This window comes from Amblyomma maculatum, chromosome 5 (assembly GCF_055883805.1).
Source record: "Amblyomma maculatum isolate TAMU_Amacu chromosome 5, ASM5588380v1, whole genome shotgun sequence".
Lineage (NCBI taxonomy): Eukaryota > Metazoa > Arthropoda > Arachnida > Ixodida > Ixodidae > Amblyomma > Amblyomma maculatum.
In genome coordinates, this window is record NC_139348.1 from 34,824,925 (window position 1) to 34,897,013 (window position 72,089).

A 72,089-nucleotide genomic window follows, 5' to 3' on the forward strand; every position below is an offset into this window, starting at 1 on the left:
AAATATCGCTTGTGACTCTGTATGCGATCAAACTGTCCTCTTCACGCCAGCACATGCATTTCGACGCCGAAAGTTGCTTCCGTTGCCCTATGCTGTACTATCTATATCCGCTGGCTCCTCTGCGCTTTGGGTCTCTATTCCGTTTAACCACCCCACTGCTTTGCGTCACGGGGAATGTTTCGGTAGCCTACAACCCATCGCATCTCTTCTCTGTGAAGAGAGTGACGACGCACCGCGCCTCGCCACGACTGCGCTCAGCCCTCCACTTTCAGCATCCGCTTTTTCTTCTATAGACCTGTTCCACCCCTCCATCGACGCCCATCTTCATACGCCTCAGCGAATCTTCATACGCTTTGCCCTACGTCAACAGTTCAGCTCCTCCTTCGACACCCACCAAAATTCTCTGGGCCAAACTTCAACTGTCACTCATTGATTGACACCGGAGCCCACACACTACTGCGACAGCGGCCCTACCGTGTGTCTGCAACTCAGTGGCAGGTTATTGAAGAGCAAGTAGATGAGATGTTCCAGAACTATGTCATTCAGCTCTCAGAAAGCTTTGCCTGTTGTGATCTTTAAAAAGAATAGCTCTATCCGCTTCAGTGTTGATTACTTCCGACTTATTATTGTAGCGTGTGCAACAGCAGCTGCTAGGCGGCTGCTCATCGAGAGTCTCGTGCACGGACTCGAAGAAGTGCCCCGTGGCGTTCGAGAAGCAGCTGAAGTTAGCTGCCGTCTCTCGGTGCTCCGACCCTGCTCTTCTGCGCCTGCTAGCTCAACCCCTCATTAAAACCCAACCTTCTGGTTACGGGCCTAAACGGCTACGTGACATTGGTGGAGGTGAGGCCTTGAACTACATGTCTCGGGCCTCTCGCAGCCGCTCATCGAGTCCCAACCGGCTTCCGCTCGTATCTACACCCGTTCATCGCAGCAGCCGTCGCCTCCGGGGTCTGGCGCCGGAATTCGCTCCTCTACCTGAACCGACGCCAGCTGACCAGCAGTTAGAGACTTCTACAATGGCCCAGGCAAGTCAGCATCAGTTGCTGCTTCAGCAGCCTCGTATGCCCCCCAGTTTCCATGGCGGCACTGGGGAAGATGTCGACGACTGGATCGACCAGTTCGAGCGAGTGGCGCAATTTAATCAGTGGAACCCGGCTCAGAAGCTGCGCAATGTGTATTTCGCGCTTGAAGACTGTGCTAAAACGTGGTATGAGAATAGGAAGGCCAGTCTTCAAAACTGGGATTCCTTTCGCCAGCAGCTGCGGGAAACCTTTGCCAACCACGACCGCCATGATCGCGCACGCCGCCTCCTGGAAGCTCGTGTGCAACTACCTAACGAAAGTGTGGCCATGTTCGCCGAGGACGTGACGCGTCTTTGCCGACGGGCTAATCCCGACATGACGGAATCAGCGAAGTTGCGCCACCTGATGCAGGGCGTAAAAGAACCCCTCTTCGCTGGTCTGGTTCGGAGTCCACCTCAAACCGTCGCGGACTTCATCAATGAAGCTACCCTCATTGAGCGAGCCCTGCAGCAAAGATACCGGCGCACGGAGTCTGCCTGTGGTCAGCCCTTCAGCAGTGTGGCCACATTGAACAGGTCCACTGACGATCACTGTCTTCGTGAGCTGATCCGCGAGGTAGTTCGCGAGGAGCTCCTCAAATTCAATCTTGGATTGCCTAACCCGACTGCCGTGGCTGTCACCGAAGCCGTGCGGGAAGAAATACGTCAGACATTGTCACCGCCTGAGTCACCGTCGGAGCCACGTTCTATGAACTACGCAGCGGCTCCTGCGCAACAGCTTCGTTTCGAAGCACAGCCGCCGCCCACTTTGCAGCCATCGTTCTACCAACCGTCCTACCAGCCGCCATCCCAGCAGAGCCTCGTCATGCAGCCGTCTGCTCCTCAGCCACTGTTCTACCAGCCGCCATCCCAGCAGAGCCCCGTCATTCAGCAACCGGTTCCGAAGGCAGACGTCTGGCGCACTCCTCGCCAACGGCCGCTGTGCTACCACTGCGGAGAACCCGGCCACTTGTACCGTCGTTGTCCATACCGGGAACTCGGTATTCGGGGTTTTGCTCGTGATTCGCCGCGTCTCCGGGTCGGCGAACGCCCTCCAGAAATCGAAGAATATCTGGCAACCCGTGCAACCTCTTCGAGCGACAGTACGCAGTCTTCTCCCGTGCGCTACTCGTCACCCGGCCGCCGTGAGTTTAATCATGTGCCGAGGCGCCAGTCGCCAAGCCCACACCGGGGAAACTGAAGGCGGCGACCTCAGGGAGGCAGGCTGCTGACGAACGGAATCGATGTCCCGAAGACCCTCCCGTGACGACTCAGCCCAAGGCTGTGACTACGATGCCTCCGCCGCCCCATGAACCCGAAACTCCCAGTCAACCTCAAGCCGATCACGTTGTTAGCGCCGACCTTTCCGTTCTCGTCGATGGACACCCAGTAACCGCTTTGGTAGATACCGGAGCAGACTTTTCAATAATAAGCAAGAATTTCGCAGATCGGCTCTCCAAGGTTAAAACTGAATGGCTGGGGCCGCAAATTCGTACTGCTGGCGGTCACCTTATGACGCCGATCGGACGATGCACTGCCCGAGTAACCATCGCCGATTCAGCCTTTGTAGCCGTTTTTGTTATCATGCCGCACTGCTGCAAGGACCTCATACTCGGCATGGACTTTTTACGTGAGCAAGGGGCAATTATTAATATTCCTCGCCGTACTGTCACGTTTTCGACGCCTGCAACGACGGCCGCTGACTACGAACGACGCCATGCACCTTTACGCATCGTTGACGCGGATGTATCTATGCCGCCACGTTCATCTGCTCTCGTCACAGTCTGGTGCGACGACCAGTCATGTGCTGTCGGTGTTGCCGAACCGAACACAGAGCTTCTGTTACATCATGGAGTCTGTGTTGCACGCGGTATAGTTCATCTGACTAATGGTCTAGCTCACGTGCTGATTACGAACTTCGGGAACGAAAGGAAACGCATCGCTAAAGGCACCATGGTAGCCTACTTTGAAGGTGTCGCAGAAGCAGCCCACGACTGCTTTGTTCTTGAGACCAACACGTCTGCCAGCCAAACGCCCAACTTCGACCCTGATGTGAATCCCGCTCTATCACCGGCAGAGAAGGACAGACTCGTCGGGCTACTCTTTCAGTTTCAAGACTGCTTCTCATCCGCCTCCGCAGTTAAACAGACGCCCTTGACCAAGCACCGCATAATAACCGACGGCCGCACCCGACCAGTCCGACAGAACCCTTACCGAGTGTCACCGCGGGAACGCGAAGTCATTGCTCAACAGGTAGACGAGATGTTAAATGACGGTGTCATACAACCATCGAGGAGTCCCTGGACTTCGCCTGTTGTCCTCGTTAAGAAGAAAGACGGAAGTTTAAGGTTCTGTGTGGACTACCGTAAGCTCAATCAAGTCACAAAAAAAGACATCAACCCGCTGCCACGCATTGATGACTCATTAGACCGGTTGCGCCACGCGCGCTACTTTTCATCGCTTGATCTTAAGAGCGGTTATTGGCAGATCGAAGTCGATGAACGTGATCGCGAGAAGACAGCGTTTGTCACGCCCGACGGACTTTATGAATTCAAAGTCCTACCTTTCAGATTGTGCTCTGCTCCAGCGACATTCCAGCGAATGATGGACGCAGTTCTATCTGGTCTTAAATGGCAGATGTGTCTAGTCTACCTGGACGACGTTGTTGTGTTTTCACTAACGTTCGAGGAACACCTCCAATGTCTCTCCGCTGTGCTACGGGCTATCAGATCTGCCGGCCTCACGTTAAAACCACAAAAGTGTCACTTTGGCTATGAAGAGCTCCTGTTCTTGGGCCACGTCGTCAGCCATCGAGGAGTTCGTCCCGATCCCGCTAAAACAACAGCCGTCACCAAATTCTCTACTCCATGTAACAAGAAGACAGTTCGCCGTTTCTTGGGCCTCTGCGCCTATTACCGCAGGTTTATTGAAAACTTTTCGCGCATTGCCGCTCCGTTGACACGTCTCACCCGGGATGATGTCACCTTCACCTGGACGGACGAAGAGCAAAATGCATTCGACGAGTTACGGCACCGCTTGCAGACAACACCTGTGCTTGCGCATGTCGATGCGAATGCCGAGACTCTGGTCCACACAGATGCCAGCAACGTGGGTCCAGGCGCTGTACTCGTCCAGTGGCAAGACGGTGCCGAGCGAGTTATCGCATACGCCAGCCGGACTTTGTCCCGTGCCGAATCGAACTATTCCATCACCGAAAAAGAATGTCTGGCTGTTGTATGGGCGGTGATGAAATTTCGACCCTATCTTTATGGCCGGCACTTTCGAGTTGTGAGTGACCATCACTCTTTGTGCTGGTTAACGAACTTGCGAGACCCCTCCGGACGCCTTGCACGATGGAGTTTACGGCTACAGGAGTTCGACATGGCCATCGTGTATAAGTCTGGACGTCAGCACAACGACGCCGACTGCTTGTCCCGTTCACCTGTCGAGGCTGCGCGGGAAGACGAAGAACCAGGCTTCCCCCTTATCGCAGCCGTCGACGCGCTCACTGTTTCGCAGCAGCAACGTGATGACCCGGCTCTCGCACCACTTATCAATTTTCTGGAAGCGCGCTCTACAGAAGTTCTCCGTCTCTTCGCCAGAACGCATTCACCGTTTTGCATGCGAAACAATGTTTTATACAAGATCAACTTCGCTCCGACGGGAAGAGATTACCTCCTCGTCGTACCAGAGTCTCTTTGCAAGGAAATCTTACAGGCATGTCATGACGAGCCCACCGCGGGTCACCTGGGGTATGCTCGAACTCTGGTCCGAATTAAAAAGGGTTGTTACTGGCCAAACCTTGCGGCCGCAGTACGACATTACGTAAGGACATGCCATGAATGCCAGCGACGGAAAACACCGCCTGTGAAACCGGCCGGTTTACTGCATCCTGTTCAAGTGCCAAGATACCCATTCGAACAAGTTGGCATGGATCTGTTGGGTCCTTTTCCAGTTTCTGATTCGGGCAACAGGTAGATTATTGTCGCTACAAATTACCTCACGCGTTACGCTGAAACGAAGGCTCTCCAGCGCGGTACAGCAATCGAGGCAGCGAAATTTTTCATCGAACGCATCGTCCTGAGGCACGGCGCCCCGACAGTTATAATAACGGACCGAGGCACTGCTTTCACTGCCAAGCTACTGGAATCTGTCATGCAACTAAGCGGCACTACCCATCGCAGGTCAACCGCCTACCATCCACAAACTAATGGCTTAACAGAACGTCTGAACAAAACTCTCGCTGACATGATGTCCATGTACGTGGATGTTGAACATCGGTCGTGGGATAACGTCCTGCCGTACGTCACGTTTGCGTACAACACGGCGCAGCAGGAAACAACGCAAATGACGCCGTTCTCCTTATTGTATGGCCGCGAAGTTTCGACAATGCTCGAAGCCATGTTGCCCCACGATGGCCGTGATCTCGAAGTTGGCGCCGAGGAGTTCACTCAACGCGCAAAAGAAGCGCGACAGCTGGCGAGGGCACGCATCCGGAACCAGCAAGGTCGAGACGCCCAGCGTTACGATCGCCGCCACCGTATAATGACTTTCGAACCGGGCGATAGAGTGTGGCTTTGGACTCCGATTCGACGTCGGGGACTATCCGAAAAACTTATGAAGCAGTACTTTGGCCCATACAAAGTGCTCCGTCAGCTGAGCGACGTCACGTACGAAGTTCTTCCGGACGGCTTTTCTTCTACTCGTCGCCAGCAGAAATCCGAGGTTGTCCATGTCGTGCGCATGAAGCCGTTCTTTTCGCGAGGAAATTAGCGCACCGCCTGCCGCATGTTTCTTGCTTTATTTTTTTTATTTCTGCTTTCGAATTCATCAAGTTGACATTTATTTTTTTTTTAGAGAGGGGAGTAATGTAGCGTGTGCAACAGCAGCCGCTAGGCGGCTGCTCATCGAGAGTCTCGTGCACGGACTCGAAGAAGTGCCCCGTGGCGTTCGAGAAGAAGCTGAAGTTAGCTGCCGTCTCTCGGTGCTTCGACCCTGCTCTTCTGCGCCTGCTAGCTCAACCCCTCATTAAAACCCAACCTTCTGGTTACGGGCCTAAACGGCTACGTGACAACATGAGTGCGAAGAAAGACGTTTATTCTTTTCCACGTATCGACGACTCACTGGACTATTTGTAAGAGGCTGAGTTTTTCTCCTCCAGATTTACGTACCGGATATGGCAGGTCCCGATTGAAACGGACGACTGCTCTAAAAACGCCTTTGTTACTTCCGACGGCCTGTACGAATTAACTGGTTTGCCTTTAGGCCTTTGCAACTCTCCTGCAACATTTGAGAGAATGATGTGCCCAATTTTGCATGGACAGAAATGGAAGACCTGCCTCTGCTATCTCGACGACATCATCGTCTTTTCTCTTGACTTCGATACTCATCCCTACCGCATGAAGCACGTCTTGACGTGGCCTATCTGATGCTGGCTTGCAGCTCAATATAAAATATGTTTTGCTTCTCTTATCAATATCCTCTCCAATCTACTGGGTGCGCTTTGCCGCCCAGCATCACACTTCGCCATTTGCAACAATCTCCTTTATCCCTGCAACTACAGCGCCAATGGCCGCATATGATTGCTAGTGATTCACCGCCCCCTACGCTCGCAAGTCTGTGACTACGTCCACGCTGAACCACAATGTGGCCATGTGGGAATGTTGAAGACGTACCAATGGCTACGCTTATGATACTACTGGAGGGGCATGCACAACCTCGTCCTTTAATACGCTCGCTCATGCCTCGCCTGTCAACATTGCAAGACCACTCCTCATCGTTCTGATGGCGAGTTGCAGCCGTTACCTTGCCCAACACGCCCTTTTGATCGCGTCGCCATTGATTTATCCAGACTGCTCCCCGCACATTGCCGCTGGAAACCTATGGGCAATCGTCGCGGCTGACCACCTGACGAAGTATGCAGAAATCGCTGCCCTTCCATCTGCCATACGTCGCCTCATACATGTTGAAGCGATTCGTCCTTCGCCACAACGCGCCTCGTGAACTACTCAGGGACAGAGGACGCATTTTTTATCTGACGTTGTTAACACTTTACTCAGCAAGTGTCACATAATTATTCGAACCTTCATCGCATATCATCATCATCATCATCATCATCAGCCTGACTATACCCATTGCAGGGCGAAGGCCTTTCCCATTATCCTCCAATTAACCCAGTCCTGTGCGAGCTGCTTCCACTAGAGCCCTGCGAGCTTCTTAACCTTATCCGCCCACGGAATTTTCTCCCGCCGCCTGCTACGCTTTCCTTCCCTTGGAATCCAGTTTGTTACCCTATAAGCGACCATCGGTTACCCTCTCTTCGCACTACATGCCCTGCCCAGGTCCATTTCTTCTTTTTAATTTCCAGTAGAATGTCATTACCTCGAGTTATTTCTTTGACCCACTCTGCACGCTTCCTGTCTCTCAACGTTACACCTACCATTTTTCGTTCCATAGCCCTCTGCGTCGTCCTCAACGTAAGTAGAACCCTTTTTGGTAGTCTCCACGTTTCAGCCCCATAGGTGAGTACAGGTTAAGTGTAACTGTACTTTCCTCTTGAGCGATGCCGGTAAGCTGTTAGTCATAATCTGCGAGTGCTTGCCAAATGCGTTCCATCCCAGGCTTATTCTCATTGTTATTTCCCTTTCATGGCGCGGATCTGCAGACTAACGGGCTCACCGAACGCTTTAACCCTACTCTTGGCGACATGGTTTTAAGTACGTCTCCTCCTACCACTCTGATCGGGATCTCCTTCTTCCGTATGTGACTTACACGTAAAATACTGCAACACTGTCAACTATCGGTTTCTCTCCGTTCTGTCTTCTTTGCGGACGTCACCTTTCGGCTCCATTAGGTACCATTCTTCCGTACCAACCAGACGCATCTGAGTATATTCTTGCTTCTGAAGCTGCCCGACATGCAGAAGAGTGTCACCAAATTGCCCGGTCTCTCACGACTGAAATGCAGTCCGACTATAAATCCCGCCACGACAATCATCATAAGACGCCTCAATTCTCTCCTGGCAGTTTTGTGTGGCTCTGTATTCCATCAGGTACTCCCGGACTATCATCGAAATTTATTTCCAAGTATCACAGCCCCTATTGTGCGCTTGAGCGCATCTCTCCGGTCAGCTATACTGAGGAACCCTTGACGCCCTCAACTGAGCGTCGCCGACGCGGTCGCAAGATTGTCCCCGTCCAGCGCATTAAGCCATACTACGACCCTGCCATCTCCGTAAGCCGCCAGGATGGCTCCTCTTCTCCCCGGTGGCTCTTGTAAAAATGAAGATGTAGTTGCAAAGATTGAAATGTTTCTGCCCACTCTCTTCAGTGGTATCGCTATAGGTGTGTGCACTTGACCTGCCGGTACGCTGACAGTTCCTGGCGTGTTTTTCGAGTCCCAGCAGCAGTACCTGTAATAAACCCCATAATACATTATGATGAAGTTTTTATGCCTATGAAATATGTTACATTGAAAATCCCATCCGCGTGAAATAAAGTTAGTAAAGCTCTTCCCCTCAAGTAATAACTGTGCAAGTCACTGCAAAATTTTAGTAATAATATTAGGTCTACTCTTGCAGTGTATAATAAAATTTGTTGGTAATCCGCCTAGTAAAGAGCAGAGACATTAGTCTGCCATCCAAAATCAGTATAACTCGTGCTATGGTCTTTCCAGTTGTGATGTATGGATGCGAGAGTTTGACTGTGAAAAAGGCTGACCGCCGAAGAATTGACGCGTTTGAATTGTGGTGCTGGCGAAGACTCTTGAGAGTTCCTTGGACTGCCAGCAGATCAAATCAGTCGATATTGTCGACCATAAACCCTGACTGCTCATTGGAGGGTCAAATTCTAAAGTTAAAGCTCAGCTACTTTGGTCATCTGATGAGAAGAGAGGAGTCGCTGGAGAAAGATTTGACGTTGGGAAAGGTTGAGGGTCGCCGGAGAAGGGATAGGCAGCGAACACGATGATTAGATGGCACCCTCGAGGCAATGCAGATGAAGTTATGTGATGTTAGGAAGATAGTGAGAGACCGGAAAGCGTGGCGTGACATGGTCCATAGAGTCACGAAGAGTCGGACACGACTGAACGACTGAACTGAACTGAATCCTCGAAAGATAAGTTAACCGAATCACTGTTTCCTGCTTGCTGTATGCCTTGTTTTTTTGTCAGCTAATGTTGCGAAATGCTTCGTCTTAGTACTAGAAATAAAAGAACTGAATACTATCTCGTCGGAATCAATAGTACGCTGAAAGGCATTATTATCTTGACAATAAACAAGCTGTAGGAATATTCGTTGTTTAGCGTGAAGAGTTAGTGGGAACAAGTCTGTAGTGCTGCTCACAATACTTGGAGTTGTTTACTTCCGTTGCGTCATATTGTATTGCCTCTACAGCATGTTTAAGGAAAACGAAGTCGTAATGTGCAGAGTTTATTGATTCTGCAAGGTCAAATCGTCTGCTCTTTAGAACTATACGCGGTTGCTTACGATGCTTACGGCTATACCAATGACATGCAGGTACAAAATGAGACCCATGAGCATCAGAGATGTCTTAAGTGCTGCAATATTAGGTTCACAAAAAAGTTGTGCCACCTGAAAGGTTTAGTTCTGTATACTCGAAAAAAATCAGGAGCAACTTTTGTCGAAAGACAGCATTATACCAATCAGTTCTTTGTATGCTGCTTCATGATGGATAACCAAACGCTTATAGACGAAGCCCCTTTGGAATTAATTTGAGCACAATCTTTTCACATACAATCCACTACTGAAGGAGTTCCGATGCTCGGAATACATAGAATTGTGTACAGTTCCCGAGAGTGTTTCGTACTAAAGCAGCCAACCGGTGAGTGAACCACTGTTATGGCGACTAATAAGAGCGGTTAGATTTATTGCGTGCTTGTGTACATAATGCTCATTTTCTTTACGTTTAGCACAGACATGAATTGAATAATTGGACCGGATAAGCCTTAGGTTCAACTTGAAGGACGTCGTCTTTTTGTGGGTCCAGTAGCAATTGACTCTGTGAGGAACCCTGTGGGGAACGCGCGGAAGAACCGCCATGGCCGGCAGGAGCCGTGGAGGAACAGGCGACATTACACCGCCGGTTAGCCGGCAGCTCGAAGCTGCGGGTGTTCCGTCCCTTTCTTCTCCGCGCTGCTCTCGCTCGTAAGATATTTGAGAGGTCCTGCGAGCTGCCTAGAGCGAGGGTACCACAGACTCACACCAAATGCCGAAGGTACACTATCCCCCCATTTCCATTCTTTCGCGCTCTCCGTTCGCTTGAAATATGAGTCAGCTTTGAACCTGCGTTCTGCGCAGACCTGAGCTTTTCTGGCTCGAACCAGCCCCTGGCGCGCTCCAAACCAGTGACTAGGGCGCATCAAGTAGCTATGCCCGATCACGAACAGCAGACCACGCCGAGCTCGCATTCTGTCATGGCCGCTGACCGGAGGCTTCCGAATTTCGGGCTGAAGAATTCGCGAGTGTGTTTTAGCGAAGTCGAGGCTCGCTTTTTGCTTCAGCGCATCACGTCGCGGTTTACAAAATATCTGCGCGTGGTCACTGCATTGCTTCCTGACATAGCCGACATCATAAACGACATACTTTTGCCTGCCCCGGCTGAAAGCCCTTACAACAAGCCCATGAGCACGATTCTGTAGTGCGTTGAGATTTCTGAGCAGGCATGCCTCCAGCAATTTCTTTGTACCTAAGAACTTGCCGATCAACGTGTACGTGCCCAGCTGCTCCGCTGCACGCGTCAACTCCTGGGCGACAAGGCTCCACAGAGCAACCAGCTTCCCATTCTTCGCGAGGTGTTCCTGCAGCGACTACCACAGGCCATGCGAATGATACTTGCTGGCTCCGACAACATCACTCTGTCGGCTCACCCAAATGGCTGACCGCATCGCGTACTGTAGTTCCTCAGCAGCAGTAGCTAGCACCTCAACCCAAGTTTCCTAGCAAACAAACTGAATGATGTCCTTGCCACCGCCTTCAACAGCGCTCAACACTGCTCCAGACGTAACTTTCCTTCATTACGTGAGATATTGCGGTCCCGTAGCCAGCCCCATGAGATTGAACGTCGCCTCTGCTGGTATCACTACCGTTTCGTGGAACGAGCAACCCGCTTCGCTCAACCTTGTTCATGAACGGGAAACTCACCGACCAGTCGCTAAAGGCGGCGTGTGACACCGGTCAGCGGTCCAGCTGCCTTTTCTTCGTGGTAGACCGCATTACAGGCACTCACCGGCTAGCTAACCTCGGATCCGAGCGAAACAGAACCTCCTTTGGAAGACTGAAAATCCCATGCCAGGTATTACACTGTCAACTAAAACTGCTTATTAGAAATTGCATATCGACGTCCTCGAATAGATTACCCGTTGGAATCTTACGCATACATAAAGCAAATTTTCACTATATACTTATATTTTCAAATATTCCCTTTTTCCAAGGGTGATATGAGAATAGGACAATCCAAACACGTGTATTACTGCAGCTCATCTTACCTGCGTTTTGTGCCGTGATTGCAGATGAGCTATGCGCATCGCAATAATAATTGTACTGTCTATTTTTATACTTCCTTTTTTCTGTTATGTTACTTTTACTTACCTGTTCGTGCCTTGATTCCAGTTATGCATTTAATATAGTCGATTATCTCTTTTTTTTGTATTTAGTAGCCTTGGTGACTTGACTGTTAATTAGAAAGGTAATACTGATTCCATCATTGATTCTTGTCATACGCCTTTTGTACTCGCTGTTACCGTCCGTAATTACGTAATCAATTTATGCAACATGCCCGTTTTTCATAGTTGTAAGCGTGTATGTATGCTTGTAACATTGTACCAATAAAACGTTCTGCTGGATGAGTTTGTTCATATTTAAAAAAAATGCTCTTAGCGCGAAACAAGTAGGAAACGGACGAGGACAGAACACAAGACACGAAAGAGCGCTACTCTTTACTGATTTTATTAGCAGAAGAAATACTTTTTATACAGTGATTCCATGTGCGGAAACCTGCGTACAAGACAAGAAAGCGAACATGCACACATGTCCATTAGGCTCCTTCGTCTCCTGTGCAAGAGTCTGCGTTGATCATCAACATCGCCTGGACGACCTGCCGTCAAGACGGCTTGCATACTGCATAAAAAATGGGCTCATTCTTTTGGAGGTGGCTGCCTGGTTCGGGAATGTGCTACCTTCTGTGCGTCACGCGAAGCGCCTGTGCAGAATTCTACGCTCTTGGCTGTGGCGACAAGTAAGACTGCACTACGACTTGCAACGTGTCGCATGCTTCTCCCAACTTCCGCAAAGGATTGCAGAACCGAAGTTTCGTTCGTCCAGGAAGCTTGCTTGCCAGACGACAGAATTCTGATGGCAATGCATTTTGCACCGGCTACCGAGATGTCCTACGAGTCCTGTTGGAAAGGGAGTACTAAAGACCATTGATGGAGCGTACGTCTCTGACGAGGTTAGACAACTCATTGAGAAATGACCAAACTACAGTTTGGAACCAAGAATCAGCGGGCCACAACTTCTCTCGATGAACAGAAGTATGGCATCCAGAGCCGAAAAGGAAGACCAAGAAAGATGCCTTCTCGACGGTGGGGACAGCCTCTCGAGGACTGTTTCAAGGAAATTGATTAGTCGTAAGGATTCAATGAGCTATGTGGTGGACGAATTCAAAACTAATTCCCTACGCCTAATGGAGAGTGATAAGGAAGGAGATTTTGTGGTGCTTTCTTCAGCAAATACAACAAAAAATCCTCCCAAGCCGTCCACAAGAACTTCGTTTGCACGGGACAGAAACCCGCCATGGTAAAGAAAGTTGCCGTTTCCCTGTGTTCAAAGCTTGAACTGAGTAAACTTGGCAAACGTATAGCTGATAGCAGTGAAATCAGCCTGAAAATGTTTTTCACGGTTAAAACCCATAAATTGGAAGTATCTTTCCGCAGTAGTATAAGTGAAGAGCAGCTTACCGGTATCGCTCAAGAGGAAAGTATACAACAGTTGCATCTTGCCTGTACTCACCTATGGGGCTGAAACGTGGAGGCTAACCAAGAGAGTTCTACTTGAGTTGAGGACAACCCAGAGGGCTATGGAACGAAAAATGGTAGGGGTAACATTAAGAAATAGAAAGGGTGCAGAGTGGGTCAGAGAAATAACTCAAGTTACAGACATTCTAGCGGAAATTAAGAAGAAGAAATGGACATGGGCAGGACATTTAGTGCGAAGAGAGGATAACCGATGGTCGCTGAGGTAACAAACTGGATTCCAAGGGAAGGAAAGCGTAGCAGGGGGCGGCAGAAAGTTAGGTGGGCGGATGAGATTAAGAAGTTCGCAGGGGTCAAGTGGATGCAGCTAGCACAGAACCGGGTTAAGTGGAGAAATATGGGAGAGGCCTTCGCCCTGCACTGGGTATAATCAGGCTGATGATGATGATGATGATAACTGAACGAGACACCTGGCAATTATTGCTTAGCAGGTATCTCTTAAAGAACCTGAATACGCTATATGTTAAAGATCCATTTGAAACCAGGAACTCACATGGTGTAATAATTTTTATGGAGAACAATGCAGTTGGCAGCATGTTCTCGATCGATGTAGAACAATTATTCTATTCTATCGGAGACGCCTGCTTCTGGGAAAGAGAGCAATGGTTAGCCTTGACAGCCTAGAAAAGAGCAGAGACATTAGTCTGCCAACCAAGCTCCGTATAACTCGTGCTATGGTCTTTCCAGTTGTGATGTATGGATGCGAGAGTTGGACTGTGAAAAAGGCTGACCGCCGAAGAATTGACGCATTTGAATTGTGGTGCTGGCGAAGACTCTTGAGAGTTCCTTGGATTGCCAGAAGATCAAATCAGTCGATATTATCGACCATAAACAATGACTGCTCATTGGAGGGTCAAATTCTAAAGTTAAAGCTCAGCTACTTTGGTCATCTGATGAGAAGAGAGGAGTCGCTGGAGAAAGATTTGATGTTGGGAAAGGTTGAGGGTCACCGGAGAAGAGGTAGACAGCGAACGCGATGGTTAGATGGCATCCTCGAGGCGCTGCAGAAGAAGTTATGTGATGTTAGGAAGGTAGTGAGAGACCGGAAAGCGTGGCGTGATATGGTCCATAGGGTCACGAAGAGTCGGACACGACTGAACGACAAAAGAAGAAAAGAAAGATCCCCCACCAAGAGCTGTTTACTTCGGTTCTCGAATGTATTGAAGAACATGGTATGGTAGCCTTTCAAAACGCTACTGGCATAACTGTTGAACGTTTTATGTCCCTTCTAGAATTTTATCTGACCGCGACTTTTGTTACATTTGAAAGCAAGTCAATGAGCAAAAGTGGAATCTGTATCGGGTCCTGTGTGGCGCCTGTCTTGTGCGAGATTTTGCTCTCTTCCATTGACAAAGCTTTAGATGAGGCACCGCAGTTCCTTAGACATTATAAGGCTTAAATTACGCTAGTATTGACATGCGAATGTGGGGCAACACAAAATATTTGGGCATCCGAGCGAACACTGCAACAGTTTACTGCTGGCCGAAAACACATTTTGTTATTTTTAAAGGGCCACTGTTCAGGGAAGGACCTTTTAAGCGAAGGAGCCCAGTGTTTCGATCACGTACCGGAGATAGTCTGTGCAAAATGCTACTGTGACACGCGCGCCGCAAATCACCGAAAATACAAATCAAAGCTCTCTCATGCTCTCTTTCGGGAAGCCAGTTTTCCCGTTCCCCGCGCTGGCCCGTCGAGCCGCAGCTATGACGTATTTGTCGAGAACGACGTCCATTGGTCCATCTCGCTGTCTGAGGGTGCAGGACGGGAGTCTACCGCTCGCTGTGCGGTTTTCCCTCGCCACGGCCAGACTGAATCCAGCGGCGCGCGCTCCCTCGCCAGTTTTTTTTTTTTTTCGCACAGGCGGAGTGTCACGCCCACCGTGGTCACGCCCCACCTCCTGCCAAACGCGGAGGAGGAAGGGGAATTTGTCTTGCAGAGGCCAGACGACCTCGACGGAAGGAGAGAAGCACGACAGAATCGGATGATTGCGGTGGCTGTAACTGCGTTCTTAGTCTTTTTAAAAACATTTTGTGGCCTTGCGTTCTGGGGGCGAAGTCTCACAGTCGTCGGTGAAGAAAATATTTTCGACCGGAGGGTGGACAGTGAGCCTTTAAAAAAAGTGGGCAACAAATACAACATTCCTGTTGTTTTTTCAGCGCCCTGCAACTTGAAAAGCCTGTGCCCGAGGGCAAATAGTGAGGAAAAAAAAGAGAGGGTGCCAACTAAGCATAAGTTCCGATATGTTGTTTGCGAGGTAGGAATAATTTATGGAATACCTCTGTCTTGCGGATGAGTGTATGTTGGGTAATCTGGCCGTTGTTTAAATCAGCGCTTACGGGAGCATGAAATATGCCTTGAGCATGGGACCGGGACAAACTTGGTTGTCCATTGTAAGTTATCGCCTGGGGACATGCGCGCCGTTGCTAAAGCAGACACGGGTTATCGGAAGAGGCAATGATGAGTTATCCCGGCTATCGATTGAGGCGTTCCACATCAGAAAGAAGGGGTCTGATTGTGTGAGTAGCCCTTCGGTGAAACTGTACCCTAGCGAGTACAAGTTTTTAGGTAAACTATCTTAAGAGGATGTGGGGTCAACAGCCTATTTGACATGTGTGCATGTACGCTTTCTTGTCTTGCACGCAGGTTTCTGCACATGTGATCAGTGTATAAAAACTCTTTCTTCTGCTAATGAAACAGTTGAGGGTAGCGCTCTTTCGTGCCTTGTGTTCTGTCCTCGTCCGTTTCCTACTTGTTTCACGCTAGAAGCATTCCTTTTCAAACACTGCACCATGTAGGGTTATGTATGTTTTTCAAGGTTTAATGTATGTATACACACAGCCCTTCCTGTTACAATCCCTGATACGATTCAGAGTATGAAACAGATAAATAAAAACAATCTGTGATGCTTAAACGTCGTGCTTTTAGCTGCTCTAGTCGCTCGAAAGCCTTTTTTCATCAGAAGAGTGCCACTTTCGAAGGCTGCGAACCATGCCATTTATTATTCCAGCTAGGCTTCACGCCACTGAGCTGGAGTCCTTTTCAGCTCAGTGCAAATTTTGTGACCAGAAGGCAAACTTACACCATAAGGTGTGGGCTTGTCAGCAAAATAACAGTCCTGACATAATAAATCAGCCAACGTGGGAGGAATGGGAGGCGGCCCTGCCCAGCTCGGACCTCGAGGAACAACGAGCCCTCGTCGAAAAAGAACAGACGGCGGCTTTTACAAACGATGTCCCGGACTAGGGATCCGATCACCCTTTCCTCAACATAAGTCCTTGCTGCATTCAATAAACGCTTGCATTCTCATCATCACTAAAATAAAGGTTAAAAAGCGGCAGCCATGTCGTGAACCATCTGCTGTGCGCATTATGTCGGATAACGGTAACGGGGGGTACAGTTGTAGACAGGCCGGAAAATACATACATAATACATACATACATACATACATACATGCATGCATGCATGAATACACACATACATACATACATACATACATACATACATACATACATACATACATACATACATACATACATACATACATACATACATACATACATACATACATACATACATACATACATACATACATACATACATACATACATACATACATACATACATACATACATACATACATACATACATACATACATACATACATACATACATACATACATACATACATACATACATACATACATACATACATACATACATACATACATACATACATACATACATACATACATACATACATACATACATACATACATACTGCAAGATGGGGGTTTATTGATCAGATCAGCAGGACTCAATCAGCAGGACTGGGCAGATCAGCGGCGAGCACAGCAACAGCGAACGCCGTCAGGTCCAACACGCGCAGCGATCACGATGCCACTGCTTAGAATGTTCCTCGTGTACTTCTTCCTCTTCACAATTACCCACGGGACGTAGAGGAGACATCCTGGCGACTTACGGCGTGAGCAAGACGGCAGGGTCGTAATAGGGTTTAAGGTACTGGACGTGAACAATCTCGCGTCCGCTCCGGCGTAGATCATGAGGCGGCGTAAGAGGTTCCACCACATAATTAACCGGAGAGGTACGCTCCAGAACTCGGTATGGGCCATGGTATTTAGCAAGAAGTTTTGAAGACAGTCCAGGAGCATTGGAAGGTATCCACAGCCACACAAGAGCGCCGGGCGAGAAGTCCCGTGTCGAGGGTTGGTTGTCATGGTTGGATTTATGGCGGATCTGCATGGATCTGCATAAAGAAAGTAACAAAATTCCCATAAAAAAAGGTGTTAGGCAAGGAGGCACAATCTCCCAGTACTATTCACAGCTTGTTTAGAGGAAGTATTCAGAGACTTGGAATGGGAACAGTTAGGGATAAGGGTAGATGGAGAATACCTCAGTAATCTGCGATTTGCTGATGACATTGCCTTGCTAAGCAACTCGGGGGATGAACTGCAACTAATGATTGATGACCTAGACAGGAAACGTAGAAAGGTAGGCTTGAAAATCAATATGCAGAATATTAAGATAATGTTCAACAGCCTCGGAAAGGAACAGCAGTTTACATTAGGAAGCAAAATACTGGAAGTAGTAGGCGAATATGTCTACTTAGGACAGGTAGTAACCGCAGATCCGGACCATGAAAAGGGAATAACAAGAAGAATAAAATTGGGATGGAGTGCATTTGGCAAGCACTCGCAGATTATGGCTAGAAGCTTACCGGTATCGCTCAAGAGGAAAGTATACAACAGTTGCATCTTGCCTGTACTCACCTATGGGTCTGAAACGTGGAGGCTAACCAAGAGAGTTCTACTTAAGTTGAGGACAACCCAGAGGGCTATGGAACGAAAAATGGTAGGGGTAACATTAAGAGATAAAATCGTGCAGAGTGGGTCAGAGAAATAGCTGAAGTTACCGACATTCTAGTAGAAATTAAGAAGAAGAAATGGACATGGGCAGGACATGTAGTGCGAAGAGAGGATAACCGATGGTCGCTGAGGGTAACAAACTGGATTCCAAGGGAATGAAAGCGTAGCAGGGGGCGGCAGAAAGTTAGGTGGGCGGATGAGATTAAGAAGCTCGCAGGGGTCAAGTGGATGCAGATAGCACAGAACCGGGTTAAGTGGAGAAATATGGGAGAGGCCTTTGCCCTGCAGTGGGTATAATCAGGCTGATGATGATGATGATGGGTGTTAGCCGTGAATGCGTGGCAATTTGTCGACAGTCTTCCGCATGCTGGGCTGCTTGAGACGCAGGAGTATACTCTGATATGTCTGGCTGATACGGGAGTATGGTGTCGATTGTAGCAGAGGGGTGACGGCCGTAGAGGAGAAAAAAAAGAGAGAAGCCAGTAGTAGACTGCGTTGCGGTATTGTAAGCGTAGTGACATACGGAAGGACGACGTCCCAATTTGAGTGGTTGGAGGAGACGTACCTAGAGAGCATGTCGCCAATGGTACGATTGAAACGCTCAGTGAGGCCATTAGTCTGGGGATGATAGGCGGAGGTTGGTCTATGAATAATGTTGCACTTGGTGAGCAAGGTTTTCACAACGTCACTGAAGAAAACGCGTCCTCTGTCGCTGAGCAGCTTTCGAGGTGCGCCGTGGCGAAGAACAAATCGCTGCAAAATGAAGGAAGCTACTTCTGACGCTGTCGCAGATGGAAGTGCGGCGGTTTCTGCATACCTCGTCAGATGATCAACGGCTACAATAGCCCAGCGGTTGCCGGCTGCAGTGTAGGGAAGCGGCCTATGCAAATCAATGCCGACGCGGTCGAAAGGGCGTGGTGGGTTGGGTAACGGTAGCAGCTCTCCAGCGGAACGTTGAGGAGGTCGCTTGCGACGTTGACAGGTGAGGCATGAGCGAACGTACTTAGGTACGAAGGTGTACATGCCCCGCCAGTAGTAACGCAGCCGGAGACGAGTGCATGTCTTGAAGACACCCGCGTTACCGGATTGTGGGTCAGCGTGGAAATAGTCACAGATTTGCGAACGTAGCTGCCGGGGAATAACTAGCAACCACTTGCGGCCATCTGCGCAGTAGTTGCGGCGGTAGAGGAGGTTATCGCGAATGGCGAAGTGGGAAGCATGGCGGCGGAGAGCACGCGATGGAGAAGCAGCTGTAGGATTGGAGATAAAATCTAGGAGAGAATTTATCCAAGGATCTTGCCGCTGCGCTGACGGCATGTCATTGATGTGAATCAATGGCGGGGCAACGTCGGAAGAGGAAAGGCTCGCGACCTAAGCTGTAAGGGGGCAGCGGGAAAGTGCATCGGCATCGCGATGCTTGCGGCCGGAGCGGTGAACAACGCGGACATCATATTCTTGAAGGCGAAGAGCCCATTTTTCCAGTCTGCCGCACGGGTCTTTCAGTGAGAAAACCAGCAAAACGCATGGTGGTCCGTCACTACGTCAAAAGGGCGGCCATAGAGGTAAGGACGGAATTTAGTAAAAGCCCAAAAAATCACTAAGCACTCTTTTTCCGTGACAGAGTAATTGGATTCAGCCTTCGTGAGTGTTCGGCTAGCATAGGCGACCACGCATTCGGTATAACCTGATTGGCGCTGAGCGAGCCCAGAGCCGAGACCAATACCACTGGCGTCTGTGTGGACCTCAGTAGGCGCTGTGGGATCGAAGTTATGTAGGACAGGCGGTACCGTGAGGATCCGGCGTAAAGTATTGAAGGCATCGTCGCACGTTGGCGACCACGACGAAAGGTCGGAACTGCCGGACAGAAGGTCTATCAAGGGAGCAGCAAGTGAAGCAAAAGTTCTAATAAAGCGGCGAAAGTAAGAGCACAGCCCGAGGAAGCTACGTAGATCTTTGATGGATGTCGGTTTGGGAAAGGCTGCTACGGCACAAAGTTTGGCAGGATCTGGAGATACACCTTCTTTGGAGACAACGTGGCCAAGAATGGTGAGCTGGCGGGCGGCAAAACAACATTTTTTCAAATTCAGCTGCAGTCCGGCATCAGGTAGGCAGGCCAAAACGTGCTTCAGACGGTAGAGGTGTGCGTAAAAGTCAGGAGAAAAGACGACAATGTCGTCGAGGTAGCAGAAGCTCAGAAGCAAGTCTTCCACTTTAGGCCACGCAAATTCGTACAAGCCGTCGGGAGTTACAAAGGCAGTTTTGGGGCGATCAGCCGCTTCCAGGGGAACTTGCCAGTAGCCGGACCGTAAATCTAGGGAAGAAAAGAGCTCGGTGCCTTGCAAACAATCGAGAGTGTCGTTGATGCGTGGAAGAGGGTAGAGGTCTTTTCGCATATCTTATTCAGGCGGCGATAATCGACACAGAAGCGTACAGAACCATCTTTCTTTTTTACGAGGACAACAGGTGACGCCCAAGGGCTGCTTGAGGGCTGAATCACGCCATTCTGAATCATTAGGTTGACTTGCTCTTCGATAGCCTGGCGTTGGGTTGCAGACACACGATAGGGGCTCTGTCGCAGTGGTGTGTGGGTGCCGGTGCCGATGCGATGAGTGACTGTAGCAGTTTGACCCAAACAACTTTGATGAGAGTTGAAGGAGAAGCGAAATTGATGTAGTAGGTTCAAAAGCTGAGTGCGCTGCGCTGGAGGAAGATCAGCGTCGATGGAGCGGAGGAACAAGTCTGTAGAGGGAGGAGCGGGCGCAGGTGAAGGGGGCTGAGCGCAGGCACGGCAGAGTGCGACGCGTCGTCAGGTTCCTCAGAGATCAGAAGAGATGCGTTTGGCTGGGTACTGCCGAGGCATTCACCATGGCGCAAAGCAGTAGGGGAGTTATATGGGTTAGAGACCCATAACATGGAAAGGCCAGCGGAAATAGCGAGCACAGCGTAGGGCAATGGAAGACACTTTCGGCGCAGGAAAGTATGGGCTGGTGTGAAGAGAACGGTCTGATCGCTAACAGAGGCACAAGCGACACGAACAAGCACATAAGAGCAGGGAGGAAGGTGAATATCTTCGGCGACGAGGGCTTTAGCACATGAATTTCGTGGATCAGCATCTGGTGCGGCATCGAGCAAAGTCAAGAATCCCACTTCAGCTCGAGCACAATCGATAATAGCAGCGTGACGCGATAGGAAATCCCAGCCTAAAATAAGAGCGTGTGAGCAACTTGGCAGCACGATGAACTCAATGGTATAAATGCAATTCTCGATAACTACTCGAGCGGTGCACGCTGCTAAGGGCTTGGTATGCTGAGCGCTGACCGTTCGCAGCGAAAGTCCCGCAATTGGCGTCTTCACTTTATTTAAAGAACAACATAGTTTTGCGTCCATAACCGAAATCGCAGCACTAGTGTCAATTAGAGCCATGACAGCAACGCCCTCGACGAAAACTTCAATAAGGTTGGCCGGCGACAGATGAGGACTTTGAAAGCTCGACGGGGTCGCAGGTCTTGCCTCAGGAACTGCGGCTTCTAGTTTTCCTCACATGAAGCGTTCTGTCGACGTCGCATCGGAGAGATAGAGCGGCGTCGCGGCGACGGTGAACGGCGGTCGGCCATGGCTGAGCGGTCTGGGGAGAAATGACGGCTGGCTGGAGGCTCAGTGGGCGCGGAATACGGAGGCGTCGAAGACCAGTACCAGAACCATGAGTAGGTGGTGCCGACACTGGGGGACGGTTTCGACAATAACGAGAAATATGTCCAGCCAGTCCGCAAGTATAACAAATTGGGCGGTTATCTGTCGTGCGCCAGGGATGGCGCGGTCTTGGGGCCGGTCGAATAAACTGCGCATGTCCTCGAGCTGGACCAGGAGGCTGCTGAACGTAGGCAGATTGCGGCGGAGCATACGTAGGTGGTGGTCGGGCAGCAATAGCCGCATATGTCAACAGGGCTGCGAAAGGCATAGATTGAGGGGCTGGAGGAAGATTCAGCTACTTGTTCCAGAATAATCTGGCGCAAACTGGGAGCTAGGTGTGAGGAAGGCTCTTCATGGCAGGACATAAGGCAGAGCTGTCGAGCAACCTCTTCCCGAATGAAGCTCTTGATTTGTGGCAGCAGCGCAGAATGTTCAGCTGCATCTGTCAGGCCAGCAAGCGACTCAGAGTGCATGGTGTTCGCGCGAGTTATGGCCCTTTGTTTGCAAAACACTCTTTGAATTCCAGTAACAATGAAAACAGCTGGTCGAAGAGACGCGGTAGGGGTGCTGGCGGATTGGGCGCACATTATCGAACGTCACGATCTGGTGCTTGGCGATGGGAGTTTGATTCACTTTTGACGACAATGCAAAACACTCTTTGAATTCGAGTAACAATGAAAACAGCTGGCCACGCTAGCTGACCGATAGCTCTCAGCTGACATTGAGATTTTCGAGGGATGTGGGCGGTGATACGGTTTCTGTGGACAAGCACTCGGAGACATCAGAGATGCGTTCGGCGAAAGCTACGGAAGTGTCACGAAAAGGGTGCCGATACTCGTGCGAAAAATTGGTAACAAGTACCTTGGACTGACCACGGTGAAGATAGATCAAACTGCAGGCCACACAGACTCCTTGTGTCAACAGTAACGATACGTTAGTTGCGGCTATTGCGTCACCATCATGAAGGGCATTGCATTTGGCTTTAACGAAGGTGCTGGTTCGGAGTGGCAGACTGACACTGTCCTCATAAACTCGAAGCACATTGAATGGTCGCTTTGCACCGCTGAGGGCCACTTCTTTCTCAGTAGAAAACGAGACCTTAGAATTCCGGAGGTCAATAATTGCGCCATATTCACGCAGAAAATCTACGCCCAGAATCAGGTCACGCGAACAGCTTTTCAGAACAAGGCAGCTTACCACAAATGTTGACTTGACTCTTGAATTTGAACTCTGGCCGTGCACATGCCCAGAGGAGTAATCAGATGACCACCCGCAGTGCGAACGTGTGTGCCAGCCCACGGAGTCAAAACCTTCTTGAGAACTGCGGCAAACTGGCTGCTCAAAAAAGAATAATCAGTGCCAGTATCCAACAGAGCTCGAACATGGCGATCATCCAGTACTACGGGTATGTCCAACGAAAGCTGCTCGCGAATGTCAGGCTTCTGTGTCTTTGAGTGCTCTGCGTCGGTGTACGCAGTCTGCTTCACCTGCACATTGTCGTCGTTGCAGGTGCGCTGTTGCGTCATATGTCCCACCGGCAATTCGTCGTCGTTGCGGGTGCGTCGTTTCGTCGTCAGTTCCACCGGCAATTCCTCTTGGTTGCAGGTGCGTCGTGGTGGCGTCGAGGTGGCATTATGATCGGTAACCACGAACTTTTCCAATGTCGATGCGTAGTCTTTCCTTTCCCGCGCCGCGATGTCCAACGAGCCTACCCCCGAAGGTCGCTTGTTTCAGTTTTCCCTCTGGGTTTTCCCCTGCGCTGCCCATGAGGAACTCGTAGCAGATGGCGTCGGGCGAGCCCTGGGTGACGGTGATCTAGATTGTCGCAGACGAGACGGAACAATCCGGCGCTGATCATTGACGAAATCTTCAACTGCTCGAGGCCGTTCGCCGTAGCGAGGCCGCGGAGAATCAGCGGAAAAGCCTTCGAGACCCAGTCGACGGTAGGGACAGCGCCGATAGACATGACCCGGTTCGCCGCAGTGAGAGCATAACGGCCGTTGGTCGGGGGTACGCCACTCGCCTGCTTTCCGTGTAGGCGGTCGAGAATCTGTGACGTACTGGATCACGGGGGCTGCTGTTTTCGGCCCAGCTACGTTCGCAGGAATCAGGGACGGCGACGAGGGCGGAGAGTATTGCAGTACCTGGGAGTATGTGGGGCAGTGACACTCAGGTGCTCTAAGAGGAGGAGTAGGGCGAGGTTCACCGGTTGGAAATGAAGGCCGGAGCGCTTGCTGCACTTCATTGCGGACAACGCTCGCAATGGAGGCAGGAGCTGGCTGAGGTGTGTCATACATCAGTCGGAGTTCGTTGCGCACAATCGAATGTATGAGCTCCCGTATCGCCGATGTGTCCATGCTATGCGATGGGAACTCAGCAGAGACGGAGGCGGCGTGGATGGTGCGATCCTGTGCCGAAGCTCGCTTCTGAAGCGCGTTCTCTATAGTGAATGTTTCCGCAAGAAATTCTGCGACAGTTTTCGGCGGGATGCGCACCAGGCCAGCGAAAAGCTGCTCTTTGACGCCACGCATGAGGTAGCGCAGCCTTTTGTCCTCGGACATCGTAGGATCCGCACGCTTAAACAGGCGCGTCATGTCTTCGATATACGCCGCGACGGTTTCGTTAGGCATTTGGATCCGAGATTGTAGAGCGCGTTCGGCCCGTTCGCGGCGATCTGAGCTTCCGTAAGTTGCCGCAAGATGACGTTTGAACTCACTCCAGGAAGACAGCTGCTCTTCATGGTTCTCGAACCACGTCCGAGCGCCATCCTCGAGGCTGAAGTATACATTTCGAAGCCGTGCGGCGTCATCCCAGCGGTTGAATGTAGCTACCCTTTCGTAGTGCTGCAACCAGTCGTCGACGTCTTCGTAGGTGTTCCCGGGAAAGGTCTTTGGGACGCGGGGGTTCTGAAACGTCACGTAGGTGGGGTCGCGCCAGGCATTGCGACGACGTCGTGGCTACCGGTAGTCATGCCCGAGGGGGAAAACTCACGTGGTAGGCCTCGTTGCCTGCGGCTAGTGCAGTGAACAGGCGTTTCCTCGAATATATGACCAGCACTCCTGCTTAGCGTAGGGGTACGGGACATCAGACCTGACCTCCACCAGATTTGTCACGGTGTTCGCGACTGGGCCTAGATTAACAGAGCTTCAACGTCGTTTTAACTCCGAGCGCCCCCTGGCAAAATATTAATAACCTACCCAGCGGCATCTCTTCTAATCTAAGCCTTTTTACTGACGACTGCGTTATATACCGTCCCATACATAACCCTACTAATAATTTAGCTCTTCAAGCCGATCTGGCACAAGTTGAGGAGTGGTGTCGAAATTGGTTAATACCCTAAATGTTGACAAAACGGCCCTAATTACCTTCTACACACGCCAACGTTAGTTTCCGTACAACTACATACTAAACGGAACTACTATCTCCTTTGTATCTTTTTTGAAATATTTAGGCGTCACAATTTCAGTGATCTTACATTACATTCTCACGTTACATCCGTTACTAACGATGCTAACCGAAAACTTGGCTTTCTTCAGCGTAACCTAGCTCAGGCACCTTCTTCCGTTAAAGATCTAGCTCATGTAACTCTTGTAAGGTCCAAATTGAATTACGCATGCGCATTGTGGGACCCGCCAAAACGTGTTACCTACCATTGAATTAACACAAAACCGTGCAGCTAGATTTATCGTCTCTGACTATTCTCGCAATAGTAGCGCCACAAATCTAAAAACTAATGCCGGTCTCCCTAGCTTGCAAGCACGCCGTAAAATATCTAGACTCTGTTTACTTCATAACTTGTATCATTCTTTATCACCTAGCACAGCAGTCATCACGCCGATTTATCGGACATCCAGTCGCATCAGTCACACCATGACCGTTTATCCGCCACATGCCCGAACGACAACGCACTTCAACTCAATTTTTGTAAGGACAGCCATCGAATGGAACGATCTTCCCGCTGACATCGTCGTTCACTCTAACCCAAGCCATTTCAGAACCGCTATTGAAAATGTTTTTGTTAATCGCGACAATACTGTCAAGCTTACCCCTCAGGTAAAACTTCGCACTCCTGAGGTCTTTGAGGTATTGGAAATAAATAAATAAATAAATAAATAAATAAATAAATAAATAAATAAATAAATAAATAAAAGAAGAAAGATTGCACACATCATTTCTGTGTCGAATACCGCAGCTTGAACAACGCAACGAAGAAATATGTCTACCCTCTCCCATGCCTCCACGGCACACTGGACAGTCTCTGCAACGCTCCATGGACCTGAAGTGCGGCTGCTGGCAAATTCCAGCCGACAAAACAGACCGCGAGAAGACCACCTTCATACCACTAGCCGGGGTCTTCGAGTTCGAAGTCATACCATTTGGCCTCTGCTCATCTCCAGTGACGTTCCGGCGAGTAATGGATTGTACTGGCAAGGGTGAATGGCAAATTTTTCTGATGCACTGAGGTGACATCGTTGTCTTCTCTTCAAACTTTGAAGACCACCTAAAAAGGCTTCGTGTAATGTTGAACGCTGTCAAGTCATCAGGGCTAAATGAAAACAGAGAAATGCCACTTCGCCTACGAGGAGCTATTTTGCTTAGGCCACATCGCGAGTAAGGACAGAGTTCACATAGACACGAAGAAAACATCTGTGATCGCGCAGTTTCCGCATCCTGGTGACAATAAACCTGTACGCCGATTCCTTGGAATATATGTGCTTACTACCAGTGATTTGTGAGGAATTTGTCTTGCGTTGCCGAGCCTTTGACACAGCTAACAAGTGCATACGTGTCATGTAAATGGGAAGCGCAGCCAGAGGAAGCCTTCAAGAAACGTAAGAAGAAATTAGGACCAGATAAAGCTGTGCCCCGAGAGCGTTGTTGAAATACGTGCGATAAAAATACCAATCATGCAACCCGGGCTCGATCGTTGTGGAAAGTGTGCAATGAGCGTTGCTTTTAACAGAAGACAATCTATACAGACACCTTAGCCGTCATAAAAGAAAGGGAAAAAGTGTCAAATACACCATGTGTAGCGCAAGAGATGCATACACTCAATAATAAATCAAGGGTGCCCATACATATGTCCTTGCCCCTAGATTACTCCGAGAATGGTAAGAAGAAATCTAGATAACCTTATACATATGCCCTGACCCCAAGATTACACTGAGAACGTTAGGAAGAAATCTAGACTACCTTATAGGCCAAGCACCAAAGGATAATGAATCACCCACTGGACTTCCATCGATGCCCGCTCAGCTTTCTCCTTTTTCGCATCCTGTCCAAGGAGAAGTACTAACGATGCGCTAATGTTGGAGGAAGTGACTATTGCACTGGCCGCCACCCACTGCGACGTAGCCTACATAATGACGGACTCGAAACAGGCCAGCCGAAATTACGTGCAGGGTAGGATAGCGCCACTCGCCCACAGAATATTATTGGCACATACGAAAAATTCAGCTTCGGCTACTAGTAAAGAACAGGTTATATGGGTGCCCGGTCACCAGGGGGTGGAGGGGAACGAGACCGCTTACACGGCTGCCGAACGTTCCTCCCTCGGGTTTCCGCTCAATCCTCCGGTTCTACCTCAGCAACCATACTAATCTCGCTCATAGGTTATGCGGACATTACAAATTATTTATGCTTCTGCAGGAGGGCACTCCCGGGTCCCGTAAAAGGTCTCGACAGACCTGAGGAGTGCCACCTTAACGGCTCCAAAGCGGGTGTTTTCTAAATCCCGCCATACTAAAACACATGGACCCGACATTTACGGGTAGGTGCAAATTCTGCGGGCAGTATGCTGACTTATACCACATGGTGTGGGCTTGCCAGCAAAATACAAAAGTAAAAGCTAAAAAACAGCCAACTAGGGAGGGCTGGGAGGCGGCCCTGTCCAGCTCGGACCTGGAGGCCCAGCGTGTCCTGGTCCAGAGAGCTCGGGCAACGATGGCAGCCAATGGCGTCCCGGAATAGGGTCTGCCACTCAACTCCACAACCAAAGCATCTCCCTTCCCAAAACATATGATCGTAAATAAATGTTTTCTCCTCCTCCTCCTCCTCCTCCTTCACCTTCATCCTCTCGTGCACTCTTCTCAAAGCCTAATGAGATTAGAGGAGGCAGCCCTTACAAGGTTAAAGGCTCGATCTGCCCTAATCCATCGAGCGGCTGCCAATGGGGTTCTCAAGACTTATGACTCACCACCTGTCTGACGTTCTCCAGACCAAGTACAGAAGTTATTGTTCGCCACCTGCTGTGGATTTGTGCTGGGTGAGGGACATAAGACGATGAAGTTTACAAGTATACAGAAAGTGGGGTGAACAGCGACGAGGAATAAGTATTCTTCCAAAATGGCTGGCAGAGAGTAATAAGAGCATGAGACTTCTCCACTTGCGGCATGAAAACACCTATAGGTTTTTCTATTAGTACACAGCGAACCCATATTGTTTCATGACATGCGTGCGAGAGAAAAACGAATATCGAGAATTGAAAGCAACCGAGAGTGTGATTATGAGTAGTGCGCGCGCTTTCATGGATCGTAAATGAAAAGGGCATACCTTCATTTTCATTGACAAAGTTTCTGTGAGTTCCGGGCGCAGTTCCGACCCAAGAGGTCGCGCAGCATTTAAATAGACTCCTTGATCAATGCTTTGCAGTTCATAGCTCTCAGGCACCGTGAGCAGGCCCGCTAAGAGGCTTCAAATGGTAACAGCGACTATGTGTGGACCATTCACAACCCTGCAGCTTTTCAAAATTTTCCCGTAAACCGTAAAAACTTTGAGTCGTCTTACGGTTTTTCTAGCCTGGCCTGAGATGCTTTCAAAATTAAAATCTATTTGCGAAGAGATGTGATAATTTATTAAAACCACACTATTACCGGTGATGTATTGCGCCGCCATAAGGGGAAATATGCATTATATATCATTGTGGGGACTCCTATTGTCTATCCGAGGAGCCGCAAATTGATATCAAAAACTGAATTATCGCCTCCGCGAACTACTCCCTGTATTGCCACAGAAAGTGGGATACTTCATTGACTTCCACTAATCCAGTTGAATCCGCTGATAACAGATTTTCATCTGTAAGTCCAGATTTCACCATCTTCTGGCCGTTCGCAGATCCGAAGCGGAGAACGCTGCGCTAAGCATAGCGCCGTCGGGCCGTCGGCCAGACGCAACGCTGCTCAAGCTCACGCGAGAGCCGCCAAGGATGGCGGCTGACAACGCGGCGGCGTCGACCGGAGACAAAACACCGACTCAAGAGAATACTACCCGCGAAGAGAACGCTACCAACCACTCTCAGAAGACACTCGGCAGTGGAGGATGGTTCATTGCAAAATACCACAACTCGAGGCTAACTGCCTTTCTGGAGACCTGGACCAAAGCGGCGGAAGGGCCACCACCGAGCCAGTCCAAACAAAATGAGAATCCAGTTCCCAGAGACAAGCTACCTCCACTGCCGAAAGCCGATTTCAAAGTCATTATTAGACCGAAGAATGGGCTCAACATCCGCCACCTGAGCACGCATCAGGTGGCCTGGGCTATAACGAAAGCATGTGGAAACCCACACATCTGCAACGAAGGCAGCCTACTGATACGGCTGCACGAGTCTAACATCGCCATAATCAGCACGCCGAGCAAGGAGACTGCCAGCGTTGTACTGAATATTCCGAGTCGCTTCGGTGCAAAAAGATTACGCTGTGACGGCTTACGTTGCCGCGCCGGACAGTACACGCAAAGGAGTGATCCACGGACTAGACTCGGGACAACACCTATCCCTTCTTAGGGTACGCACCTAAGGAGTGAAAATCATTTATGCACGAATACTTGGAAAATCTCAAAGCGCCGTCATAACATTCGAAGGCGAGATCGTCCCCCGCTGCGTTTATTACTACGGCGGCGAGCGCGTTGCTACCTTCACCGATCATCGCGGCAAGTTTGCTATATATATGCTTAAAGCCTATAGACATAGGGCAGACGTATGCCCGATACCTGACGCCGTTGTCTGCTCGAACTACGGTGAGCCTGTCATCGAGGACAGCCATTCGTTATGAGCCCAGGTGTGCGCTGTGCAATGAAGCGCATCCCACAGGGACAAAGAGTGAAAGCAACGCCTAAGAGTCCACTGACCAGAACTAAAGAAGAGACCTACAGCAGAGCAAAGGGCGATGGCGGCACGGGCGGACGCGGCCGTGCTCGGAAGCGCTGGCTCAACACAGATTCTACTCCGCCATCCGGGTCGAGATTGGCGTCGTGCTCGAGATCAAGGACCAGGGAGCCCCCAGAAACAAAAAGAAAGCAGCAACAGAACAAGACAAAGAAGGAGGAACAGAGTAAGTTGAGCTGGGCAGCGCAGCTTTTCTCTGCTTCTCCCACTGTTCCAAAGAACACGAACGCGCAGGCGCAATTCAGTAAAAACGCTAGTGGGCAACTTAGCGAAGTGCAAGAGCTGAAAGAAACCATTCAGACACTGAGGGCAGAAAATGCTGAACTGAGACAGAAACTTAACCATCTTATAGAAGAGCTCAAGGCCCAGAGAACAAGGCAGACCGACACCAACGCGCGAACAGATGAAACTCAGCCAGCCACCATAGGGCGGCAAGAATTCGCAACTGCCATGGCAGCCATGAACAACTCACTAGCGAATCTTAGTAACCTTATTTCTAACATCCAAACAGAGGCGCGCTTAGAGATAGAGAACGCCTAGTATAATTCACGAGCATGAAATCCAGAGGCAAACCCCATAATAGGCCATTTGCCGAGCATGGCGAGGAACAGTAAGAGCTCGGTAATGTTGAAAACCCTTGAAATATGGCAGTGGAACTGTCGCGGGATCCGCAAAAAGCGGTGTCTTCCTAAACAACACATCACAAATTGCAAAGTACCACCAGACATAGTCGCCCTACAGGAAACCGGCTGCTCACCCTCTCTCCCGGGCTACTCAGCATATGAGGGGCAGGGGAAAAGCAAGGTCGGCATGCTGGTTGTCAAAACTGTCACCGCAATCAGACACGATATCGACGGGACGAACATTGACCACGTTCTTATCGAAGTCATTACCCAAAAGAGAAGTCAAGAAAGCATCTTCCGGCTTAAAGCATACAGCCCACCCAGCCAAAGGAACGGTAGCTTCAGCTACCTCCTGGGCAAGGCAGAACTAGCAGCAGGCAAGAGGGGTCTTCTCACCTGGGGGACTTTAATACCTGGCATAAAAGCTGGGGCTATGTCAGAGAAACCCAGAAAGCCAAGGATCTAGCCAGAGGAGCTGATCGCAGAAGGCTTATCCTAATCACAGATCATACCCAGCCAACGCGAGTGGGAAATAGCATCAACCGTGATTCGCGCCCAGACTTAGTTTTCATCAAAGGAATAAGGCAGGCGAGATGGGAAAATGACAGGGAGACGCAAGGCAGTGACCACTGCATATTGTGCATTCAGATAGAAACCCGATCAGGAAAAAATATGGCCAGGCTAGACTCACACTGGGATGCCTATAGAAACACAATGGCGGAGTCTGAAGATACAGAGATCACGGACATCAGGGACAGGGTCGAAGGTATCAAATCGGACGTGGATAAACATATCTTACACCTCTGGGATGCTAGGCGGAGGTTGCTAAAAAGATGGAATAGGCAGAAGCACACGTATAAGATCGCCGAGGTTGCAAAACAAGCCGAAGAATATGCGACGGGGCGCTCAAAACGGCATGGGACCAGAAATGCAACGAGATACAGGGAACCCTAGGCTTGGCCAAGACGTGGACTTTGCTAAGGGCTGGCGAGATCAAATGTGAAAACTATAAGACGATCCAAAGGATCGTGCACCAATTCCAAGGTACAGACCGGGAACTGCTAGAGAACATCAAGCATTGATACATCGACGACGAAACGGATGCCGGCTATAGCTCTCCATGCACGGGCGAAGAAAATCCCGCTCTCGACGGACGCATTATCATAGAAGGAGTCAGACATGCTGTGCTGTATGTCACAAAAAACGCCACCCAAGACAAGGATGCCATTACCAACGCCATGATAAGGAACGTGGACGAGAATTCAATCAACAGATTTACTGAATTCATCAACATACATTGGGAGCAGGAGACCATCCCGAAAGAGTGGTTCATGCGGAAATAGTAATGATTCCTAAATCTGGAAAAACACCCAGCCTGAAAAATCTACGACCCATTTCATTACGTCATGTTTGGGAAAGGTATACGAACTAATTGTGCTTCAGAGGTTGTAGACCCACCTGGAGGACAAAGACTGCATGCCGCACACTATGTTCCGAAAACACCTCTCAGCACAGGACGTCCTCCAGCAGATCAAGGAGGAGGTTCTTAACACTGTCCCGAATTACGGAGAAAACATACTGCTCGCGCTCGACCTTAAAGCGGCTTTCGACAATTTCAGTCGCAGGGCAGGGCTAGACGGGCTCTGCAACTTAGATTGCGGGCAGAGAATATACAGCTATGTGAAAGCCTTCCTGAGTAACAGAACAGCAACCATTGGATTAGGAGGCATCAGGACCGACACCTTCCACACCCCCAAAAAGGGAACACCGCAAGGCTCAGTGATATCCCCTATGCTCTTTAACATTGTTATGATCGGCTTAGCAAAGAAATTCAAAGAAATTGAAGGAGCCAGAGGTGGTGAAGGGTGGCAGTTCCTAGTCCTACGGGGCTGTGACGGTAGGTCAACGCCGCCTGCGGCGTGGGCTAGTCAGCCACCGATTTTGATCTGGTGTAGGCCGTCATTGCACGTTGCGGCGCCTCTTTCTCTCCCTCTTCTTTTTCCTTTCTTTATTTTCTCTTGTCTGCACGAGGCAGCGGAGGTGGCTCAGCTACAGAGCCAGTAGGTGAAGCAGCGGAGGTGGCTCAGCTACAGAGCCAGTAGCAGGCCCGTGCATTTTCTTTCGCTTCTTCCTGCAGCCACAACAACAACAGGTATGTTATCTACACTGATGGCATCACGATGTGGGTGACCAGGAGATCCTTAGGAGAAAAACAAGACTGTCTGCAGAGAGCAGCAGATACTGTCAATGTATACGCCCCACAATGCGGACTTGAATGTTCCTCGGAGAATTCTGAGGTGCTCAGAGTCCACAGAAGCTACACAACTCCGTAGACGTCTAACAGGGGCGAAGATGATCCCGGAAGTGTCGCAAATCAAAATCCTAGGCATGCGGATGCAAAGCAACTGCCGTATAGATGAAACAATCAGGCAACTAGAAAATACTACAGCGCAGATCACGCTAATGATCGCAAGAATCTCCAACAGAAGACGAGGAATGCCCGAGGAGGACGCATGTAGGCTGGTACAGGCCCTCGTTGCAGGTCGCACTGTATATGGTGGCCTCTCCCAAATGGCGCTCGAACAGGGAAAAGAACATCTGGAGGCAATCCTGAGGAAAGCCTACAAATGCACCCTTGGACTACCGGTCAACACCTCGACGGAAAAATTGTCTAAACTTGGCATAAACAACACAGTGCAATAGCACATCGAGGCCCACCTTCTCGCGCAGAAAATAAGACTCATGCAGACCCAAACATGAAGGAACACACTGAATATACTGGGCATGAGATATGCTTGCATAGAAATAAATAGTACGGGGAGCATACCGAAGGAGGTAAGGAGGAGGTAAGGTGTCGTGACGCTGGGGCTATGTCGACCCGGCCTTCACTTGGTAGCGTGCAGAGACTCGGGGTTGAAGTAGGATTGAATCTTCGAAGTTGGGGAAATATGTACAAGCAGGTTTAATGGCACTTTGAGAAACTTATTTACAAGATTATTTACACGAAAAAGAAGGGTACATCAGCAAAATGGCAAGCGTTAAGAGTTCATAGCGAGAAGCGACTGGATGAGCCGTTTACCCAGGGCTCAGAGCGACATTTCGTGCTCTGCAGTGTCCTTAAAACCCCCTATGTCCAGCCCCTCTCTGAAGATGCTGACCAACCAAATCCAGGGCACGCCCCTCAGATATCGGCATCCAATCGAACACATCACTGCACTGATGGTCTGAAGCACTGACTGGCCCGGCATTGTTTCGTTGAGCCTGGTCACTTGTTGGCGGGAAAAACTTGGGAACGGCGAGGAGGTACATTTCTATTCTTCAGCCAAGAATCGATAGGCAGCTGGTTTCGGCAAGTGGATTTACTTCTCGGAAACCCAAGGGCACGTGGGCGCCGCATACGCTCCCAGCATTGTCCGTTTTCGACAATGGCAAATCTTTCCTGCTTTCCTGGGAAATCACTTAATGGCGGTATGCGTCATGCTCCTTTCTTGTCCTGCACGTCAGCGGACATGTCACTCTGTTGTCTCCTTTGGAAAGTAGACATTCCTCACTGGACGATAGCACTTCTCGACTGGAAGGGTGAACAAAAGAAAGAAAGCACTTCCTGCTATTTCCCGCAGGGGGACGTTTCTTTGTGTTTTTCCAGACGTTCTCTTGACAGGGTCAATTTGGCATTTGCAGGTTGTCCACAAAGCAAAACAGGCTTACAAAACAGGATTCCTGGAAACAGGCTCACTTAGAGCCAATGGACCATCACCACATATTCACAATACTTTTCCATGCCCACAGGCGAACAATAGAGCGCGCAAATGCGGATGCACGGTCGTAACAGCCTCCTCCCCCGCCAGAAGAGTCACGGAGGGCAGCAGTCGCCGCTGCTGCATGAAGAGACGACTTAATGGCCTGCACGTGAACGCTTGAAGCTCGCTGTTGCTTGTCGCGTTGTCTTGATTGTTGTAGGCCAAATTGCTCGAGCTGTCTGAAACTCAACCACATGTCTAAACAAGCACTCGGCTCCCGTCTGAAGAGACCAGGTTAAAAGAAAACTGCCATTGTTGTTCGAGAAAAGCCCACTCTCAAGACGTTCAGGACCCACGTATGCCTCGAAAACCAAACGTGCTGCTTTACATAGTCACATATATTCAAGCGCACGAAAAAAAAAAAAAAAAACCTGATTATCAGTTTGGATACATGGTGAGGAACACCTCGGACTGCTTAGAAACAGCGGCTAAGCGCGTCCGCATTCCCATTTACCTTCCCCTTTTTGTATCTTATTTCAAAATTGTACTGCTGTAAAATCAAGCTCCACCTAAGAAGGCGACTGTTCTTCGATGTCGCAGTTTGCAGCCAAGCCAGGGGACAATGGTCCGTCTCTACGGTGAATTTGGCCCCTCCAAGATAGCACTGCAATTTTTGAATGGCCCATACAATGCAAGCGCACTCTTTCTCTGACGCGCAATAAGCCCTCTCTCTAGAACTCAGCTTTCTGCTCAAGTAGAGCACGGGGTGCTCATTACCGTCGTCATCTCTCTGGCAGAGAACAGCACCTAACCCTCGATCACTGGCATCACACTGGACCGTGAATTCTCGGCCATAGTCTGGAGCTCGCAATACCGGACGGCTAATCAGCACAGCCTTCAGGTTTACGAAGGAGGCTTCCTTTTGTTCGTCCCAGACTACATTTGTCGGTTCTGTCTTGCGGAGAGCGTCGGTCAGAGGGCTAGCCAAAGCTGAATAGTTAGGGATGTAGTGATTGTAGTACCCAGTCAGACCCAGGAATGCTCGAATTTCCGTCTTCGTGCTCGGCCGCGGGTAGTCTGCTACCGCAGAAATCTTAATCTCGCTGGGTTTCCTGAAACCTTGACCTACATTGTGACCCAAGTAGTCCACGGTCGCCCTTGCCAGGCAACATTTCTCGGCCTTTACGGTTAGTCCAGCTTGACGCAAAAGGCTCAGTACAGCTCTTAGATGTACCATATGGTCCGCCCATGAGTCGGAAAAAACCGCAATGTCATCTAAATAAGGCACCGCGAATGTTTCACACCCCTTTAAAACCCTATCCATGAGTCGGGAAAAACAAAATGGAGCATTTTTGAGCCCGAAACTCATCATTGTTGGCTGGTAGCTGCCCGTCGGAGTGACGAAAGCCGCGTATCTGCTGGCGCGTTCAGTGAGCGGTACTTGCCAGTATCCTCGAGTAAGATCCAGCGTAGTCACATATGCCGCTCTACTGACCTGTTCTACTCTCTCCTCGATATTCGGAATAGGATACACTTGATCCCTGGTGAGAGAATTTAGCTTTCGATAGTCTACCACAGGCCTAGGGTCTTTACCTGGAGCTTCTACTAAGATCATAGGCGAAGCATAATCGCTTTCCGAGGGTTTTATTACTCCCAATTCCAGCATGCGAGTTACTTCCCTATCCAGAATTTCTCTTTGCCTTGGAGAGAATCGGTAGCACCTTGATCGCACTGGCACGTCTGAAGTCAGCTCAATATCGTGCTCAGTCAAATCAGTCCTGCCTGGCCTGTCCACGAAGCAGGCCTCAAACTCTGTTATTATTTCGCCCAGATTGGACAGCTGGGATTTCTTTAGTTCTCCTCTCTGCTCCGTCTTTTTGAGAAGCTCCTGAGCGTTGCTTCCTTTTCCGCTGAGGCAAATCAAGTTGTCCTCCATCTCCTCGGGAAGGTTTAACGTTAGATTTACCATGGTTTCCCTCTGCTCATAGGGCTTCATAAGATTGCAATGATAAATGCGCACTGCTTTACGCCTATCGGGGATTTTCACTGCGTAGTTAGTGTCAGAAAGCTCTGCAACGACTTTAGCAGATCCTTCCCACTGTACTTCGAGCTTATTCTTGGGATCATTGGCTTGCTCCATAGCTAAGTCCTCTCGGGTTCCACTTAGAAGTCTCGTGAGATTACTAGACACCGGCGGCAAGATGTTACTCTCAAGAACGTCCTCATTCCGCTTCTCATCAAGCTCACTTTCAAGTAGACTTATCTGAGATGCCTCGTTCTCAAAGTTTTCTGACCTGCTATCTTCCGCATTTACCACTGTTTTAACTGCCGTTTCCTCCGCTGTGGATTTTTCTGGAATGAGCAGTGTAGCTAGTTCTCGCGTCTTTGAACGTGTTAAGGCTTGCACAACTCTGTCTCCGAAAAGGATGCCCCTCTTTCGCAGTAGCATGTCCGATTTGTTGGAGAACAAATACGGATAGCACTTAGGAAGCTTTCCTGAAACGGCAGCCTCGGTTGTTAATTCGCCGAAAGGGCCCTCGATGACCACGTTCGCGATCGGCAAGCACACACTCTGCTCCTCCACTACCTGGCGGATCCACGCACATTGTCCTGTATAGTCGGAAGGCGATACATACGCCGGATGGACAACATCCATCGTTGCGGCCGAATCGCGCAGTACCTTGCAAGGCTTCCCGTTGACTACTAGGTCATGCAGGTAGGGTTCTAAAAGCTGCATATTTTCATCGCAGTCACTGACATACGAGAAAGCAATCTTTTCTTTCCGGCAGTTGACGGCAATGTGACCCTGCTCATTACACCTAAAGCATGTGAGCGGCTTCCTAGCCTCAAGCTTATTCTTTGTGTTCTGCGCGTTGGTCACTTCCCCACTTTTCTCACTGCCGTCCTTTCTAGGGCGTTTGCCTGAAGAAGCCTTCCTTTCTTCGTTTGCAAATCTAGCAAAGTGCCTTTTCTGACGGTTATTCACCCTCAACTTGGGATTGCGGGGCCTATCCACTACTGGGTTGCTGAATTGTCGGCGCGAGGCGTACTCCTCAATGAGTTCGGCAGCTTCAGTTGCCGACTTAATTTCGCCTCGGTCCTGTAACCAATTTCTTTCTTTTCCTGGGAGGCAGTTATAAAACTGCTCCAAAAGTATTCGCTCGACTACAGCGTCCCTATCACTGTAGGAATCAGTGCTCTTTAGCCACTCGCCCAAATTAACTCTTAAATTGTACAGGAATTCAGGGTAACTCTCGTCCCTGGACTTAGTAGCGTTCCGAAAACGTTGTCTGAACGCCTCGGCGCTAAGCCTATACTTTCTCAGAAGGCAAGCTTTGACCTTCTCGTAGTTGTCCGCGTCCTCCTTGCTTAGCCGCGCGACAACCTCCGCTGCCTCGCAGGGCAGAACCGTCAATAATCTCTGAGACCAAGTGTCTCGCTGGAAGGACAGTTTTTCGCAGGTTCGCTCAAAGTTAGCCAGATACAGACCGATATCCCCTGATATCACATATGGCTGCATGTACTTTGACATCTTGAAATCTGCCTCCTTGTTGAGACGAGGTACCGCTAGCTGGGGACAATCGCCCGACCTCTTGCTCAACTCTAGTTCTAATTTCCGGAGCTCAATTTCTAGCTTCTTTTCCTCTCTTTCCCGCTCTTTCTGCTGTCTGAGCTGTTCCTTTTTTTGCCCGATGAGGTTCCATGCTTCACTGAGCTCCTCATCATCGGTTCCCAAATCTGTGATTGCCTTTATAATCAAGGGTTTTCGTGCCAAACCACTTGTATCAATTCCCAATTCCTCACACAATAGCAACAGGTCCGGTTTCTGCAGCTTTTGTAGGTCCATGATCGCTCCGAGTGTCGGCTACTTCCAAAACAACAGTGCAAACTACCAAACCTAAAGGCGTTTCAACACTTTTTACCAGTTCTAAATTCTAACCCTGTTCTAGAACCTGGTCCACATCAGAAGAAAGCCAAGCACTCACCCACACATGCGATCGATGTTCCGAGCTGCCCTCTTGTTGGCCGATTGTTGCGCCTGCTTGTTGCTTGAGATGCCACCTCCGATCACAAGATGTGGCTTGTAGATTCTGATCCACCTCGAATCACCAGATGTTGTAGCTTGTAGATCCAGATCCCACCTCCAGTCATCAGATGTTGTGGCTTGTAGATTCAGATCCCAACGCTGGTCACCAGTCGTTGTGCTTGTAGATTCAGATCCCACCGCTGCCACCAGTTGTCGTGACGCTGGGGCTATGTCGACCCGGCCTTCACTTGGTAGCGTGCAGAGACTCGGGGTTGAAGTAGGATTGAATCTTCGAAGTTGGGGAAATATGTACAAGCAGGTTTAATGGCACTTTGAGAAACTTATTTACAAGATTATTTACACGAAAAAGAAGGGTACATCAGCAAAATGGCAAGCGTTAAGAGTTCATAGCGAGAAGCGACTGGATGAGCCGTTTACCCAGGGCTCAGAGCGACATTTCGTGCTCTGCAGTGTCCTTAAAACCCCCTATGTCCAGCCCCTCTCTGAAGATGCTGACCAACCAAATCCAGGGCACGCCCCTCAGATATCGGCATCCAATCGAACACATCACTGCACTGATGGTCTGAAGCACTGACTGGCCCGGCATTGTTTCGTTGAGCCTGGTCACTTGTTGGCGGGAAAAACTTGGGAACGGCGAGGAGGTACATTTCTATTCTTCAGCCAAGAATCGATAGGCAGCTGGTTTCGGCAAGTGGATTTACTTCTCGGAAACCCAAGGGCACGTGGGCGCCGCATACGCTCCCAGCATTGTCCGTTTTCGACAATGGCAAATCTTTCCTGCTTTCCTGGGAAATCACTTAATGGCGGTATGCGTCATGCTCCTTTCTTGTCCTGCACGTCAGCGGACATGTCACTCTGTTGTCTCCTTTGGAAAGTAGACATTCCTCACTGGACGATAGCACTTCTCGACTGGAAGGGTGAACAAAAGAAAGAAAGCACTTCCTGCTATTTCCCGCAGGGGGACGTTTCTTTGTGTTTTTCCAGACGTTCTCTTGACAGGGTCAATTTGGCATTTGCAGGTTGTCCACAAAGCAAAACAGGCTTACAAAACAGGATTCCTGGAAACAGGCTCACTTAGAGCCAATGGACCATCACCACATATTCACAATACTTTTCCATGCCCACAGGCGAACAATAGAGCGCGCAAATGCGGATGCACGGTCGTAACAAAGGTCAACCCGATTCCGAAAGACATGCATTCGAAAATACACGAGGCCAGAAGGACTTTTTTATCGCTTGGCTTTCACACCTAACCTCGGATATTCACACATTTTTGTGAGCACGCCCGTGAAGGTGTAAGGATTCACCTGACATCTTATTTGCCTTCATCCGACCGACCGCCTCTTGACTAGGACCTCATCGTTTACCCGCCACAGAGCAACCGCGCTAAGCCTAACGCTCGGCGTGGCACCGCTTCGACCGCAGCGCAGAGCTGCGTCTCACGCCGCCACTGCGGCCGCTGAGCCATCGCTGCAGCTGCTGTAGCCTCGAAGACGTCGACATGGAGAACCAAGTCGACGGTACGCCCATCACTGCAGAAGAATTTCACGACGACCCCCGCTGGACCCGAATTGTTAAGGCGCAGCGTTCGGCCTACCCTATAGGAGATGGTACTCCTCAAAGCGATCCCCTCACGTCCGCCATGGCGCCCCCGCCATCACTGAGGACTCCCAGATCACGCCACCACGTTCCCCTACCTCGACTTCCACAAGAAGACCACAAGATCATGATCCGCCCCGGTGGCGGCCTCCACCTCCGCACCACTACCAATGGGGCCCTCCTGACATCACTTTGTGCCACCACCATAGTTGACTATGCCACCGCCCGTGCCAAGGATCGCTTATGTATAAACCCATACAACAACTGATTCACTGTTAGTTCACCTCAGACCAAAGCACTCGGTTATATGTCCGAACCTCTGATTTGCGTCTCGCAACCAATTCGTACCCACTGCGCTTATGTTGCCACTCCTGACAACGCTCTCCGCGGCGTAATCTACAACGCCGTGGACAAACAGAGCCAAGACGAGATTATAGCAGGCCTTCAAGCCATGAACCCCAGCAACACCTATGCCATTGCCGATGCAAGAAAGATGGGACGTACGCGGACCATCCTAATCACCTGCGTCGGCACGAACTACCCCGCACCCTGGTATTCGACTGCAACCTTTTTATCTGCCATCCTTCCCGTCGCAAGGCCGAAGCCTGCACCAATTGTTGGAGCCACCCAGCCCAGATCCGGACGTTGCACTCGCTGCGGAGCCATGCACGAGAGTCGGGAGCCCCCCGACTGCACACCCAAATGCATCTTGTGCCAAGGCACACATGTCACGGGATCCTGCTCATGTGGACTTCGCCATGCGCGGACCGGTCCCTCTCCAACCAACTCCAGCCTAAAGTCAACATCACCCACCCCACCGCGATCAAAACCCTCCACCGAAGACTCCCGCCCATCTAGATCCCGTCAGCGGTCCAACTCCCGGACCCGCCAGGAATGCAGCCCCGCCGCCGCTCCGTCTCTTTTCCGCCACTGCCGAGCCAAGATACTCCATCGACTTCTCTCCAGGTGAGCCGGCCTTTGCAGCTTCCCACCCCCGATCCCGAAGAAGAAGAGCTCAAAGCGCAAGTCGCTGCCCAAAACAGGGAGATTGCCCTGCTAAAACAACAGCTGCAGGCGTTGTTAGGGCACCCCCAACTCCCCACCCCTTCCCCACAATGCCCCCCACCACCTGTCACTCAAACGCCCCCGCCGCCCCTTCCCACCCCCATGTCCATCTTTTCGAATGCTTCCTCCCGCGCCACCTCCCCTTCCAGCAGCCCTCCACAAAAGAGGCGATCCACCAATGAGCCCACATTCACCCCGGAGGTGGAGGCCGTCATCCGCCACACACCCTCGTTTCTTGATGCCCATGAGCAACGCCTCACGGCAGCAATTTGCCCTCATTACCCTCCACCACCACAACTCCAGCTTATCCCTCCCTCCCCTTCACAAGTCCCTATCTAACATCGAACAGAATACGTGGCGCCATTAACAGACCCCCGCTTTCCTTTCCCCTGCACGCCTTGCCCTTATTCAACCCGGTGCCTTCTCGCCCCAATGCACGCTTTGCAGCTCTTCCCGCCCCGCCGGGGTGGTGCAGTGGTTAGACGCCCGACTACTGCGCCGGAGTTCCCTGGTTCGAACCCGACCGCGGCGGCTGCGTTTCGATGGAGGCGAAACGAAGTGGCGTCCGTGTCCTGTGCGATGTCAGCGCACGTTAAAGATCCCCAGGTGGTCGAAATTATTCCGTAGCCCTCCACTACGGCTCCTCTTTCTCTCTTTCCACTTTCACTCCCACCTTCCTCCCTTCCCTTACGGCGTGGTTCGGGTGTCCACAGAGCAGGTGTGACAGTTACTGCGCCTTTCCCTTCCTGTGAACCAATTATTATTATTATTAGCTCTTCCCGAGCAGACTATGCTCACATTTTGTACTCTTGTACGGCGCACTTTTTTTTTAGAGAAGGCACGAAAAAAATGTTTCGGTGATCGCAACCCCTCACGATACCAAGGAAACTATCGCGGAGCCGAAAACGAGAGACTCGACCGCCCAATAACTGTGGAAGAAGTTTATGCGGCCATAAGGAATACGACCAGAAACACGGCAGCAGGAGCCGACAGAATCGACAATGCCCTGATCCGAAACCTGAGTGACGACCTCATACAAGAGCTCGTAAGTTTTCTAAACAAACACTGGGAGGCGGAGACGGTTCCCGAAGAGTGGAAACACGCCGAAGTAATTATGATACCTAAACCTGGCAAACAGCTCCAAATTGAAAATCTCAGGCCCATATCGCTCACGTCGTGCCTCGGCAAGCTTTACGAGCGGGTGGTGCTGCAAAGACTGCAAAATTTCATGGAAGATAATGAACATGTACCCCATACCATGTTCGGCTTCAGAGCAAAACTCTCGACGCAGGACGTGCTGCTTCAAATACAAGAAGATGTGCTCCGCAACGTACCCCGAACAGGTGAAAATGTCATAATGGCCCTTGACATCAAGGGAGCATTTGATAACGTCAGTCACGAAGCGATCCTTAGAGGTCTAGACGACCTGAACTGCGGACGCAGAATCCACGGGTACGTCAAAGCCTTCCTGTCAGATAGAACTGCCACCATCGGCATTGGAGACCTTCGATCGAACAAAATTCACGCGCCAAACAAAGGAACACCACAAGGATCAGTCATCTCACCTATCCTCTTCAATATAGCTATGATAGGTCTAGCACGAGAACTAGAGAAGATCGAAGGCATCAGGCACGCCATGTATGCAGACGACATAACAGTCTGGACGAACACCGGTTCCCTCGGGGAGAAGGAAGGAAAACTACAGGAAGCGGCCTCCTGTGTACAGAATTATCTCGGAGAAAGAGGACTCGCATGCTCGACCGAGAAATCGGAACTGCTTCGAGTGTGGAGAGGCAAACAAAACCGGACCGTCCCAACCAGTGAGAGCCTGAAACTCAACATCTACCTGGAAGGAATGCCCATCCCTGAAAAGACAAAAATAAGAATATTAGGTATGTGGGTTCAATCGAACCAACGCAGTAGTCACACTTTTACCATGCTCAAAACTACAACGCTACAAGTGACACGCATGATCACCCGCATCACCAACAGGCGGCATGGCATGCGCGAAGAGGACACACTAAAACTAGTTAGAAACCTGGTAGTGAGCCGAATTATGTACAGCCTGCCCTACCAGTGCCTCAACAAGAGTGAATTACAACAAGCTGATGCCCTGCTACGCAAAGCGTATAAGACGGCGCTCCGATTACCGCGCAACACGTCTACAGAAAAGCTCATGGCGCTTGGATTGCAAAACACATTCGAAGAACTACGCGAGGCGCAGCTTGAGTCGCAAAAACTCAGGCTGCTGCAGACAACGACTGGAAGAGCGCTTTTACAGAGACTCGGATACTGTGAGCAGATGCGAGAAATAGCGAGGACGGTAACGATCCCCGACGAACTTCGCAAGTCCCTCAAGGTAGCTCCAATCCCGAGAAACATGGACCCTAACCTCCACCAAGGTAGAAGAGAAGCAAGGGCCAATTTTATTCAAAAAACATACGCTCCTGAAGACACGACTGTGTATGCAGACGCGTCCTCGAGAGGAGGACAGAACAAAATTGCAGTGGCCACGGTGGTCAATTCGTCTCTACGCGAAGTGACCAGCGCCTCTATCCGACACTGCACAGCAGCAGAGGCCGAGGAAGTAGCCATTTCTCTAGCGGTGGCGGAGGGCTATAGAGCTGGGCGGTCGCTAACGATACTCACGGACTCTCAAACAGCCTGTCGAAATTTCATGAATGGTAGGATTGGTCGTCACGCGCTTCGTATACTCCTCGAAGCGAGCGACAGATTTAAAAACCACGAAGAAAACAAGACCAGACACAAAATTATATGGGTACCGGGGCACATGGGGGTGGCAGGGAACCAAGAGGCTGACAGGATAGCTCGAGCATACACTACTTTCCGAGCATCCGACGGGTCCGCGGAACTTTTGCCAGCACCCAAGGCATACTCGGCCATACTAGAAAACTATAGAGGAAGAAGAATGCGATATCCCCCACCGCACAGTTCTCTCACCAGAGAGGAAACTGTCATATGGAGACAATTACAGACGGGTTCATACCGAAACCTACACATACTAAACAAAATGCACCCTACCTTATACGCTGACAGATGTCCGTGGTGCTATGAAAAACCAACACTGTATCACATCACATGGGCATGTCAAAACATAGATGTGGTCCCCAAAATTCGAAACCCGAGTGCGGAGCAATGGGAGACTCTGCTGTCCAGCGACCGCTGCGAAGACCAGAAAGGTCTGGTACAGCGAGCCCAACGGGCGGCAGCAGCCAGCGGAGCCCTGGACTGAGGGCAACCGACCATTGTAAAAAGTGGACGAAGTCGACGGAGAAGACTCTTGTGGATACAACAAGCAGACATCTCTGAAGACGTCCAAAAACCGCCAAATAATATAGGACTAAATAAAGTTTTTCCTCCTCCTCAAAAAGTTTGCCACGAGGCATAAGTTGAGAAAGGGGGAAAGGGATGCAGGAGATAGAAAATTAAAAGGACTGAAGTCCAGTTGCGCTTATGTATTCGCAGAGGTTGGCAGTGTAGCGATTGTCCATTGTCCACTTCTCGTAATCACAATCGTGATTCTACCGCAGGCCCACCTTCACGAGTATCCGTTGTCTAATGTGAGCCGTTGATGGACACGTCCACAACAAGTTACGCACATTGCAGACGTCAGGTGCAGCGTCACAGTGAGGGCACCTGGCAGTCACTGGCAAATCTTTATCCCGCAATCGATGTCGTACAGTTGGGGTCAGAGCCGCCCCTGCCCGAATCCAGCGCCCTGTTACCTCCTCCTGCCGAGTAAGACTACGGGGAGAAGGTGCGAACACGGAGGAATGAAAGCGCGTGTTCGCTGGCGCAGAACTTGAGAATCGGAAACGTGGGACAGGAACGGGTCTGGGGGAAGAGGGGAAGGTGGTGGATCGCCTTCGTTCATCTCCTGGAATTGTCTCCATGTGACAGCTTCCTCTCTGGATGGAGACAATTACAGACGGTTACAGACTAACCAAAATGCACCCTATCATATATGCGGACAGATGTGTGGGGTGCGATGAAAAACCAACACTATATCACATTACCTGGGCCTATCAAAATATAGATGTGGTTCCCAAAATTCGAAACCCGAGTGCGGAGCAATGGGAGACTGCTGTCGAGTGACTGCTGCGAAGACCAGCAAGATCTGGCATAGTGAGCCCAACGGGCGGCAGCAGCCAGCGGAGCCCTGGACTGAGGGCAACCGACCATTGTGCAGAAGTGGACGAAGTCGACGGAGAAGAATCTTGTTGATTCAACAGGCAGACGTCTCTGAAGACGTCCCAAAAACCGCCAAGTAGTATAGGGCTAATTAAAGTTTTTCCTTCCTTCCTTCCCCGTCTCCTGGCAAATAAACAGCCCGCAGCTGTGGGAGGATGCTTTGGCTAGCTCAGAGCCGCATATTCAACAGCAGCTTACGATATGGGCCGCGGAAATCACCGTCAGGCGTGACCTGGAGGCCACGACCAGCAGCCGGAAGGCCATCCAGTGCGCACGCTAAGCTAGCGAGTTACAAATCATACGCGGGACGAGATGACAACACGCGAGTGGTCACCCTTGTCAAAAGGAATATAACGGTGCTGCAGCATAATACCGGGACAACAAATGTTGACTATATACTAATCGAGATAATCCCACAAAAAAGAAAATTCAAAAGTCTATTCATTCTCAATGTATATAGCCCGCCTCGACAAAAACGTCAATGCAACTTCAATGAGCTATTCACCAAAGCGCGAGTGATCGCGAAAGGAGGACCCCTGTTCATAGTAGGGGACTTTAACGCGCATCACATGACATGGGGTATAGACACACGCAGGTAAAAGGACGCGAACTATGGAATAGCATTCAGCAGAATGGCTTATTGCTTCTGACGGATCCCCTGAAACCAACCCGCCAGGGTAACAGCGTTTCGATAGACACATCTCCGGACTTAACTCTAACCGGAGGCTGCATTTACGCCACGTGGTGCAACACAGGTGAAAATTTAGGTAGCGACCATGAAATTATAGAAATCGTAGTAGATAACGGCCCACCGGTCGTCCGCACCAAAAAGACAACGTTGGTGAACTGGGAGGCTTTCCGAAGTGGCCGCACAGGTGACGAGGAAGGCATAAGTAACATTGACAATTGGAATAAAAAGGTAATTCAGTCGGTCAACGAAGCAACGGAGGAGGTGGAGGTTGACGAAGGCATTCAAGGAGTAGACCGTCACATGGTCAGGCTCTGGCGTAAGAAGAAGGATTTAGAAATGAGGCTCACACAGAAAGGAGGGAATAGGAACTTGCGCAGAGAATTGGCAGTGCTTAACAAAGATATTGAAGAATATGCGCTCGTTTTAACGAGGCAAAACTGAGGCAGCATTTGTGAAAAACTGGATAGGAATATCGGGAAGGCAAGTACGTGGCACTTACTTCGGCATCTTCTAGATCGCGACAAATCTAAACTGGAGGCCAGGCAGCAAATTCACAGGCTAATACATACCTTTGATGGGACCGAGTCCAAGTCCGAGACCGGTATTTGAACTGTGCAGAGGGTGTAGGCCAACAAATGCCTGATTACAAGGGCTAGGAAAACCCGGAGCTAGATAGCCCGATAACGGTTGCCGAAGTCCGGGTAGAAATAAATAGACTGAGAACAAAGACTGCTGCAGGTCCGGACAGAGTCAGTAATCGAATGCTAAGAAACTTGGACGACGCGTCGATCCGACACCTCGCAGCATTCATGCAGGAGTGTTGGGAGGCCGGTCGGCTGCCGGCGACATGGAAGGACGCAAACCTCGTATTCCTCCCGAAGCCAGGGTAGCGGCCGGGGTTCGAACACTTGCGTCCGATCTCGCTCTCGTCATGCGTGGGGAAACTAATGCAGCATGTTGCTCAGGCCCGGCTGAACCGCTTTTTGGAGGACAACGATATCTATCCGAACACCATGATAGGATTTAGACCGCATTTGGCCGCATACGATGTCATGCTGCAGCTAAAAGAACAGATCATACACAATTCAACAGTAGACACCAGGGTGATCGTTGGTCTGGACGTGTCAAAAGCTTTTGACAACATGAAGCATTCGGCGATTCTGCAGAATCTCAGTGCATTAGATGTTGGAGTTCGCACGTACAACTACATACGCGACTTCCTCAGCGATAGAACGGCAACTATCAGTATGGGGGGACACACAGTAGAAGGTATTCGACTGGGAAACAAAGCCACACCACAGAGATCGGTGTTGTCCCCGACGCTGTTTATTATCACCATGATTGGTCTCCCCGCAAAACTAGAGGAAATCCAAGGGCTACACCATACATTATATGCAGATGACCTGACTCTGTGGATGTGCAGGGGCAGTGACGGTGAAATTGAACAGACACTCCAGCGGGCAATCGAAGTTATAGAAAGATACTTAGAATCAATCGGGCTCAGATGTTCGGCCGAGAAATCTGAAGCGCTCCTTCTCACGTCAATGCGATCGCCCCATCGTCGGCGTATAAAGCAGGATAATCCGGAAATAACACTCAGGGTCAACGGTAATGTTATACCAACGGTGGCAACCATTAGAGTTCTGCAATTACGAATTCAGGCCAACGGCAGGAACTCGGAAACGATACAGAGGCTAGACGCTAGCACCAGTCAAACCTGCAGACTCCTGAAGCGGATCGCAAACAAACATGCGGGCATGAAAGAAGCTAACCTCCTTAGGCTAGTCCAGTCTTTTATAATCAGTAGGATAGTCTACGTGGCGCCGTATTTACGGCTGCACAAGGCAGAAAAGGAGAAACTTGACGTTCTCATTCGTAAAGGGATAAAAACGGCACTAGGTTTACCACCCAATACATCGACAAACAAGATTATGAGACTAGGGGTCTCCAAAACCCTCGAAAAGCTCATTGAAGCTGCAAGGACTTCACAATACCAGAGACTGTTGTGCAGTCGTACTGGTCGGAGCATTTTGGAAAAAGTGGGGTATGAGCCGCAAGCATGCTCCAGACGTACAGAAAAAGTACCTAGACAGGTTAGGGACAAATTAAAAATACCTCCGCTCCCCAAAAACATGCACCCCGTTTACCATGAGAGCCGGAGGAGTGATAGAGCAACAGCGCTGCAAGCCCGTTTTAAGGGAAGACAGGACGTCTTATATACAGATGCCGCACAATGCGCGAACGGTAGGGGACGTGTTTCAGTAGCAACTAGAGAAGACGGGGGCTCGGTAGTTTGCTGCAGCACCCGAAACTTGACCACAACGGAGGCGGAAGAGGTGGCCATCGCGCTAGCTCTAACACAACAAGAGGTCAAAATTATAGTTACAGACTCGAAATCAGCGATTAGAAACTTTGACGCCGGCCGCATTTCGGCCATAGCAGCAAGAGTGTTGTCCAGTGGTTCACCACCAGCAGAGCAGGTCGCGCTCATTTGGACACCGGCGCACCAGGGGTTGAGGGGGAATGAGAAAACGCACGTACTGGCCCGAGGATTAGCTACATTCCGGGATCCCAGTGACGACTTATGCGCAACCCCGTACCCCTTGCGCGATGAGAAGCCCCTGCAGTTCGACGATGACCTTAACACCTACCAAGATATCCTAAATCATTACAAATTAGGCAGATCAGTACTACCAAAAGCGTGTAAGCAACTCACCAAAAGCGAGGAGGTTATGTGGCGTAAGCTACAGACTGGAGTATTCCCGAACCCCCAGCTTTACAGCAAGTGGCACCCGGAAATTTTTAGCCCCAGGTGCAAACGTTGCGATGGCATAGCGGACATGATCCATATGATATGGACGTGTCCTAGATTTGGAGAACCCGACCGAACAGATGAGTCCTGGGAGGCACTACTTCTCAAGCAGGACGAAAAAAGGCAGCGAGAAGTCATCCGTCTTGCCCTGGCCGCTGCTAAGATCCAAGGGATACAGGTCGACGGCTGAGGGTGAAGACATGGTTGGGACAGAGCTTCGCCTCGGATCCTCACCAACCTTTTGACGGGTGCAATAAATGTTATTTCTCTCTCTCTCTTTAATGTTTTTTTTTTGGCCTTCACTGAATAGTTTTTACCATCAGGCCAGAAGAGAGGCAAGATCGGAGGCACACGAAAGAAGCTTCGCAGGGAAAGAAAACATATTCTACGTCGACGCGACCACAAACAAAGAACAATACGGAGTGGTAGCCAGCATGGTTGATCAGTTTAGAGAAATCAACTGCGCCTCGAGGAAGAGCAACGACATTCTCGAGGCTGAGGAAGCGGCAATCGCTCTCACTATCACCCACCAGAGTGAGAAGGCTACTACGCAAATAATTAGCAGCATGCAAAAGGTATAGCTGCGGCCGCATATCCACAGTGGCCATCCACATACTCAAGGCAAAAACACATTTTCGAGATGCTTCATAAACGTGGACACCAGGCCATGAGACTGTCAAAGGTAACCAACGCCAATGCCCGAGCATACGCCAACCGGTAGGCGCACAAGATTGGGAAGTGGACGCAGTCACTAGACGCTATGGAGCCATCCTTGAACATCAAAGAGCCTTAAGGGCAGTCGGTTGCCTGGACAAAGCTACAGACTCACAGATACCCCAACTTGAGTCTACTCAGTAATATCCATCCCACAACATACGAGAATAACTGCCCACTATGCGGGGAACCCCCTACACTCTACCATGTTACTTGGGTGTGTCAAAAAAACTCAGGTAGCGCCAATAAACACAGGTGGTCGAAATTACTCCGTAGCCCTCCACTACGGTCCCCCTTTCTCTCTATCCACTTTCACTCCCACCTTCATCCCTTCCCCTACGGCGCGGTTCAGGTGTCCACAGAGCAAGTGTGACAGATACTGCGCCTTTCCCTTCCTATGAACCAACCAACCAACCAACCAATAAACACCACACCAACACCGGAGCAGTGGGAGGCTACACTATCCTGCTCGATGCCTGATGACCAGCTCAAACTGATCGAAAGAGCGCGCAAGACGGCAAAGGCCACTGGGACCCTGGACTGAGGGCCCCACTAACGCCGGGAGAACTCCCTTTCGCTAAATAAAGTTTTTCATTCATTCCCTGTATTGGCATTATTGCATTCCAGTTACTTAATAATAAACAGTAATAATTGGTTCACAGGAAGGGAAAGGCGCAGTATCTGTCACACTTGCTTTAACGATTGATTTTTATATAGGAAGGGAAAGGCGCGGTAACTGTCTCACTTGTTTTCTGTGGACACCTCAACCGTGCCGTGAGGAAAGGGAGGAAGGTGGGAGTGAAAGGGGAAAGAGCGAAAGAGGAGCCGTAGTGGAGGGCTACGGAGCAATTTCGACCACCTGGGGATCTTTAACGTGCATTGACATCGCACAGCACACGGACGCCTCTTCGTTTCGCCTCCATAAAAACGGAGCCACCTCCGCTGCCTCGTGCAGACAGAAGTAGAGACGAAAAAAAAAGAAGAGGGAAAGAAAGACACGCGCCGAAACAGGCACTGTCCACCACCCAAGCGGTGGCGGGTGCAATGACGGCATACAACGGATAAACATTTGGTGGCTGGCTAGCCCCGTCGCAAGCGGCGTTGACCTACCGTCCCAGCTCCGCAGGGCCAGGAACAGCCACCCTTCACCCGCGATGTGGGTGCACGTTAGATCCCCAGGTAGTGGAACTTACTCCATAGCCCTTCACTACGGCTCTCTCTCTCTCTTTCAGCTTGCACTCCCACCTTCCTCTCTCTTGCCTCACGGCGTGCTTCAGGTGTCCACAGAGCAAGTGTGACAAATACTGCGCTTTTCCTTTCCTGTGAACCAATTAAGTTAAACGTTCAGACAGAAATCGGGAAACAATATCCCTCCCTCCCCTTCCCGGCCTCATAGTTTTTCAAACATTTTAGTTTAATGGTTATGCAGTTGCTAATGCTGAAACTGGTAGGACAGGTTGGATGATTAGAAGTACCCGCAATGCGAACACTATTTCATCCTCATCATCATCATCATCACCAGCCGTACTATGCCCACAGCAGGGCGAAGGCCTCGCCCATATTCCTCCAATTAACCCGGTCCTGTGTATCTGCATACACTTGACCCCTGCGAACACGATTTCACGAAGGAGCAACGAAGGAATAAACATTTGGGAAACCGAAATAAAATGAATAGGCATGTCGACATTAATGTCTATTTGTTGTCCTCGCTGCACCAAGATCTTCACAATGTTTTGGATAATGCGGTTTAAGTTTACTTATGCTTACGTGTTGCTGATTCGCGTATTATTTCATGTATTTTCTTTGAAATTGTTTAAACTTCTGCGTTGCCTCCGTGATGATCATTAGGATTCCAGACATCTCAGACTGCTCAAGGGCATCTTTTTCTATTTGTTTAGTATTCATACATCCATATGGTTAGATAGGAAATAAACGTTTATTTGATTTATGCGGCTTTACACGATGGCAAGAGGCGACCGTACACATCTGCAGATTCAAAGAGAAGTGGTGAACATCGCCTTAAGAACCTGACAGACACATGTACAGAGCTCTTCCGCCAGCATAAAAAAACCACGCCTAAAATATAACACAAATTTTACCAAAACAGCATATATTCAAAGTAGCTCGCAGAAATATTGCAGGGCATTCTGCGCACAAAGTAAAGGACCGTTAAGTTTTTGTCTTGATGCAGAGTTACATCTTACCTGATTTATTAGTCGGCTATTTCTGCTACAGAACTTTTGTTGAAGAGATTACCTTCGAGAGCGTTATGGCTGGAGTAAGAAACTTTTAGGCCTAATACTAAGGTTATGTAAGCAACATAACTGAACGAAATAATTTATTTCATATGTTATTTCAAATATGCATTGTATGTCTTGCGATAAGAATCGACGAGTGCAGAAGGTCTAAAATTCCTCTCCTGTTGGCTTTTCAGGTGAACTGTGTTCGGTGTGTGTTGGCGCAACTCTTTCTGAAGAATTTGCTGAACCTTGCATGGAGATTTTCCGAACTAAAGGGTCGTGAAACGTTTTCCGGAAATTTTGCACGGTTTGGTTAAATGAAATCCTTGTCCTGCATCATATAATATACCTCGATTCGTTTCATCGCCCGCGTTGATTTAATAGCGACAAAAACAGAATTTCGGTTTCCTAGCGCGCGTCCTCCTCAACTCAACAGATACGTCATAGCGCTAAGCCAATGAAAAGCTCCCGTTGCCAGAGCCTGCTGGGCCAAAGTTGACCGAGCTCGGTGTATTTTAGAGATTCTAATTGTGCCCTACTCTACGCTCACACAGGGTTTTTTAATATGGCCGACGCCTAGGTTCCTTCGTGGGTTCCAGAGTCGCTGAACTAGAATATAGTCGCTACTGTTAAAACATGGTTACATCGTGGGCTTTGAGCCTTACGCCGACGCAACTTTTCGGGTGCCAGGTCGGCGAAGATGGAGCCTGCGAGCGGCCGGTACAGTAACACTTGTGTCGAGAGGCCGCGGTAACCGCGGCACAACTCCGGCTTGCAGAAGCCCCGACCTTCAGCCTCCCGATCCCAGCCGTTTCGGAACTACGCATTGGTATGTATGTCCGAGTCTTGCAGCCTAGCCTACGTTTGACCGTTGCGAGAGTGCGCAATCGCTAACCGAAGCTTTCGAACAGGTGCAGCTGCGGGCGGTGCGTGCCGATGCCGACTGCTCTTGAGCATCTGGCGAGATCCCGGCGGCGACTACGTAGTTGAAGCAGCCGTCTGGGTGTTACAGATCATCCGCATTTACTCCAAGTGCTTCTTGATCATGGACTGCTAGTCGAGAACACAAGGTAAGAACCTTGAGCGAAAGGCGACATAACTTGAACAAGCGGCCACCTGTTTTTCATTTTCTCGAGCAAGAAATGTTGTAATGAAATCTATTGCGGAAGGCAGTGTTAATAAAAGAAAGCTCCCCTTTTAACGTTACTTACTTGCGATCATCTGCACTGTCTACAGTGTCGATATTGCGCCACGTTAGCGCGAACACAACATCGCTGGTTTTCATATTTTTCTTGTTTTCGTAGAAGGTGCGCATGAGCATGACGTTTCACTATGCAAATTACTGGTTTGCTTAATTCCATGCACGAGTAAATGAGAAAACACGCATCATCTGATAGTGTGAACTTGCTAAATGGAAAGGGCATGCACATTGATGTAAAGTAACGGCAAAAAAAAAAAAAAAAAACGCTGTCCGGACACATTTGCTTGTTTTATTAGCCAGGTATGACCTTCAGCAAGCGCAGCACTTCAAAACATGAATACATAAAGAATGCCACAAGAAATGCAGTAAATAAGTACAAAAGCAATCTCATTTCGGAGGACTCTGTGCTAAGTGAAATTGCATGCAGTGAAGTAGCCTGTCTCCTGCAGAAGCCACGGGAAAATGCACTAAAAAACGACACAGAAGAGAAAAACACACAGAGCAGAACTGGCTTCTGCAGATGATCACTAACTAGCCTGACAACTTTTGTTATAGCCTGTCCCCACTTGCTGCCAGAACAATCACCATACCAGCACTCAAAGTTTTATTTGCTAGTTTTTTTTTTACCCACTTGCATTAGGTGAGTGTTGTATAGTGTGCAAATATAATATAATTAAAAAAATTGTCTGACTTCACTGATACCATCATCAACACCTCCACACAGTAAACCTCTCCAAAATGCTTTGACACTGACATTTTACATGTGCTGAAATGTGACAACAAAAAAAAAGAAAAGAAAGACATTCTTCCAAAGGCCAGTACACCGAAACTTCCACAGCTTGAGTAAGTGTTGTAAATTTTACAGTTAGCAAATGAAGTTATAGAGTAGTTTTGCGGCACTTGCAGAAAGTTTGGCACTTGGCGTGTTGTGGGAAAACAACTGAGAGCCATTGACAGAAGTGGACTTGTAGTTTATGGCTCCTTCGAATAGAATGACTCCATGCACAGAGCTGCTTAATGCATAAGTCGCATACTTAACATCTTCGTGCTATGCAGATGATATCAGCGTGGACATTGCCATCGGCCACAACACTAGTATAGAGGGTGTAAGACGACTACCAGGTTTTGTCAGTCAAAAGCTGCATTGCCTTCAGGCATTATTTTGCTGCAGTAGCAAATTGTGATTGCAATGGAGTTCTAATATTGGGTGGGTCTCATTCTCTCTCAATCACCTGCAACAGAATTCAAAGTTTGCCATACTTCCAGGGAGAATAAATTGACAGTGAAAGTTACACTGTACAGCTTCTGCTAGACGGGAATTAATTGTACAGATGCATGAATAACTTTCAAATTTGTAAAAGACCTAAACCACATTTTCATTTTGCTATGCTGAAAAGTGAATATTGCTTTTTCTCTTGTCAACAGGAGGCACCGCTACATCTGCTACAGCCAGCTTGCGCACTGGCTTTGGGGATGCCTCGGCAGACATCACAGTAAAGTCCTCCCTATTTGTGATGCAAGCCAAATAAGAGAAAGGTTTCCATCTGACAGTTACACTGGTTTCCAGTTTGCACAAGGTTTGTAGTCATCACCTTATTCATTCTGAAGCAAGCCGGAAAACATGAGAAGAGAGCATTGCAGGACAGCTGGACTAATAACTGGAATTTTACTAAAGGATAGAGGCAAAAGAAGACTTGCACAGAGATGCACATGTAAAAAAGGCCCCGCAAGACTGTTGACTGATTTATTAGCCACACACACGTCCTTAGCCTTTGCAGTATAGTGTGCCTTTGGATTTGGATCTGTGGCTTCCCTTTTGTAACGAGTGGGTCTTGACCATAAGGAATTTGCTTTTTTTACGTGATTTTTTAGACCCTTTCTGCTTTCCACGCTTTCACTGCTTTGGGGGTTTTTCGTGCACGTGCATTTCTGTGCGAATCTTCTTTTGCCTCTTTCCTTCAGTAACATTTCATTTGTTAGTCAAACTTTGTCTTGTGCTCCTCTCACGTGTTTCGTCTTCTGGCTGGTTTTAAGATGAATCAGTACCAACTCATCCAGTTGTTAGTCTTGTTGATATCGCTAGCCTGACTGCACCCACTGCTGGGTAAATGCCTCTCCCATATCCATCCGAATAACCCGATCCTGTGCCAAGTGCATGATTCTCGCAAACTTCCTAATTTCATCTGCTTGCCCGAGTTTCTGCCGCCCCTGCTACACTTTCCTTCCCTTGGAATCTAAAAGACATATATAGACTCACTTAGAATGAATTTTGTGTACTCACTCCCTTCCTTTACCTTTGACGGGTAGAATTTTTCTTTTTTTGGAACTGACCGCAGATACATCATAATGGGGGATGCATCATAATAGATACCCCTCCCATATCCATTCAAATGACCCGATCCTCTGTCAGCTGCATTCATATGATCCCCGCAGACTTCCTCTCATCTGTCTGCCCGAATTTCTGCCGCCCCCTGCTACGCTTGCCTTCCCTTGGAATCTACAAGACATATATAGGCTCACTTAGAAGGAATTTTGTGTACTCACTCCCCACCTATACCTTTGATGGGTGGAATTTTTTTTAGCACTGACCGCAAATGCATCATAATTGTGCAGTTGTATATATACCTGCTTGTATAGATGCCTCTCCCATACCTATCCAAATAACCCATCCTCTGTCAGCTGCATCCACCTGATCCCCGCAAACTTTTTAATCTCACCTGCCTGCCTGAGTTTTTGCTGCCCCCTGCTATACTTGCCTTCCCTTGGAATCTACAAGACATATATAGGCTCACTTAGAATGAATTTTGTGTACTCAATCTCTAACTATACCTTTGTCGGATGCATTTTTTTTTATTTAGCACTGACCTCAACACATCATGATTGTGAAGCTGTATATACACATTTGTATATTTAAAAGAGAGGAAGACAGCGAAGAAGCATGAATAAAAGATGTCTTGCTCTAGGTCAACTTCCTTCTAGCCTAAAAATTTTGTATGCACTGATGAACCTGCAGCCAACCAATAAATTATTTTGAAAGCAACATGTCTCTCTTTAACACTCATTTGGTAACATTATATAATGCCCAAATGTACTACAAAGTGGTGGTCCTTGTGGCACTGACAAACCTAGATTTTCTAGTTGCCGCGTTCACCTTTACACGGCCTCGAAAAATAGTGGCTCATGGGGAATAGAAAAATCAAACGGTTTTCTGCAAAAGCTGCTTTGAAAGGTGGCCACTGTTTGCAGCATTTTGCAGTCCCATTCAGAAGCAAGCCAACATAATCTGCTATCTGTAGACATGCATACAATAATATGTGCCTTATACTTTGAAATGTAGCAGACTTTAACCGGTCATAAAACAGCGTGCTGAAAAGGTATGTATAGTAAAGCCTCCTTCGTTGATGATACCCATAGTTTGCATGGAAACATCTGCACTAGAACCTGCATGACGTTGAGTTAATTGGCCTGCTGGTTGAATATGCCACCAAAATGCTGGTAATACAATGAACTTCGTCGGTGCTGGGGTCAAGTCTGGAAATATAAAGTTGGGATGATTTAATTGTGAAATCTTTTGCTGCTGAGTTCACTGCAGGCTAGAATGTAACAGGATTAAAGGGTAGCTGTAGACGTAAGGGCAGCCCACATTGTCACGGCATCTTATGCGTCCTAGTGCACATATCTACATACCGTGCAATGTTTTGCTAGTAAACAATGTAACCACAGATTTGCGGAGCTCCAAGAATGCTACACTGATGCTGTCTGAGTAGCTGCTTGTGTCGCTGAATATTGTGAAAGCCTTTTGATGCAACGAAAACTGCTTGGTGAATACTTAAGCAGAGTGAGGTTGGTCAGGAGAGCAGGTGATATGTACACCTTCGTAATTTAACCATACAAGCACAGACTGTATGATACTCATACAAATTGAAAATTATAAGGGAAGGAATTGAACTGAAGACTTCGTGGTTCGACAGTCCAAACTTCTGCTACATGTACTTTGGGCTGTGTGTGCTAGCCCGCTTGCAATCTGATCGCCCGAGCCAGGAAAATGGTACACACCCATATGAGCACCACTGCCAGTACTCTTTAACATGTACATAGAAGTGCAGGTGCTTGGGATAAACCTCGGCTGCCACAATGCACCTGAAACAATGGCATGTTAGCCAGAATAACAGGTTGGGCTTGTTGGTTTTCCATCCTGAGGTAACAACGCAAAATGTGGATGGGAGCACAAGACGAGAAGACGATGAGACATTGTGTCGTCTTCTCGTCTTGTGCTCCCATCCGCGTATTGCGCTGTTACTTCAGAATGTCACGTGCCTGCCCAATATCTACATAATTGTCACACGAACCACTTTGTGTGTATTTACGACTACTTGCACAACGCCGTCGCCACCCACTGATGACGAGCAGCTGAACAGCAGTTTTTCACGTACACTCCGCTGCCATTAATTACAAATTCTATCACGCTACGACTTCCCATACCACCCCACCCAACCTCTGTGTGTATTGACTCAACCTTTGGTGGGTTTGCATGTTCTCGGGATACTGAAGAAATACATGGTACCAATTAGTAGATTCAAGCAACTTAATCTGACATACATCTGGTGAGAATATTACAACTCTATCCATGTATACACAGATCTGCATCACCACAAGCGTCACCTACAATTGTGGTGATGCCGCTCAGAACATGACTCGTTTTTTTAGGGCATAATTCTCCACAAACCGCTGCTGAGCTTGTGGCCCCTTGGTAAGAGGCTTTCCACATCTGTGGTAAACCACTTCAGAAGTGGTGTGCATTCACAGTTTCAAAGCCTGCATTACAAATTTTTGGAAGTTTTTAACACCACACCCTTACCAGCCTTTGGCCTTTGGCACTACACATCACTGAGTTCCTTATATCTACTTGTGCTCAAGGCCACAAGGTAGTGCTTTAGTGAATCCATACCCACTTGCCAATTATATGCCTTTATGCATGCTTTCTCCATAGACTGCATATAAATGTGGTTTCACACACAAATATTTATACTTAATTGGACAGGCGGACTGCCCAGAATGTTCCACATGTGACATTACGGAGACTGTGGAGCGTGTACTAGTGGTGTGTCCCAGTATATGCGTGCAAAACAATAACTCGAGTTACTTCTTTGAAGTGTTTGGCAACAGGCCTCTCTCAGAGGACTTATTGGCTGGTTGACCAGAAATGGAAAGCTCTACAGGCAGTGCAGGCTTTCTGCTGCTTCTTGCATGACACAGGACTTGACTCGTGACTGTGGTGCAAGTTACTATTCCTGTATATATTTTAATCAAGTCACGACCCTCTTTGTTCTTCTCTTTCTGTAGCAGGTCAGATATTAAACTTTTAAGCCAATCTATCTGCCTTTGCAATCAATAACACTTACGTGAATGCATTTCTCCTGGATGGTTAATCTAGTAATCACACCATCGTAATGCAAGGACATGGGGCGTACGAGCTTTTGAGGTGAACAATTTTTACCCTAGAAATGTCTTAAATGATGTGAAGGATTCTGAGCTCTGCTCGACATGATCCTCCTCTTTGGAGTCTTCATCAGGTTCTATGGGACTAGATGAGTGCTGTGGAAAGAACGTGATCAAAGTGGAACCAAGGGGCCTGTTCTGGGTGGTACGATATGCTGGTAGGGGCACCTGTTGTGCTGGCCTCACGGTATTGTTCAAAATAATAATAATAATAAAAATCCAAAATGCACATATTACTGCTATGAGGGCAGTCTGGCAGGAAACAATCAAATATAAGTGGTGGCTTCTGCGAGTAGAGTAGTTCTCAAATAGGCATATCTGTAAGGCTACAAATCGCAACTACTTTTACTGCCTTTATCACGCGACCTACACTTTTTTTGCCAATGCACTGGGCCAGCGGTTTTGCGTTGGTACGACGCATCGTTTGAGGTGAGCTTTCTTCGTTTCCGGTCCATGCCGAGGCTTCGAATGACGCCGAGGCTTCGAATGACGCCGAGGTTCATTTAGGACTTCCAGTAGAAAGTAGTACGAACACATGAACCCAATCGATGTACAAAAACTTGTGAAAGCGAACGTTACTTGCATTCAGAGAAGCCATGCTGCAATCTCGCGACGCACACGCGGTTGGCATAGCGAGCACTCAAACTCGCACAACGCGCCTAAACCCAGAACCTAACGTTGTCAGGAAAAATAGGCGAAGTCTGAGCACTGTAGACGTTGTAGGAAGTATGCTTCCTTCTTTTTTTTTTTTTTCTGTTTGAGAAAGGTTACGAAAGAGGCGTCGGGAAGGTGGGGGAGCAAAGCTGCGATAACGCGTTGGGTGAAAGGGCCACCCAAGTACATTGTACCAACCTTTTTTTTTTTTTTTTCTGTTTCCGGCTTTCCGTGTAGTGCCATAGTTCAGGTCATCCAGCCGAAATAAAGGAAGCGAATCTCGACACGCTATTCTCAATGATGCAGCGCGGAGGCGAGCAATTACTATACGAGTACGCGCCGCGGCGCCCGCTCCTGAAACACTCCACCCACCACTCGGATTGAACACACTTGTCGATTTCTTTGACCTGAAACCGTATTTACATCGTATCTTTAATGACGCCAAGAATAAAAAAAAAATTACAGCAGCGGCCGCACAACCAAGTTGTACCGGTGGTATGAGACTGCTCAAGACGTTGTGCTCCATCACAAATGTTCATCAAAAAAAAAAAAGAAAACAACAACAAATAAGACTGGAACAGTTGTCATTTGGAGTACCCGGCGGAGCGAGGTATAGTCGTCGTTACCGAAAACCTGAACTTGAGCGTCACCTCTCGCTCTGTTCCAAAGCGCAGCGAGAAGCAGACGCCACCCGTCCTCCTCCGCCGCCGCCGCCGACCGCGCGTCACGTGACAGGGATTGCCCTGGTTATAATGAACTTGTTCACAGATTGTTGAAGAAATGCGTTTGCGTGAGCGAATAATTGATGTACTATATTTTTATTTGCTAACTTTAACAGGAACCTATTATTTTATGGGAAATAATGATTATATCTGCGTTTCCAAACAGCTAAACATGACGTAGGCGAGTACTTCTAATTCCGGCCTACAGGGTCGCATGGTCGCTTCAAGAACGCAAAAATGCTGCGATTTCAGAATGGTATTATTAAATGAAGAAGCAATATTTCGACGAGATATTTTGGAATTGGCATGCCTAATGTTTACTGAAGCAAGGAAAATTGCAACTGGGCAGCTACATTTTCGTTTCACGACCCCTTTAAGTGCCAGCACGGCAAGAAAAAACACAAGCGTCCCCCAATTTGTAATCCTCAAATGATGTGGTCAAAATGACGTGTATATAATAAAAAAACAGGAAAGTGCTACCGTGACTGAAGTCCTTTATAACTATTGATTTATGTTTTTACTGCCTAAGTGGTGTTTTCACGCATATATTCGGACTACGAGCTGAGGTACCAATATATCAGTGATGAAGGCAAAGAAAACAACAGTCGGCGCGGTCAAGTGAAGCCTAGGGATTTTTAAAATATTTTAAATCTTGCTATTGACCTGAGTTAGTGCTGTAATCAATTTAGGAAGAAGAATAACTAAATCAAAGTAGAAGGATTTGATTTACCCCTAAATTGATTACAGCACTAACTCAGGTTATAGCATGATAAAAGAAATTAGAAAAACATATCCCCTACGCTTTCCTTGGCCTCGCCGACTGTTGGCTTATTTCCTCCATGTCTCATAAGAACCCCTCATTTCCTCCTCAATTGTCTGTTCAGTATATTAGTGGGTGCATAAGAGGTGGAATTTTAGTGATTTACACGTTGTTTCAGGCTTAGTTAGAGACAGCGCTAGCTCATAGGCGACCAGAGCGATAGAAAGTCGCCAGGCACATAGCGCGCATTCTTATCCCTATGCACCGTTGGTCGTAGTGTTGTTTGGAAAGGTCCTGCGAGGCCAGTGCGCGCAGTCGGGCGGGCCAACGGACATCTTCTGTGAGGCAGAGGGTATTTCCAATAAAAGGCTGAGTAAGAAATATGAAGGGCAATATGGTGCCGAGAGAGATTCGCGGTGGTCGAGCATAAAAAATTAGAAGATTTCAACGCTTAGACAGATTCCCTGAAACAGCCGCTTCTCAAGAGCGCGTGTAGTGGACGTGCGCGATAAGCGGGAAGAATTGCTTAAAACTGTCACACCTATATTTCATATTGTGTTTTTGGAACTGTCACAGGATTCGAGCCAACTGGTGTAGAAAATATTGCAAGCTGAGCAATTCCATGCGGGCGGTCACGGAACGCTGAGTTATGTGACAAGGGTCGAGCAAGTAGAAACGTTCCTGGGTTATTCCTGTCACACTCAAATGGCCAGATGTGACGCCATCGGTTAAAATTCCTGGCACGCGCAAGTGACCAGACGTGAAGCCATGAGGTCATTGGACAGTGCATGTAGAACAGAATAGAGGCTGCTCCGAGTGACTAGGATACAACGCCCATCTCATGTGAGCAATTCGTTTAAATGTCTTGCTGATGGCGAATCACGGGCTTCGTCGAAAAGCGGCGACGAGTGCTCAGCGTTATGTAGTTTTGCTCTAGAAGATCAAAATCCAGAAATATTGTTGGATAATGGCGGCTAGATAACTGTAAAAGCGTTTGTCTCCAGTATTAGTAGTCGCAAGTGTCAGGCTTCAGAGGCGGCAACCGGTTTTGTAAGACCACCATGGAGTTGCATTCCTGAAAGCGTAATTCCCCGCAGGACAGCCAACACATCAGTCAAGTAGATCCACAAGGCAGCAAAGAAGGTGAGTGTTTGCGGCGACTGTTAAAATGCATCCATAAAGGTGCGAACAAAATTGTTGCATGCCGAAATCAATGGCGAAACACTCCTGTTCAGCCATACTATAACTACGTTCACATTTGGAAAAGGAGTGACTTGCATAAACGGAAATACCTTGATTGCCGTTTTGAATTTTTATGAGCACAGCACTCACGTCAATTTAATCGTCATCAGTATCGAGTTCGGTGGATGCCGTAGGGAACACATGGCGCAATATTAGTCCACGCATAAATAAAAACTTGAGCTGGCGAAACGCAGAGCATCATTCCGGAGTTCGCTTGAAAGGAATGTATTTCTCCAAGGAGCTGTAAGCGGATAGACTACGCCTACAATCTTGATGACGAAGCGCCAAATTTAACGGCGAAACCCCAAGAAGCTCGTGAGCTATTTGAGCGATATGTACTCATGAACAGAGTTCACATGATTATTGTCCTGCGGATTGAGCCTGACGTCGTTCTTATCCATTTGACGACAATGTATTTTGGGGGCATTGACAGAGTGACATTTTTAAGGTTGATAGCTAAGTTCACTCGCTGATTGCAGTCAAAGAAATCAATTAAATGGCTGTTATGTTTCTAAGTTCCTCCTCAAAAGGAAAAACGCTGATGGTCAGCGTAGCCTAGCCGTTTGCACGCTCGGTTGAGTAGCGGAGGGCGGCTGATTCTATTCCTGACGGTGACACTTTTATTTAGTTGGGGAGGGGGCTCCCTGCTTTTCGGGACTCCGAACCTAGGGGCCTTCGAAGTTTGCGGTGGACGCTTCTTGCCATCGGTGCATCTAATCTGCATGCCGTCATTGCAATTTCCGCCGCTTCGGTGGTAGGCGATGACTGTTGCGACGTGCGTCTCTTTTTTCCTGTCTTTTTGTTTCTCATCTTTTTTAATTCTCCCCTGTTCAATCGAGGCAGCGGTGTGGCTCAGCTCGAGCCAGTTGGCAGGCTAATGCATTTTAATTTCCTCCTCCATTCAGTCGCTAGAATGACAACAAAAATACAGCATTCTCCAATTGGCCCATGAACATTTAGCATATACGACCCCGCAGAACCGTGCCTATAAATTTTAAAGATGGAAGGAGCGTTGTAAAGTCGTTAACTTCTAACAGCACGCCAGGTTACGAACGCCCACTTATTTTTACATCTAGACCGCATGAATCGTAGCACACGCCTAATCTACATGCATCGTTATAGTCTCTCATACCGACTGCAGAAACTACATGCAAGGCGGGGTCCTTTCCCTCACTTACAAAATCTTGACCAAATCATGGCACCAGGTCTCACATAATGGAGTCGCGTTTTCATTTCCAGCCTCTCATCCTTTCGATTTCTTGTTGTCACGTAGCCGTTTTAGCTTGTTTCTATGTGGGTTGACCTGGACGAGAGCGGAGAGCAAGCCACGAGCATCGAGAGATGGCCGGAACGAGACTTCAGCTTCTTCATATCAGTGGTGGGGGTAGAAACATTTTACTGCCATTGAACAAATAGTGGGGGCGAAGCTCCCTGCATGGCACTTGGGTGCTCCCTCACTATGTGGGAGACACCCTTATAATGCAAAGAAAGTCCTTGAAGAGCAATCCTCCTCATAGCACTGGAGATAATCTTCCGTTGTTCTTGACTTGAAGTGCTCTTCATGAGAGACACCCAGTAGGACTCTGCGACGTTCAGTGATGGGGGATGAAAAAAGGTGGGGCATGTAAGAAGGACGTGTATGAAGTGTCCTGGTTTGCCGCAGAGTCTGCATGATGAGGAAAACAGGTCTGGGTATCGGGCATTATTAATGTAATATAAAAAGCGCGAACACGAAGACAAGGGACAAGAAACAAGAAAGCCACAGTACATGCGCTGACTCACAACTAAGCCTAAGCCGTTTACTCCAAGGCCCAGAAAAAAAAAACATGAAGAAAACGAAACATTCACGTGAAACAACCCCTGGGTTCACCTGCTGCACAAAAAATTACTTTAAAAAATCACTTAAAAAAGACACCTCTTTGCTTGAAAGACCAAGAGACGTCTTGCTGACACACTCACTGTCCGTTGAAATAAAATGCGATTCTACTATCTCTCTCGTTATCTTCTCTTTGTGGCGATGTAAAATCTTAACACTGTCAAACTTAGGAGTGCACTTCTTCTTCTCCTTCTTCATTATTTCACATGACTGGCATGTAGAAGTGTAGGGTATGGAGCCGTCCGAGTCTGCAAGCTTCGCCAGTGTACGGCCTGCGCTATGGTGAGAGAGGGGGCTGGGGGTGTATATTCCCTTCGTTTGTCCCGGTAGTACAAGAGAATATCGCGAAAAGAGAGAAGGCACTCCCCGGCATCAGTGAGCGAGGCTCGCGAAAGCAGCCGCCCAGCGACTGCCTCGTTCCCTGCAAGACCCTAGTCGCTAGGAGCTCAGACGAGTTATCGGCACGCGGGGTCCGTGTCCCGACTGAAATTTTGATATATTCTATAGGCTAAGGGGGTGGTCCCTCTTGGGCGACGTTCCGAAAGCCCCTCGTGAGTCGGTGATGATATATGATGATTTTGACTCCCAATTCACTGGCCAGTGCCAGTATTGTGGGGAGGTGGCTGACACCTACCACATGGTATGGGCCTGCCATCGAAACCCATCCCTTCCCCCATCACTAACCCTTCCCGGGAGGACTGGGAGGCGACCCTGCTCGGCTGCTGCGACCTACAGGCCCAAAGGGCCTTAACGCGGCGTGCGCGGGCGGCGGCAACCGCCAATGGGGTCCCTGACTAGGGTCTCACCCCAGTATTGTAAGGCCGAGGCCCTTAAGGCTCCGCGTCGAACCTCCAAATAAACAATAAACGTTTCCACTACCACCACCCAAGCGACTGCTGTTGCACACGCGGTATTTGGTGCCATGCAGCTGAACTCCCATTAAAGCATTTTTGTTACAACCGAAACAACTACGTGGCGCTGGTGGAGATGCGGGCTTTATCAGCAGTACGCGCTTCTAGGAAATCGATTAGTGGTGCGAGCTCCAGCTCCTCACAATGCTGCTGCGAAACTGAGCGCATCGAGGGTTACGATAAGGTGAAACCGATTCTTGGTCTTCACGAGCGTCCTCGACGGTCCTTATTGTTGCGCTGGCGCCCAGAATTTTACACCATGGTCCTGTCGATCTTCTGCAACCGTAAACTGTATCGTGCTAGGCATTCGGAGGGATCTCGTTAGCAAGCAGAGATAGTGGTGGTAGCTCGAAACCCGAAAGCGTCACTCATAAAGATAGCATCAAAATTTCATCACCATCCATACAATACCTTCTCATTCGTTTTTGGTAGTAGAATATTTGAATTCGGCACTGGACAAAGTCCGGCTGGTGAATTCCATGACTCGCTCGGCGCCGTCCTGCCTTTGGACGAGTACAGCGCTGAGGACCAAGTTGACAAAGTTGCTGGCATCCTTGTGGGCTATAGTCTCAGCCCGAACACCGAAGTGGGCAAACAAAGGTGTTGTTTGCAAGCGGTGCCACAACTCGTCGAATGCCTTTTGCGTTCCGTCTGTTCAGGTGAAGGTGCATCCTCTCGAGTGAAAAGAGTCAAAGGGCAAAAATTCGTGAGGTTTGCAGGGAATCTGCAGTGATAAGCGCAGAGACCCCCCCCCCCCCTCTCTAAGAAAAAAGCCCGGCCTGGAGTAGTAAATTTGGCGATGGCTGGAGTTTTCACGGAATAGGGCCGAACACTTCGCTGGCTGACAACGTAGCACAAGAACAGGAGCTCTTTATAGCCTAAGTGACGCTTTTCAGGTTTTAACGTGGAGCCAGCAGATCTTACAGCCCTTAGCATGGTGGAAAGAGGTTGGAGGTGTTCTCGAACGTTGGCGAAAACATAATAAAGTCATACGGATAAACTAGACATGTTTTCCATTTAAAGCCAGATAAAACTCCATCCATCATTCATTGAAATGTCGCTGCAGCGGCCATGACAAACTTTGTCTTCTCGAGATATAATTCTATCTTAAATCTGCCAATAACCTATATACTTCAATCTGCCAATAACTTTTCTTTAGTTCAAGCGATGAAAAGTCAAGCGCACGTGGCACAGCCAGTCCAATGAGTCATCAATGCATGGCAAAGGTAGAGTTCTTTTTGTGACCTGATTAAGCTTACGGTAGTTCACACAAAATCTTGAACTTCTGCCTTTCTCCTCAACGGGAACAGATGAAGCACAGGGACTCCTCGATGGCTGTATGAAGCCCTCATCCAATATGTAGTTTAACTTTTGAGCGATGATTTCCGGTTCCGCGGTGACATTCTGTCGAGGTTCTGTCGTACTGGTCGGATACTTTCGTCGGTTGTAATGCGGTGCTTGGTGAGGGTGTCTCTGACCACGGAGGCGTACAAGAAGCAGTCTTTAAACCGAGAGAATAGCCCGACTATTATATCCTTCTCTGCCCGCGATAGAGCGGGATTCACATCAAGGTCGAATTTGGGCTTTTGGTTGGCAGATTTTTCGGTCTGAAGAACAAAACAGTTGTGAGATTCTATGACACCGTCAAAGTATATGTTGCCGTTCGTTCCCAATGTTTGTAAGAAGTACAGTCTTTGTCAAAAGTGTAGAGCCCAGGGGGTCTGCTAGCTTGCTGCTTCGTGCGGCTTGTAATGCATTTTCAGTGCTCCGAATCTCTTGCTGATGAGAAGTACTTTTGTACTACCCTCTCCTCAGCGCGTGATTATGTGTGTGTTTGAAAGTGGGCGACACTGATTCTTTGTTTTAAATTCATTTTCCCCTCCCCTCCTACACTTTGTCACTCTCATCTCTCAACCTTCATCAGGAGTAGCATTCTAGGCTCACGACCAGGCAGACATCTCCTGTTGCCATTAAATCTTTCTCTCTCTCCTCTCCAATGGGAAGAACTTTCGCTAATGCTAAATCAGCATCACTACACGGCTCAGAAGCAGACCCCTTGGTCTAAACATTTTTGACAAAGGCTGTACATCACCTAGACCGTTGGTCAGATAGACTTTGCCGTGTGCTACACAGACGCCAGGATGTAGCAGAAACTCTGTGGTGTGTTCGGCAACAGCGACGGCGCAGCAGTGGTCGTCGCACGTGACCGTAATAAGAGCAGATGAACGCAGCGGCATGATTACAGTTACATCCGCTTTCACGATGCGCAAAGATGCTTGGGGTCGTTCGGCGTCTGCGAACGTCGTTGCAGGTGTCGAAAACGTGACCATATGGCGAGGAACACAATGATGGTTTCATGCTGGAGTAAAACGTCCATACCGAGTATGAGGTCCCGCAACAGTGAGGCAGGATATAAAAAACGGCAACAAATGCTGAGTTGGCGATGGTTATTGTGGCAGTGTACCATCCTATCGATGCCATAAAGTGACCGGCAGCGGTACAAGTTTTCGGCTCCGACCGTTCAATTTTGAGGTTGGAGAGCTGATCCGCGAAATTCTTGCTAATTATCGAGAAGTCTTCTCTGGTGTCTACTAACGCGCTCACTCGGTGCCCGTCGACGAGAACGGGAAGGACGGCGCTAACAATGTTATCGACGCGAGGTGAATTCAGTAACGGGCTCATGCTGCGGCGGCATCGGTCGCTTAATAGGGATGAGTCGTCATGGGGAGGGGGGTCTTCAAGACATAGATTTCGTTGGTCAGCAACCTGCCTCCCTGAGGTCGTTGTCTTCACCTTCCCTGGCGTGAGCTCGGCAACCGGAGTCTGGAGGAGGAGGAAGATGAAGAGGAAAGGCAGGGAGGTTAACCAGTAAAAGCAACCGGTTTGCTACCCTGCACGGGGGAAAGGGGATGAGTGGATATAAAAGTTGTGAGATTGGGATAGTTAAAGTTAATACAGTCACATAACAGACACGCCACATCACAACACATTACAGTCATGTCATAGCAAACTCATAGTCTTTCGATTAGGCCTGTGTTTCTCATAAAGCGGAGCAGTGCCTGGGAGGCCTTCGCCGCAGACGATCGCCGTGGCCAGGGACCTAAAAACTTAGTTTCACTCAATAGGCGTCCATTTAGATGCTCCAGCGAACGGCACAGACACTGCCTTTCCTCACTGTATATCGGGCACTCACAAAGATTGTGGCTTATAGACTCGTCGCATCTACAGTTTGTACATGTAGGGCTGTTTGCCATGCCTATCATAAAATAGTACGAGTTTGTGAATGGTACACCAACGTACAGGCGGCACAGCAAATCTTCGCGTCGGGGTAGGCCAGACCAAAACTAATAATTCTTTTTGCTAGGAATAAGAAAGTGCCATCTTAAAATAAAGTGCCATCTAACGTCTCATTTCAGCTTAATACCCAAGAAATATAAATTGTTACCGACCATAAAATCCTTGGTACATATTTTTCGTCGAACTTAAGCTCGGACATTCACATTAGTTATCTGAGCGAGAAACTATCTTCGATTACTGGAGTTTTATAACGCTATCGTAGCATACTTCCTTGGAAGACAAAATCCAAACCTATCGAGCTTTGTCTGCTTCACATTTATTTTATTGCCCCTTAGTATGGTTTACAACTATAAAAAAAGTATGAGATTTCTAATGATACAAAAACGAATAACTCTCCTTACTGGGAATATAGAATCCATGGCCTCTACAAATAATGCCTTTAGACTATTTGAGCTTTTACAACGCACTTATCAATTGAGCTTACTAAAACATCCTACTTTTCCTTTCCTACACTTATGAACTGCATAGCCTCATTGGCAAGTTTACAGCGCCGAAACACTGATATATCCACTAGAAATCTGCTGTGTGGGAAGTTCCACAATTCGGTACGTTTTACAAGCTCCAACCTTTGGCTTACAACCTTCCAAATTTTGTGGACAAATTCATACTCATAGTAAGCCTGAATCGAAAAGATCTCAAGATTTTATGTTTGGAGCACTAGAATTGTGTTGTCCTATTTCTGTCTACTGTCCTAGGTTGTAACTACTGAGTTTTAGGATGTAAATACTAAATTTTGTTTTTCATTTGTCATGCTCAATGTGAACCTCATGTTGTGAACTGTTTGTGTGAACTTATTTAGTATGTAATTACTAGATTGTTTGATATGCTTTATTTCTATATTGTCCAATGTATATTTCGCCTTGAACTGTTTATCAACCTAATATTTAATGACTGTTGGTGTTATATCCTGTTGCTTTGCCTTCGTTGTGTGTACTACTGTCATGTAGTGGCATTTTGGGCCTCCTCCAAGCCTCTTGAGGAGCTTTTAGTCCTGCAGACCATCCAGCTTGCTTTCTGAATAAATAAATTCCATTGATTCGTTGATTGATGTCTGCATTCCGAACCGGTGGCTACGTGGCGAGGCCCTGCTGGAATGGCTGCTGGTAGGAAGTCTGGTAGGAAGGAGGCTGTTGAGCTGGCTGCGACTGTGAGTCGAACGGAAGGTCCTGCACCATGGGCGAACGGAGAGCTGCTGCCTAACTAACAAAGCGTGCCTCTTAGAGCCACTCAGGCGCTGAAATCGCTTGCCGTATCTCCTCACTAAAGGCTTTTGTGACAGCATCGGCAGTCGGATTAGGCTAGCCGAGGTGGAGGTTCAGGAGCTTTTCGCCAACTACCACTCCGATCAGCTCACGCAGCGAGTTATGTCCAGTGGAGCCGCACAAAGCGGCCACACTGCTGAAGGGCTCACCGCACGCAGAGTCGTTGCGCCGTCAGCGTTGCTTCAGGGGTCACTAAATGAGGGTAGCTTCACTGATGAAATCAGTAACCATCTGATGGGGATTGCCTACCAAACCAGATAAATTGTGTTCTTTTTACTCCCTGCATCAGTAGGCGGTGGTCACGGTCACGGAGGTCGTGGCTGGCAAATGTACCCTTCAGCTGCTAGAGAAAGGTATCCCGACTTTGAAGACCGACCTCCTTGCCAAAATCCTCTTTCTCACAATTTTCCTGTATTCTAATTCCTTTTTTTCTTTCTTACAAGTGGCGAAGGTTATTGATCCGTGGCCGACCACTATGTTGTATTGGCCGTATGTGGTGATAGAGTGTAAGCTCGCTTGTCCCATCCCTTTTTTTTGGCTCTGTGGCAGGTGGCTGCCACACTGGCAGATGGAAACATTAATTTCTTATGGCTAATTTCTTTGCTGAACTGATCCCACCACTACATCTCTTGGATATGAGGGTGCGCCAAGCAAACTTTCCAGTACCCCCCCCCCCCCCCCCTTCACGGAGAAGAAAAACACTTCCGTTGTTCTATGCAATCTAGAAAACATAATAAAAAAACAGGCAATCTTTCGTTGTTTCAAATACCTTAATTAATGTCCTTCGTCGGGGATGCAAAGTAAGAAATATAGCAAATTGACATTTTTTTTTTAAAAGGAGCCGACCTACATGGAGCGATTTTCCAGCAGCAAACCGTGCGAACTGCCGCCCGGCGGCTGGCGAATGGCCGCCGGCGGCTTTCGCAGCCGATCAAGCCGGTCCAGATATTTTCAGCGGCGGCCGGGCGAACGGCCGCTCCTGCTCGCGACCACAGTGCGATGGCAGCACTTGTTGCCACTCCGCGCCGGCTGCAGCCCCGAATCGTGCACGCCTACAATACGAAAAACTTCAGAAAAGTGTGCTACATTTTGTTGTTCCCGTAAATAATAAGACGAATATTAATACTGAATCCTTCTTGAGTATCGCTGAGCCGTACCGGGTGGCACAGCTGCGATTCAAGCAAGTTTCTGCTCGCAGCCAGCTGCCGCTGTTGCGGCACGGCTGCTCCGGTCCGCTTTGCATGCCACCTCCGCTAAGTGCAGCCGAAATTAATCATATTTTCCTTTTACTATTAGATAATTGAATTGAGAGTTAGGTATACCTCTATGAGTAGACCATTTACTACAGCACGAAGAAATTTCATGGCACTGTATCATACCCTCGATGCGGAACAAAATAGGCCTAGCGACGACTAGGGAGCAGCGCACGGCCAGAGTACTGCCGTCCGCCGTGCTAACGGGCGGAACAGCTTTGGTGAGGTTGCACCATGAGGTGCTGTAAGCGTTGCGAATCTGCCTATTCTGATGTACAGCCGAAGCGGGACCTTTCTCGACGTTCCGCTCAACAACACTCGCTCAAATCATGCTTAGAGAGACGCGCCTGCAGTCGCTGTTATTGCGGCGTCGGCGTACTCGCAGTCTGTATACAAGCGCTGTCAGGCGCGAGCCAGGCAGAGCGCAGCGCCGAGCGATCGGACGCGTGGCGTACTGGCTACGTCGATTTTCGGCTGGAACCGCAGAAATCTTGATCTGACTCCGGCGAAACTTGTGCATCTGCATCCGTGAAGACAGCGCGATCCTGGAGACACCGATCATATCCAGGTATACGCTCAATGTTCAGCCATTTAGAGCAAATCTGCGCATAACCACGGTGCGGCTCCACCGCCGCTGGTTGCGGAGACGCCCGCTGTACTTGGCTTGATCACGATCGCGTATAGTCGTCAGAATTCATCCTGACGGTTGGTTTCGGCGTCCACTTGGAGAGTGGGGATGAATTTTGTTGAGTTTTCGAAGACGGAGCGCGAGCGTCTACCGTGTCTGCATTGTTCAGAGGAGTCTTTGACTTGGCTGCTCCTCGTGCGTTTTGGCGTTTTGCCGCCGAAGTCGGTGGTTCTCGACGACTTGAAAAAGGGCAGCTTGTTACGCCGAAATGGTGGATTGGCCGTCCTCTGGCTGGCTTATAGGGACAGACGACGACAGAGTCGTGGGGTCGTAGCCGTGTTGTTCGTGCTGAGCCATGTTGATTGGGTGGCCACACACTAAACGATTTCTCACCCTTAAGGGTGAAAATTGGCCTGTCCCCAGACGCTCACCCTTTCTTACCTAAAAGGCGCAACCAATAGGGTGCAAAAAATAGGGTGAAGATACCGCACCCTTAAAGAAGGGTGCCCAGCCTAAACTTTTAGAGGGTGCAATTGTTGCACCCTTACGAAATAGGTGGCAAAAGGGTGCACCGCATAGATTCGCCCTGAAGCAGTAGCCTGGGATTGATATGCGGCAGGAATTGTAAGCATAAATATAGAACTCTGGGGGCCCATATTCTTAGTTTGCGTCGTTTTCGCTCTCAACAGGTTGGTACAAACACAGGACATCCTTGTCAATGCTGACTGGCAACCCAACAGACATCTTTGAAATGCTTTAACCATTGCAAGAGAAAGTGAAAATGACACTTCGGACAGGTCAAGGGTGCATGAAAACTCATATTCAAAAGTTTTCATGCACTCGTGATCTGTCCGAAGTGTCATTTTCACTTTCCCCTGCACTGGTTAAAGCATTGCAGAGAAGTCTGCTTGGTTGCTAGTCAGCATTGACGAGGAGTTCCTGTGTTTGTATCAATAAGTTGAGAGCAAAAACAATGCAAATAAGAATATAGGGCCACATAATCCTATATTTGTGCTTGAATTTCCTGCCACACATCAATCCCAGGCTTCTGCTTCAGGGCGAGTCTATGAAGAACATCCTATAAGCATCTAACAAAAATACTTTCCATGTTTAGGTATATGTAATTTTGATGAGGCAC